Source organism: Rhea americana, unplaced genomic scaffold, assembly GCF_003343005.1.
Source record: "Rhea americana isolate MKP2758 unplaced genomic scaffold, rheAme1 scaffold_105, whole genome shotgun sequence".
Taxonomy (NCBI): Eukaryota; Metazoa; Chordata; class Aves; order Rheiformes; family Rheidae; genus Rhea; species Rhea americana.
This window is the reverse complement of record NW_028185095.1, coordinates 2104998-2177086: the sequence shown is the minus strand read 5'-3', so window position 1 is coordinate 2177086 and position 72089 is coordinate 2104998. Positions and strand designations below refer to the sequence as shown.

Sequence of the window (72089 nt, the reverse complement as noted above, 5' to 3'; positions counted from 1 at the left end):
CTGAGTGCTCTGCTGCTCCAGTCTCTCTTCCTGGGGCTTCAGCTGTGAAGGTTAAAACAAAGCACCACATAAGCAATTAGAAGCCCGGATTTAATCACCTCATTAATTGGTTTTAATATGTGTTGTTAGAGTCTTTGACAATATGAGGAGCATCTCTGTATATTGAAATACCATCAGCTTCAAATGTTCTTCTGACAGGTGTACCCCAAATTATAAAATTTGTGGGATTCTTTATTTGTTGTCTGTTCTAGCACTTCTGATGATTATTTTCATCCCTTTATCTGCYAGCATCAATGAAAACAAAAGCTGAGATTCACACATTCTGACATGACTCTAGATGCTGGGGATTAGCCCTGCCTCTCTAGTGCTGCTCAGTGGAGTAATCATATCTGAACAGCATGACAGACTATACATTTTAAATCCTTGGTCCTCAATAGGGAGAAAGGGCAAAGATTTCAGAAATGGAGACTGACAAGTGCCTCGGCTTTTAGGTTCTCAAGGATATTCACGTGGTTGAATTTTTTTGCCTTTCCTGTGCTAAACATGCTGTTTGGTCTCTGACCTTTCTTTTCTATAACTCTAGCAAAGTGTTTTACAATTGCCTGAACTATTTATGGACATGGGGTAAAAATTCAGGTCCCACTCCATCTAATGGGTGAATGGATTGTGAGACAACAGTCTCTTCACTAATTTTTGATGCAACTTTTTGCTTCCTTCCATGCACTGTTTAACATGCAAAAAACAAATAGCCATACTGACAAGAGAATTTTTGGATTTGCGAGATGCATGTTAGAAGGTCACGTACACRAGCACAATAAACAACCAGAAAAGTTGCAAAGGAAATGAACTGGATTGATAAGCAAAAGACCTATGGTAATATAAGCTTTCATAGAAACTTAGACTAGCAAAGAGTTGTAAAAGTAAGCTCTTCCTGTAGAAATGCTGCCACCAAACCAACCTTAATCCCCTGATCAGCTCCAAGCTGCTCAAGTTGCAGGGATATTTGGGTTTTGACATCGAGCCTTTGCTGGGCTTTCAGCCCGAGAGGCCTCGCTGTCAGGCAGTGATGGCCTTTCCTGGTGCTCATGGCCGGGCTGGTTGCAGTGACCGATGCACTGACTTTTTCAAAACACCTCAGATGCCTGCTTGTACCTCTGCCGCCTGACTAACGACTAACAGCACCAGATGGACTGGCCAAACCACCCAGTTTGCTGTTTTTGCTAGAGCTGTCCTGTGTTTGCCTAGCTCCATCTGCCTCCGGGTGGCAACGCATGGATCTTGATTACCCTTGATCGCTCCTAAGTGAAACAGCACTCGCAAATGAGTATTTGTGAGTACCAGCAGCGGGAGACGGTACCATCTCTGTTCAGCCAAGTTTGCTTACAGATTTCCAGAATCATCATTTACAAAGTTCAGAGGCACATTGATAAATCCCCTTGCTGCTTCAGTAGTGCTTCAATCAATCATCAGACTAACGGCACCAACATTTTTCCTGGGCTATTATCATCACTTCAATTGCTGCAGCAATACTTTCTGCACCGATAAATCAAGGGTGATCATTTCAGACGGGCAGAAACATAAGCAGCAACCTTCCTTTTAGCAACCTCCCTTCATCTTTCTGTTGTTTATTCTTACGATATAAAACTAGGATTATTTTCCACGTTTGTGCTAGTTTCCCCATTTACACAAAAAGCAATCTGATAATTTGCAATTTTTTACCGCCCAGTCAGCAAGTGCCTAGCGTGTTCGTTTTACATTTACCACCACCTTTTTCGTTTTTGCTGCTCATTTCAGTTACTGTGGAATGTCCTTGCATTAAGAAACGGGTTGTATTTCCTCAGGCAACAGGTGCTTATCTTTTCAGTTACAACATATAACTGACAAAGCAGCTCACATATCTAACAGCTATCGTATGAAAATCTGAAGCCTCCCTTCCCCTTCGTGAKCAGTTTTCTTTCTTTAAGGCAAGCTGCAGCTGCAGCACCTGAATTATTGTATGATGACGCTTTCTGTGGCTTATATTACATTTTCCTGTTACCAACACAAGAAATATATTTCTTCTTTACATCACTCGCATACCAGTTTTCATGAAAGTTCTTAATACACTTACCTAGTTAAAGAGAATTTCTTAATTTCTATTTTAGCCTTTCCTCAGACATTGCATGTTATGTTTTTGCTACCTTACCATATACAAACATGTCTGCTGGCTGAAAATAGTAAGACTAGTCTTTGCTGAGTGTTGGCAACTCAGGTGATGACTATTGGCTTGCTCTCCGTGTTACCCAGCTGTAGCATGTGTTGACTTCAGTGCCAGATGGCATGCCATGCACATATAATAAGACTGCATTTTATGTTTCTGGATGAGTAATATCCCGCTTGACTGTAGTATTTGATGCTTCATCCAGAATGATCCATTGTCTTTTTGCAAAGCAAGCCGTAAGTTTTGGCCTTGTACCTAGCATGTCATTTAGGCTTCCACCTAGCACAGTTTTATCAGATTGCAAAGGCATTTTGTTGCGCAGTGCAAGGCAGAGAGGTGAATTGAGATAAGGGCAGTTCATAGAAGACTTACTGTATTTGACTGAAAACTGAAACTGTTTCTTTGTGGCCACTAAAGCTGTTTTTCAAAGTAAAACAAATTGGTAATTGGAGTTATCTGCCGAAAGAGCAAAGTCCCTATTTCATGCTCAGTGAATTTTCTGTAAGTTTTTAAAGCTATATCTTTTTTTTCTTCAGATAAAAATACTTTTAACAAGTTGTTTTCATTCAGGCCAGTTATAGTGACATCTGGACTCTGGCCATCATATAGCTGGTAGAAGATGTCTCTTGTAACGAATGACAGGAGTCATCCATAGGCCTGAACATGCACTGTCAAAGTGAATGGGAACTGTGTAGGGGTCCACGTACGTGTGTAAACTTGGGAGGCACCAACAGAAGAGCAAACAACATGCTCCGTGAGTTGCTATAGCCAGTTGGGAAGTCTGGGTAAGAAGCAGGAAGATGAATGTTGAGAAGAGGAGCTCCATAGGTGTTAAATTTAAATGAAGAAAAGCCAAGCACCAGTGCACTTAACCTACTGAGGGGTTGGACATCAGCTTGTAGTGGGACTCTCTTAATTCCCAGTGTCATCAATGGCAAAACTGATTCTCTTTTACATAATTAAACTTCACATGATTTGGATTATAGAAACAAATGAGGATTTGAGGAGTGTGTGGTCAGGATACAGGCCTTGTTGGAGTAGTTGTTTCTTCATTATATTAAGACAAAAGGAAAAAAAGGCAATCCTTAGGCATGAGTTCAGCGATTTCGGAAAATAAACTAGTTTAAAAATTATCAGAATCAAAAAGTATAGAACATTTTATTAATATTCAAGTGATTTAACATGCAACTTGTAATAATTAATCATCAAAGAAAGTTGTATCCACTTCCTATCTGGGATCTTTTACCCCCACAAAAAGATGTATCTGAAAGCTGTGCTAATCTGTGCTGTTCTTTGCTATTGTATGCAGACAGTTATGTTCAGAATAAGCAGTGAGGGAAAGATTTTCTCTACCTTTCCTACTCCCTGAACTTGGAAAACAACTGGTTTTCTAATCACCTGGTATTTTGCATTCAAACTTCTGATCCATATTCAAATTAGAAGCTTAGAATTGAAAAAAAAGAGCATTTTTGTCAGTCTTCTGAGTCAGCTAGTTTGGCAGCTACATAAAATGATTTAGGTTTTTTATAGTTCCAAATATGGCAGAATTAGCAGTTTGTCCTCTTGTATCAGTATTTTTACGTTAATTATTTTCAGTCCTCTTTAATTCAACAATAAACTTGCATTTTAAATTCAATGGAATGGCATATTCTTAAATCATTTAAATATTATTTAGATTGGGTGATACATATGCAGTCTTGCCAAAATATACTCATTTATTTTTTAACTTCCTTAGCATACTCTGTCATCCAAGGAGCAAAACAATACATGATTTTTAAAAGGCACTTAATGAATTTCATCCATTTCCCATCAGAATTTAAATATCACTGAGCTATGGGCACAATTAGAAAAAAAAGAATCCCTAAGAAATTATCATCCTGAATTCTGGTGCAGTTCTAATTGTGTATGGAAAGGCTAAATGTAAGATCACTGAGTGCCCTGCAACCCGGCCCCCAGCCCCATCCTCRTACCAGCCCCATCACGTAGTATCCCCAAGAGGGCTGTTTTGGCCCAATTTGCTAGTTGTTCAGAAGGCGACAGAAACTTGCCACTGCATGAAATAAGGGTAATATTGTCATCCCTCAAAAAGCCTCAGTTAATACAAGCCTGTGTTGTTGCATTTTAGAAACTTAAGGCTTCCTATTACTTATCCCAAAGCCTTCCCATTTTCTGATTCTATGAGTCCCTAGGTTTTGTCTTGCAGTTGGAGGGACAGAAGTTTCCTAAATTAAGACAAACCTGATGGTTTAAAAGCAATGTCACTGTTGTTCTAGCCTTAGCGTATTGTATAAAGGATTATCATTTGAACTGTGATCCAGTCCTCCCGTATCAGATATGCTTCTTCGTTTCTTTAGCTGGCAGAAAAGTAGACAACAAGTTCCGCTTTCCAGTTCTAGATTTGTTTTATGCAACCCGTGCCTGGTTCTCATTACAAGTACAAGTTGTCCCTCTTGCAGCTAGCAGCAGGATTATGTATGACTCCTATTTAGAAGGTAAAGATCTATCCCAGTACAATTTGTATGGTACATTTTGCAAGCAATTAATAATGTGGTAATATTTTCTCAACTCAGAGAAATCATGTGGTGTGCAAGCTATGTAGATGTTGGAACTGGAGAGATACACAAGACGTAACAGTTATGGATCACAATATTTATTTACAGTAATAACCATCCTTAAGATACTGCTACTGTTTATTCTTTTTATTGCATTTGGAATTTGAGGCACATGTTTCAGATGAAATCTTGCTTTATCATGCCATTTTAACATTTGTTTATTAGCTGTTAATTATTGATATCAGCCAGAACATTATTTTCCTGTGATGATGGCTGTTTAGAAGATGTCAGCTACAAGTCAGCAGTTGCTCTCGTCAGCAATCCCCTTAAGCACACAGTCACTGTGTAATTCCTCTTTCTCACATCATTATATGGCTCTCTTCTTTGTGATCTTCAGTCTACTAGTAGTATTGTGGAATCTATATGTAAATRAAAATACAGCTTATTAAACTAAGAGCTAACCCATAGTGCGCTAGCAAGCAGTGCAGTGCCCTGGGCTGTACGAAGCGGGGCACAGCARGGCACCGAGGACCGGCCCCTGCGCTGGCCCTGCTGGGGTGGGAGGTGGGAGCAGAGGGCTCCGGCCACCCCAGTGAGCCTGTCATGGCTTGGAAGCGATGCCAGTAGCACAGGCAATTAGATAAACATTTTGATAGTCTCCAAAATCTCCAGCACCTCAATCATTCTTCTGTTGTTTTTGCCTAGATATTTATGTGGGGGTGTATAGCTTGCAGATGCATGCTGAATCTCTGCTGATAACTTTTCTATAACTAAATATAACGATGTGTATGTGTTTCACTTAAAAATAATATGTACTGCTAAATTGGACCACTTTAGGGGAAATTTTGGGCAATAACTTGAAAAAATATTTAACTGTTTTTGCATTTTTTAAGGAGACACAGCAGAATGTGCCGTTATATGACACCAAATGAAGCATAAATAATCACTGGACAAAATTTTGTTTAGATATGTTGCAAATTTTGTTACAAACCCTAAAAGTACCTTTAAAGCAGCTCTTACAATCTTTGCAAGAGTTTTTCATACCAAATCAAACAAATGCCTGAAAAAGAGAAATCTTTCATGGTCTCTTCTCATAATCAAAGGTCATTATTATCAAATGCTTATGGTGTCAGCAGTTCTGGTGTGTGACTCTAGTTGCTTTGGTAAATGCAAGCAGCCAGCTATTTYGTATCATGTCTACTAGATTTTTTTTAAAAATAGAGTTTTAATGTAAACTCTAGAATTTACTATTCAAAACAGGAAGGACTTTGAACAGCACACATCTGAGATCTGGACAACTTTATCCTTCAAAGTGGTACTGGTTCCATTCAGCTTTAATGTCAGAGCGACTTTAATGTCAGAYTCTGATCCACTGCACCATTTCTATATTTGGTATTTAACTGGGAATTGTGGGATTGTGTGTTCCTGTGGCAAAAAGTGGAATTTTTCCCGTGACTCTGAGATTGTTGAAATCCTTGAAGTCRAAGCACTGAATAGCAATCCTTGCAACAGGAAGGCATGCAAGAGGAAATGAAACTGAAGTTGCTTCATGAAGATTTGCTGACTAACAGTATCTTTTGAATGTATCGTTTGAATGAAGAAGCACAGAACACTTAAGTCTCGTTCGGTATTTTGGCTTTGGTGTCTTGATGCTCCTTCTTCTGGAAAACTTACTTAAGTCTTCACAAGGTGAGGGCAAGGCTCAGTACTTCATGGTAACTCTTGTCTTTTCTAATACTTACTAAAGCAAGAAGACATTGCTTGATAAAAAGTAAGATTGATTAGAGAAATCCATAATTTATGCTGTAATATACACTTTCAGTGAAACCAGAAGCTTTAAGACTGAGCTCAAAAGTCACACCACTCATCCTTGCTTATTTTTGCTCTTTAAAATCTGGTAATCATGTATATTAAGCAAAAGCAAGGATGGGAGGATATTATACTTTTAGATTCTTTGTTTAATTGCTTGTCCTGGAAATGATTCTAGCTGTTCTAAGACATTTAATACAAATAAATGTCAAAGCAGAGATCTAACAAAATCAATACAAATACGATTCTGAATTTATTTGCCTTCTTCTTCTTCCACAAAAACAATAGGAAAGTGAATGATACTCATAAGTCTAAAAGCAACATGTACTGGACAACCACATGTCATATTTAAATTAGAAGTTGCTTCAGAGCAGGACTGTTTGCATTTATTTGTTATCTTTCATTCAAAGGCAAAAAAGTATTGTGCCTGAACACAATTGTCTTATACTTGTACTGGCTACTGTAATTTTACAGCAATTTGTATTTTAAGTGATTTAATATGGTAATTATACTTACGGCTTCACAAACTACATAGTTACCATTTGGAGTACCTCAAGTATATTTTACTGCCATGGAGGCTCTTTATCACAATAAACCTTTTGCAAATTRATTCATTTGCATTATCATACTCTTTCTGAATTCTTTTTCTTATCATGAGACAGAGGCGTTTGGTGGAATTGGAAAGCTAATTCCTAGACCTCAGCCTTATACCAGAATAAACTAAGAAAGAAACCAAATAAGATACTGAAACAGTCTTTCTCCTTTTATCTGAGTTTTTAAATCACGTACCCCTGCCAAAACAGAAAGTTTCCTCAAATGTAGAGTGTTTGGTAGAGAATTTTGCTTTTGTTCACTCACAAGTGGAAAAAATAAAAAAGAACAAAATATGTGGCTTATTTTTGAAAAAATATGGAAATGACATCTGTGTGACAGACTTTAGAGCTCTGTGGGACGTGTGCCTGTCTTGTACCGCGGAGCGCTTCCTTGTCCTCTGCCCATTGTCTTTCTCTCCCAACCACTTGCTTTCAAAAGATACTAATTTAAAAAAATTCACCCACTACAGAAATCCATTAGTTTTTTTTCCTCCCTCACCTACACAAATCGCCACTGCCTGCAGCCAGAGAGAAGCAAAAGTCCTGGATGATGGACAAATACCCTGGCTTTCAAAGTCTGATACTGCGATGCCCCGCGGGGTGGAAGGAGGGGGACAGAGTCCGAGAGCACCGCGGGGCTCTCAAAGGGCGCCGGAGGGCTGGTGCCCTCGTTCCGCCTGCCCGGCGCGCCGGCGAGGCGCGCTCGTCCTGACTTCCGAAGGAGCCGAGCCATTTGGTGTTTTGTTTTGAAAAGGCTTACTAAGAACTATTTTGTATGCAAAATGCACTCTTTTCTTTTTCGCCTCTAAGTCTTAGATAATTGAAATTATGGTTATCATCGGAGGTGCTGCATTTAAATTTTTATAAAGTTCCCTGAAACCATTTTTGAAAAGATACAGTGGTAAATGGAGAGAACATGTAGCAATGCATTGTTTTCTTAGAAGAGCTTTATCTGTACTCTGAAAAGTCATTATTTTCATTTACATACTATAGAGATGGGGAGCTAGATGAAAGATGAAGAATATGGTTAAATCCCCATCTTTCCATCTCCTCCTGAAATACGATGAAATAAACTGATATGTGTAGATCTAGCATTTTTGTTTAAGCCTGTTTCTAATATTAAAATTTTATTTGAAGAGAATGGTATTATGTGGCAGATGTTTTGGTGAAAAGCAGGTAACTGAGATTGGCAATAATTGTTTTTCATTTCTTTTGAAAAAGAAGAAATTGGCAAGGAAGGCTAAAGTCAGGACACTGATATAACAGTTTAACACTGCAATTAGTTATAGCTTGTGAAAGGAAAATGACACTGCAACTAGCTTTTGTCAAGAACATGACTATTTACATGATTATGGAKTCTTAGAGAACAAGATGGTTTTTCATAGTTAATATCCAATAACTCTATGACTTTTTTAAAAAGCATGTGCATCCTACACAGAACAGATCATAACCCAAAATATAATTTTTCCTTTTTCTCAAAGGCATAACTTCCAAATGTCTCGTTTGCTTAAAGTGCTGGGGACTCTGACTTGAGCTATTGAATCCTCCTGATTGTCTTTTGATAACTTTAGTTTTAATAAGTAGAGTATTATCTCATCTGATGTGTATGACAGCATATTTCAGAACATAGGTATGGAAGAAATAAGCTATATTGGCAACAGATAAAAGTGAGATGAAATGCTTCAAAGGCCAGACAGGCAGGCAGAAGGCAGGGTCTGAAAACATGCTCACGAAAAGGGTCTGTTTGCTATTGGGATGAGAAGCTTTTGAAATAGAGATAACCTACAGCAGAGAGATGAGCTCTGTTCTACTGGCACTAATAATTAGAAAGATAAGAGGGTAAAATGAAAGGAAGCCAGGAGATACAGACMAAGTTCAGCGTAGTTCATCCTTGGAAGATGTAGCCATGGAAATTTTATTTAGGAAAAAATAAGTAAGTCAAATGAAGCTCTGGTAGGAAATCACAAAGAAAAAAAATAAAAAAGAATCACTTTCTGAAATGTTTGTAACAAACTTGGGGACACAGACAATTAAAAACAGCTGTATCAGTGCTCCTATACAAGTAGTAGATGTCTAAAAACTCAGGGAATGTTGTAACAGGTGTCTCCAAAACTTTGCAAAAAGAAARCCATCACCATAATACCAGGACATATGTTCTTTGGGGATGGGTGAATACACAGCCCTGGTGGTARAAGAGCAGCAGGAGTTAATGAAAAAATAGAGTTATAAAAGGAGAACTTGGTACTTTTTTATCCACCTGGAGGTATCGGTGGGGATCCACCTGGAGTCCCGTGCTGTGCAGGATGAGGGGCTCCAGAACAAGGGACAGAGCGGTGGGGTCTGTGTGAAGTGCTGGGAGAGACTAGAGTAGCAGTGCAGATGGCAAGCATGGTCCCACCGAGAGAGAGAGGCTGTCCCGTTTGCACTCAGTGTCATAGCGATGTCCTCCCTCCCAGGAAAGCTTTTTGCTAACCAGACAAAGAGCCAGAGGAGGAGCAGTTCTTCCGTTATTTCTGAGCACCGCTGTTCTTGATCTACTTAAGTCAGTATTTGTTAAAAAGCAACTCTGAAATAGTCATAACAAAATTGAGCATCCTTGTAGGAAGACAAAAAATTCAATATACCTATGGAGAAACTGCCTATCAATGAGGAAGTTAATTAAAAGGAAATTAAAGGAGCAGTTAAAGGGGGAATATGTTTGTAGGCGGCTTAGATGCTTTAAAGACAACCACATATTCTGCTACTCAACACAAATATGCATGACAGATAGAAAATTTAAAGAAGATCTTCCAAAAGTAAAATATAAATCAACATAGAAAGGAGCTATTAGATTTTTTCAAAAATACAGAAAAAGAGAAAAGTCTCAATTTAAACATAAAAGGCAAGCCAAACAGACCTTGAGCACTTACTGAATGTGGAAAAGCTAATAATAAAAACTTTTTCAAACATATCAGAGACAGGAAGCTTGCCGGAGGAGCAGTCAGACTGATGGACGATCAAGGCGTAACAGGAGCATTAAAGGCAGAGAAGGCCGTAGCGCGGAAGCTGGGTGAATCTGCGCTGCCGTCCACCGTGGCAGAGGTTAGAGAGGGCTCTGCGCTGAGCTGCTCTGACTGAGGGACAAGCCTAAGGAACCTGGCCGCTCCAAACTGCCGCCTTCTACTCGGCCTGAGTCATATCAAGAGCTAAGCAATACCAGTTGCAGATGCATAGGTCTGCAGAAGTCACCTAAACTTTAAAAACAGGCTAAGCCTCAATTTAGAGTGATTTCAGTGGAATAAGCTTAAAGACAATTGCTGTAATTATGCAAATTTAAACAAGTAAAAAGCCTGAATACATAATGTGTACAAAATAATGGTTTAAAGAAATTAGCTTTAGGAATTAGCAGAAATTGGTCATTTGTATCTAATGACAGGACTGGAAGCTGACGATCCAGGGTGAATGAGTTRTGCCAGCAGATATTAAAGCTTAAATATATTTTGTTCGGTAACCTCACACTTGTATTTGTTTTGGATTGCAGCCTATGTCTGTATTACTGTATTGAAATTCCAGTCACTCACCAGTTCTYGATTAGACAATACACCTGATATGATAATTGGGGCATGAATCRATTGTTTATTGACAAAGGTTTGTATGATAATTAATAACAGAGTGCAGTAACATAAATGTTCCCAAATGGGCATTATTACACACTAATTGTGACCCAGAGGATTAATTGTTAATATATGTTTAAATTCACAGCTATCCAGTTCAATGTTTAAAATCTTTAGAAGCAGTTGCCAATAAAAGACAATTTCTTTTGTTACCATGGCATTTTTCCAAGCTGCAAAATTTTTGATTTATCTGCCAGAACAGTCTGCATTCTTTAGCCCGATAGCTGAGCAGAGTTGTCTTCTGCTCTCTAGGCTCTGCTTCAACTTCATTTCTACTACTGAAATCAGGAATAGTATCAACAAAATCCCATAGGTATATTTGTGCTTGATAAATGCTTAGATACCATAGTGTGTGTGTATATATATGTATACATGTGTGTGTGTGTGTGTGTGTGTGTGTGTGTGTATGTGTTCTAGTAGACAGCATATATAGCTGTCTAGTATATTCACTTGCATTGATTGTAAAGGAAATATTATCCTAGAAATCTTTTACTTTTGGAATGGTTATCTCCTAATAGTGAGAACAAATCATCTTATATAGAGCCGTGTGGCAGGAGCTGATAAAATATGTACTTAATTCTTGGTGTTATGGGCCCCCCRTTGAGGTTGAGGACCTTTTCTCCTGTGCCCTGAATACACATGCAATTATGGACCGTCTCTGTCCTGGAGAATAGAAAATCCAGATATCCTATGAGGAGGGCAGGTTACTTTGCAGCTCATCCGTCTGCAAGTGAAGCTCTTTGTGGATGTTGCTTTCTTTTTTTTCTGGGGTTGGCACTTCACAGAGGTAAACTCTCCAGTTTGCCTAGTGTAGAGCAGGGGAGGGGATGTGAACGCCTCGCTGAGGACGGAGGCTGAAGGTGAGCTTTGGAGGAAAGGGGGAAGTTTCAACTGTGTTAAAGCACTGTATTTCTACATTTATTTTATAACGTATTTGCTTTTCTGGTTCTGAAACAGCTTTTCCCTTTAAAATGATGTTTTGCATTATGATATCAAGCAGAGCAAGGGATTTCTCAACTCTTCCAAAGTCAAAGGAAGGCTGTGTTTTCATCAGAGAGATGATGAAAGTGGAGAGTTTATTTTGTTTTGAACTAAATCACATTTCAAAATGTTAGACTCCTTCTGGAAATGCAACATCTGTCTTTCATGCAGCTCTAGCTAAAACCAACCAGAAGTGTAATTTTTCCAAGATTTACTTAGTAATTCAACTTTGTATTTTGATAGGGTAAGCAGGAGGCACAAAACCAGGCAGGCTGTGTATGGGTTACCTTTTTATTTGGGCTGAAAATCACTTTATCACATAGGCAGATCTCAGATAGTTCTTAATTTGAATTTTCTGTGAAGAAAGATTAATTCCTGAGTGTCCAATATATTGGGCAGTTGGGCAATCAGTACTTTCACTTTATTTTTTCTTATGGCATCGTTATCTGGGGAAATGCCCAGTTTGTCCAAGTTTGGGGGAAAAGACAGAGGAGCAGAGCTCCTCCGGTTGCATCTCTTTCTTCTTTTACCCTGTTGACTCCGTGGCTAACTGTGAGTGTGTTCCCTTCCTCCTCTTACCCTTTGGAGACTATGCAGGTGCGGGCAAGCTGTTATCCTGACCCKGTGTACCTGATGCCAGTGAACTGGCTTTATTGTGCTTTGTAGTAAAAAGCTTTTCCTGAGATTTATGTCATATTCAAATCAGAGGAGTAATTACGGAGGCCAGACTCAACGGCAGCGTGCAACAGGAGCGGTGCCTTTCATTTCTTTCTTCCTTAGCACTAATTAGCTGAAGGAYGGGATCCTTATTGCTCTGCAGCAGCACCCCAAGAGAAATCTCCTGCACCTTATGCCCAAAACCTAAAATTCACCCCAGCAATTAATGTTGAAAATGATTTCTAGCCATTATTACTTTTTTTTTTTTTTAAAAAAAAGAAGAGCAATTTCTTATTAAAGAGTTAAGGAGAAAGGATTCTACTCATCTGTATAAATAGCAATAAAATGAATGCATTTTAATGACTTTTTCCAAGTGCTTATATGGTATTTCATTAAATTGTCAACTTTTTCTTTCATATATTTTATGAATCTTTTTTCTTCCTTCTGCCACAAATATGTTGTTGCCAACATCATCATGACACAGTTTGCTGCCAAGACTATGGGGAGTTAAAAAGGGAACGAAAAATGAGTTTCTATCCACTCTTTAGGTAAAATTCTTCTAGCACTAGAGACTGAGAAAGCTGTCAGAAATATCTGAAGCGCCACAGACAAGTGTTAGGAAGCCGAAGCAGTGCCACGCAAACATGAAGCAGTACCAGAGGGATCGGTCCGGAGCAGGAGGTGAGTGGTAATCACCTATGACATTTCCTAATCCATTTGTCATACAGAGATTTCACATAGTGCCCATTCATGTTTCTGTAGAGATTAGCTAAAGCCGCGTGAGCACGCACATGTTGGCTTTTAGAGATTTACTGGAGCAAGTCAGCTCTGGTTTGCAAGAAAGTGCATGTCTTCCCACCCAGCCGTCTCCAACTGCCGTACRAAATCCTGGGTGTCCTGTCTGCAGCCCCCAAGGACTCTCCCACTTAAATATATCAACCTGCTGCCACTCAATAGGTGACGAAACGCGATTCCAGCCAGGTGTCAGGCCATCTGGTGTTCTCYGGTTTAATATGAAAGGGAGCATTTTACTTGACTTTAACTTGCGAGGCTGGGAGGGCAGGAGGAGGGAGAACCCCTCAGTTCTGCGTTTCCGAGCAGTCGAGACAGGTGACTGTATTTCCTACTCAGGTGCTTTAACACCTAACTAATTAAAATGAGTCTCTCCGTGCACAGGGAGTTTCCCTGCAAAGGCCCTAATTTGCGGCCCTTCATCAGTGTAGGTCCTCACTGGAATTTCATTATTATTTTTGCTGTCATACCTTTACTTCTTGTTGGAGCTGCTGAGAGGCTACTCAACTATTGAATTAGCTTCATGACTAGGATTTTGAGGCTTCATTAAAATWTCTGCCTTTGCAAATCTTGATTTCTGTGCCCCCCTATGCAAATAGAGRGACGCAGTGGAGGGTCCTTGCAGGYGGGAACACAACCCTGGATATTCACAATACCTAATTACAGCTTAAAAGTGTCTTAAAAACTTCCAAAATCTCCAGCAATATTGCAGGAATAGCCTTCGGCTCGTCCCTCGAGCGAGGGACAAGTGTTACTCCCAGTCACGCTGCCRGGGTGGCTTTGGACGAGCTGCCCTGTGTGTGAAGCTGAAGAATTTTGCATTCAGGTGACCGAGTTTGTTGTTGTTATTTTTAAACAGCACGAAACATCTTACTTGGAATTTGCTCTGCTTCTTAGGTGTTGCTCTCATCTCAGAGATGTTCTGTTTTAAAGCGATTTAATTTCTCTCCCTGGCTCATAGGCTACAGCCTGATTTTGCTCRCACTCCTGGGTCTTCAAGCAATTTTAAAGAAGAGCCAAAGACTTGCTGAATGTAGCTGTTTTGTTTACATTATGTAAAATTGGGAATCTGCCATAAGAGAAATCCCACGCATCCCATGCAGGGCTGGAGGCACACAAGGGTGTGTGCGCATCAGATAAAGGAGGTGGAGTTTTTCAGCAAAGGCCCCTAACTTGCCCAAACGAGTTAATTACACATGTCGCGTCCCACTTTCCCAATACAGAAACGTTTGTAATTAAAGAAAAGAAAAAAATTAGTGTGTAATTTAGAGTTGGCCTTGGGCCATTCCATTCTGTGCCTGATCCCAGGAYCCGGTCACTGTCTCCTCCAGCGTGTGGCAGCGTGGATGCAAGCAGGATGCAGGAGAGTAACCCGGCAATTTGCTTGCACTTACTGCTCTAATTCAGTCTCTCGTCTTATGTAAATAATATTGGCAAGCTTTACCAATACTTTATGGAAATACAACTGATTGAGAAATATTATATATGGAATAGATTTTGAGTCATTTGAGTAATAAATAGAACATTAATTTTCTGGTTCTGTCTTATGCAATGTATTGCAACTGTGAACTGCATAATGCATGTAAAAATCCATATGCCTATACATTTATTTTTAGCACTGACAGGCTCCATGTAGACTATTTTCTATGTCATATGCAGCTGGAGTCGATGATTCTCCTGTGTATCTGAGACCATCAGCTCTCCCCAGTGGCATATTGATTTCTGGGAAATAATCTTCATGTGGTCATCCTTGCTTAAATATAGTGTGAAGATATACCCTTATTCAGAAACAATGCACATTCCCGCCATTTTCTGCTGGAAATTGAATGCAGAGCTCAGTTTAGCAAAGCATTTAAACAGTAAGGCAAAAAATTACAAACGTCTTCATATTATGGAACATGTTTTACGTCCCAGCTACCATACAGAGCTGGAAATTTAATGGTTCTGATGCAACTGAGTCTATGAAAATAGAGCACAAAAGAGGAAGGCTAGCATCCGTCGTAATGCACTGTGAAGACAGGAAATTGTTTAATTTTTTTTGAGCTTGGCCAATATACTATAGAGTATGCATACTTCTCAGAAATGGGATATTTAAAGACCTAATATATCAAGACATATTTTATGATAAAATATATATTTTTTATATATATATATATATAACATTTAATATTATCCAATTATATAAAAACAATATATAAGGGGTAAAGGGTAAAATAAAAATAGTTGGCTGAACTCTTATCCTATTAAAGGAGAGTATGGTTTCCAAATTTAATGGGAGTTATTTTTCAGCAMACAAGAAAGTTACAGGTTCAAACAGGTTCAATTTAACCTGTACGCCTTAAAATCTACCTTATTGTTTTGTGGCACTGAGATTATTATTTGTTAAATACAAGTTAAAAAAGCGGTAAGGAAAATATTTACTTCCCAATTGTTAGATTTTTTTTTCTTATATATGCACCTTGATAAGCAGTGTAATTCAGGCTAATGGAGGTGTTGCAGAATTGTCCTGTTGGAAATGACTGCAAACTAGTGAAACACTGCTGCTGCACCTCTCCATCCTACTTGTATATTCAAGAACACTATGAAAAAGCATTCTTCATTTTTAAATTTTAGCCATATAAATGTCATAAATCAAGCCTCAGGGTAAAACCCCAGAGGATTAAAATAATAATTTTAATCTTGCCTGCTTCTTATTGCCTTCAAATGGCTGAAGTATGTGATGAGACCCTCACAAAACCAAATGACACTGGAATAACATAAAGTGTTATTTGCTTTTTTAATACATAGCTGAAAATCTTCAACAGGAAAGACTGGACTCCAGTCCCGTGCTGGGAAGGTAAAAGGGAATGTGACTCCCGTGCTTGCCAGTGCCAGCTGGCTCCTACGCCAATGGCTATGAGATAAGAGCTTTTTAGGTCTGTTGGCCCACTGTAATATGTTATTGCACGCTGTTTGGGGGAAAATGCATGCTTTCCCCTGCTGAGCACTAGTTAAGCTGTCCCGCTGTGTTCCCAGCCCACAGAGTCGTCCTTTGCTGTGCCAGCAGGATTTGTGCAGTGCCTGCTCCGAGACGCTGCCTGCTCTGTTTCTCCTGTGCCTCCGGAAAACTCTGCAAGGGGAGGATTTAATCTTATGTAAAATCTGCTATGGAACAGGTAAGGTGATTCATTCCCCTGGCAGAACAACAGCTGAACTTGGATCCAGTCCTTGTTTTCAGTAGACTGATTAAATTTGGATCTGTAATTCTGAATGCACAGTCAGCATGAATTATCAGTGTCCAGCACTTACCAAGCAATTGCAGAGCCAGCATAGGTGACAGATTCCACTTTTATGTCAATACAATCCATCTTCAGTATCAGAGGGAAAAAGAAAATAGCTTTTGTATCATGATATCGTTTGCCCATGAAAAAAAATTTCAAAATCACTTTTTTAATCTGAAAGTTGAAGTAAAAAAAGATCATGACGCCAGTAGGATTAACCCCTTTCCCTCTCAAACAACAAACTTTTATGGAGCCGTGCAGCTGCTGCAGCAACCACCCATAAAATTAGTGCTCAGAGAAATGCAAAACTAAATGACATATTTTTGGATTGTTAAGTGTCACTTCAGTGAAATGTATTCATGTTTGAATAGCTCCAGTTTATTTTCTAGAGGTGGTTAAAAATGAAGAAATTTTGACAATTTTTGAATATTTTCCATTGCTTTTCCTTCTGTTATTTTTGCTGAATGAGGAGAATGTTTTTATTTTTGAATGTTTCAAGGGGAAAAGTATTCAAAACATTCAGTTTTGCCACTACTTTTAATCACTTCACCTCTTTTTCTCCTTCCCATATTTGCTGCTGAAATGAGGAGGAAGTTCAGAAATGGGGAAAGGAGATGTAGAGGGAAGTGGAGGTGAGAGAAAACATGAAAGCCTGAAAAGAAGGTTTCTTTCAGTGTAAATGATAAAATGGAAGATTTTGTCTTGAAGGTAAGTGTTTTCAGTGAAAAAGCTTTATAAAAATCTTTAGGGGGACTGAAAAGAAGGGAAATATTAATTCCACTGTATTCKCATGCTTGCTTTGTTGAGATGGTGGTTTCAAGGAGCAGGAGAGATGCTTGTGCTGCTGATCTTGCCTTGCCCCAAAGGCCTCACTGTTGCTGAGTGGCTAAATATAGGGGCAGTAACAACATCTTCTGGGAGTGAGAGAGGTTGGTACAGGAAGGAGCTGAAGACAGAGCCATGGGAAGTAGCAGAAGGAGGGCAACCCCACCAGCAAATTTAGCTTGGAGGTGCCATAAAGATGAGAGAGAAAAAGATACAAATKAGGTGTTTATGTGTGGCTTCACTGGAGTGAAGGGGAGAAAGAATAAACATGCATAAATAATTAATTAATCCCCAAAATATGTCTTTGAAAATACCAGCAACTAACTTGTTAAGAGTGAAAGCCCTGCCTTATTTCAGTCTTTATTTCAAAGGAGCATTTGACACCCTGTGACACAACAGATTGATGTGGTTTTTTAAGGTAAAAAGTAGCTTAGGAGAAAAGCTGTTGAAATGGATTATAAACTGGCTTATGGAGATGAAGCAGAGGGTGTCAGTGAAGGAGAGCAATTCAGAGTGAGGTGGGAAACACGTGGGATCAGGACCATAGGACTTTTTCCTGAGTAATCTTGAATGTGGCTGACCTTGGTGAAGGTAATATTTCAAAATAAGTTTGCACAGTGCTAATCACACAAGGCTGGAGCATAGCAGCCAAACACAACCAAGCAGACAGACAAGCCAAGAGAGCTAAAGTTAAGAATAAAGGTGAATAAGTGATTCATGTAGTTTAGCATATGCAGTATAGTGTGGTAACGTGGTTTTAAACTATTGAAATGGAAACTTAATTTAGAGCGGAACAGAGATGTCAAGGTGTCAGCTAGAAAGGAAACTTTGCTGGGTGGTTGAAATAGTCCACAGACCATAGTCAGTACTGTATAGGGCACAGTTGGAAAACAAATTCTAAAATTATTTTGCTTGACTAGTGGAAAATATGTTTTCCTGAGACTCTGTTCTGCTACAATGTCTCTGTAGTCAGGAGAGTCTTATGAGTCACCTTAGAATAAATCATCATATCACCTGGACTCCAGAGTCTGGAGGGGTTGTCCTGGTTGGGATTGCCCTGGTGCTTTGGGCAGGGATGTGGACAGCTCTGAATATGTTAAATGGTGGTCAAAGTTCAGAGCAGTCAAGGCAGTAAAAAGTTGACAATCAAGTGGGAGGATGTACTAGTCTGACATGCCTTCATCCTTTAAGCAGCAACACATTTCTGAACAAAACTAAGCTTAAAAGAGTTTTATCAAGAGATACCATTGGGAAAACTGAACTAAGAGGAGAATTTGTGATTCCTTTTTAGGGTTTGAATCTATCCCTTTGAATCTTTGGCATCTAGAAAATATTCAGGGGCTTAGTTATCACTAAGATGATGCTCTTTTTGAAGGAATATATTGTGYGATCATAAAGATGTACTTCATCCAACAGATCATTTCAGCTGAATTCTGTAATACGGACAAGAACCCAAGAATTTGGTTTCCTGTTGAAAGTCTCTAAACTTCACAGGACAGCCACAGCATAAAATGTATTTTCCCATAATGTTTGTAGTACTTCCACCTGAACATGGTTCTAGACCCGAATACTCCCTCAGGCGAGGCAGTAGTGGCTTACTGGGGGCTTACTTGCTGCTTCTGTGATTTGCTTGTTTCTTCTTGCTTCTAACCATTGAATGGGAGGCAGATACACTTTTGCAGTATTTGAATGTTCTGGGTTAGTACCTGGAGCCAGAGACAGGCAAGAAATGCATGAGGTAAAAATTAACTGAACTTTTTTCAGTCCTTAAATTTGTTTTAGCTTTGGCACATTTTGTCCAAACCAATTTGTCCATCTCTAATACAGTGTAAATAGCATAAAGCAGTTACTTTGTGAAATATGTGACGTTTGTAGAAAAGTATATATAGACTGGGTTCCAAAATCAATATAGTAAACTCTTGATGTTGCATACCGAAGTTCATTTCTGTTTTGACAGATCTCCAAAGTAAGACCAGAGAGTCCGTTATTTCACACGCTTTGTAAATTTAAATGCAGCAATTTATGTATTGATGAAAATGTATAATCATCATCATTATGAATGGTTTATGGAATCCATTTATCAGAAATCTGTGGTTCTATTTTATATGCACTTTTCTCATTGTTTATTTGATTAAACAAAGAGTCTGTAGATTTTCATGGTTTTTAGACAAACTGAATTGCTAAATGAACTTCTTGGGAGTATAGCTTTCAGTTACAATTCACTAAAACCACACATGCCACTTGTACATTCTGTCTTGCAACACCCAGAGAAATTATGTTTTGTTTTTTGTAAATATTTTTGTTAGGTAATATTATTGGAGAGACCATGGAGTATGAAATTGTCCTCTGATCTCTTTTCTCATGCCCATTGGCAAGTATCCCAGTACGAGGCCTGATGCTTTAAAGTCAAACTTTAAAGAGACTCCAAACACCAAAACTTGCCTGGGGCCTCCTCCGACCCTGCTTGTGGCCTGGGGCTTTGTGCCACTTCAGTGACGCCTCAGCTGGACTGCTCTCCAGCTCAGCCACTGGCATGCCCCTGCCCCTGCCCATCCCCATCCCCATTCCCATCCCCATCTGCATCCCTATTCCCATCTCCATCCCCATCCTCATCTTTATCCCTATCTACATCCCCAATTCCATCTCCATCTCCATCCCCATCTTCATCCCCATCTCCATCCCCACCCACAGGCCACCTGCCTGGCCTGGCCTTGGCCTTGCCCCACAATAGTGGCTGGTGCTTGGTCTGCCCCAGCTGCCCCACTCCCTCACAGGGTGGTGGGACGTCCCCACTGCCAGCCCCACAGCCTCCAATACCCCCAGCCCATGTGGCACCTTGGCACTGCCTACCTGGGCATGTAGAGACCATTTGCCTCTACAAGGTTTTGAAGGTGTGAGCTCCAAGGGCGTCTGAGGTTGCRAATCTAATTTAAGCTTTCTCTCAGCTGTCTTTTAACTTTTTTAACAGTTCTCAGAGACATGGGAGAGASAAAATAGACATTATTTCTCAACCTGCTATGCAAAATGAAATGTTATCTGAATCTGTTCRTTGGAATGGTTTAAAAAGTTGTTTAGAACTAATTTTACCAAGTTTCCAAAATGCATGAAACCATTTTTCCAGGCAGTGAGGTTTTGATTTTTTTTTTGATTTTTCACTTTAATCCAGTAAAACAGAATCACCTTTAGTGTAAGCCTTTAACAGCTGAGTGGCGTTTGCACAGGAGAGCTGGAGCCATGGGTGCGTCCCTGGCCYATAGGAACATCTCCTCATGGGGTGCACTTTATTTTGGGAGCCAGGAGGCTGGTGGCTGGCTGCCCTCCCACTAGCTGCAGAGCTTAGTTTCAGAGGAGTCTGTGGATATTATGTCCAGGAGGCTTTCACATTTCCGTTGCTGAGAGGGAGCTGTATAGGAAAATCAGACGACGAGCACTGATGTTTAAGACTGTAGAAGGATGAAATAGGGGTGTAGGGGTGAAATGGATAAAAGAACTGACTTCCTAAATTTTTTGTCTTTGGAGTCTCTTCATTCTGTTTAACTGAGGAGAATGTTATTGGCTGGAATGATAAATAATTGGAAGCAAAACTAAGATTTCTCTGTTGTTACCTGCTCAGCAAAACAAGGTCCTTGAGGCATATTGTCTAAGCAGTCCTCCCGAGGACTTTTCCTGGGTACTTATGCTCCTCTTCAGGCTCAGCTGTCTTCTACTTCCTTCACTTACTGCAGACAATAAGGACTGAATTAATGAAAAAATCAAACTATTGTTCCACTGTGTTTTTGATGTGTGTGGGAAGCCTGGTCTGGCCAGCTTTACGCAGCACATGTTTTGTTGCTTGTCRAATAGCATTGCCATCAGTGTGAACGGTCTTCTGGGCTGCCAAACCAGCAGCTGAGCTCCCAGTGACTCAACTGGGAGAAAAAATGTCAGAGGACTGACAATGAGGAACATTTTTGGTATCTGCATAGAAAATTTGGAGTCAGGATTTGTAATTTTTGTCCCAGATGTGCAACTATGTGACTCTATGTATGTTTTAACAAATAATTAAGTCAAATAGTTCCCGTAGCTCATGTGGACATAAATACTGAAACAAAACTTTAGTTAAACCAAAGAAAGTGCTGAGCAGATATGGCTACACTCATTTTGGGACATGAGCTTGTGTTTCTGCATGATGTGGGTTGTGCTGCACCTCTTTTAAGGGGCTCTTAACAAGGGACAGCTCTCAGGACACGTGTTCCTAGGAAGGATATGTTATGCCATGCAATTCTTATGTGTCAGAATTACAAATTTTCTTTCTCTTAGAACAGGTGGACTACCTGAGGTTTTGTGGTGGGTGTGCTCTGCAGTGTGCCTGCCTGCAGGCTGGGGACACGGCCGGAGTGCAGCCCGCTCCCCAGTGCCGTGCGGATACTGGTGTCCGACCGTGCTGGGGTGCTCCCGGGTCCTCGTAWCTCAGCATAGTTGGAGACATGAGGAGAAGAGTTGAGACTGCCTCTGGCCTTTTTCCGTGCACAGGTTGATTCAGAATTATTTCTAAATCAGGCTGAAGGCCAGAGAAAGTTGTGGCAAAAAAGGTTTTGTGAGGGCTGAAGGCCTAATTGTCAGTCATTCTCAGTCGGTGGGTTGAAAAAGGGATACAGAGGAGGGACGGCGGAGTTTTTTGGCTAGCGATCAAGAAAAAGTGAGCTGTGTCCCGGGAAGGAAAGCTGGGAGCCTCTGGCAGAACAGAAGAGAAACCCTGGCAGGGAGGGCGGTGGAGGCTTTTGCAGTGCATTTGATGGCTGTGGAGACTTTTGCGGCGCATTCGAGGCACCGGGGGCCGGGCAGGAGGCATCGCTGCTGCAGCGTGGCGGCGGAGCAGAGATGTCGGCGGGCCCAGAGGGAGGCTGGGCTGGGCGAGAGRTGCCAGCAAGGCACAGCTCGGCTCCGCGGCAGGCCGGGCTGGGCGGCCAGCAAAGGACAAATTAGGGCGGCTGCACTGCATACCATGTAGTCTTAGGGAGAGGATCTGTCTTCTTTCCAGCATCTGGTTATTTGTGTAATCATTGCAGTACGAGCAACAGTGTTGTCTGTTCTATTGTCTCAGCGGAGGCTTAACATTGGGATGTCTTATTTGGAGCTAATGCCCGCATCAGATCCTGCCGTGTTTGGATGGAAAATGAGTTATGTCAGCTCAGCCTTAAATCCTGGAACTGTTTTAAATAAGCTGCTCTGCACTTCCTGTAACACTGGCATGCTGTGGCCAAGAAATGGAGTTTAAGACATAGCGTRTCTTCTACAAACCAAATTTATGTTGTTAGGTGTTTTTTGATTACTAGACACTGCAAATACAGTGACTGTTCCAATCAGGATCAACATTAATTTCTTCCTAGCTTTCAAATGTTATAACTACGTTTCTCCCGACATGTTGGCATCTGTGTTGGTATTTATAAATTTTTGCATGCTTTGACTGCCATGCAAATTGTTCCAGCAAGTATCCTCTAAGGAACTGAAGTGAGAGAGAACTCAGCAGTTCTAGTAATCCTGCCTTTTAAAAGATTATTTTGCAATTACAKTTCTGATGCTTTTATAGAATAGATGCACAGATAGTGACTTGCTGGCATCAATAACAGATAAAATAGGACTTTGCATTCATAAATAAAAGTTTTAATCCACTGAACTTGCATAGATAGTATCAGGGTTTTTTTGCCTTTTTTTTGTATTTGCCTGCTGAGAGGGCTCATGTACACAGTATAGAGGTGTCCTGGGTGAGGGCAATTTTTCCCAAGGGGACATATGCAGAAACTCCCATCAAGCAGAATAATTATTAGCGAGAGGTTATTTGACAGAAGCAAATGGGCTTTATGCATCCTTACTGTAGATGAAATACCATGCAAACTTTTCTGTGAGTTAATCTTTTGAAGGCCGTCAGGCTGATGCCGATGTTCTCGCCTCCCACCGAACCCCGCGGGAGTGGAGAGTGCAGCCTCCCGGTGCGACCTTCCTCCGCTTCCCTCCCGTGATCTTGCCTACGGACTACACCACCCCGCCGGCACGCGCTCGAGCGCAGCTGCCGCTCGGGGAGCTGCCAGACCTCGGGCAGCCGCGGGGAAAGGGCGGTATTTCGCTCCCCATACATCACGCCGGCAGCGGGCTGGAAGAAGGAGGCTCCCGCTGGCCGCTGCCCCCGCCGCTCGCTCACCCCCAGGCTGCCCATGTTCCCCCTCGCCTCACTGTAAGCTCCTGGAAGCTGCATAACATTCCAGGGCTCTGAGGTATAAACGTATTTAAACCCACGCGCTCAAGAAGGAAATACGATCTATTTATTTTGCTTTCTAATGTGTGCCTCACCAAAGAGATGGAAACCTGTAACGGGAGTATGACTTCCCCCACTGGAAAAGGAAACAAGGGAGCAGGGCAAAGTTCTGTCTCTGCCAAGGTAAGCAGAAAAGCGGAGTAGTATAGAAAGAAGTAAAATCCACTGCAGTATGCCCATGTGATATGGGCATCCTCACCAGGAAGCCTGTTACTACTGRCAGCCCTGCTCTCTCCATTGCTGAGATCCTGACCTCTCCTTCCCTTTGTCAAAAATAAATTTACCATAACAAAATTAGGTCTCTACCAGCAGGTTATTAGTGAGCAGAATATATAGCTTGGGGCCTCTGAGCTCACCTTCTAAAATCATTATGAAAACCTGTCCCTGTTGAAATCACTGGGAATTTTGCCACTGTTTTCAAGGAACCAGGATTTCTTTGCAGGTTTTGAAGTTGCTTCTCCAAAATGGAGAGCTGTTTAGTTCTGTGTAGAGGGAGTGTATGTACCTCAGATATTTATATTACTGTACTGTCACATTGCTTCAAGCTGTGATTGCTTAGAAATAACATTGATGCTAAGAGGGTTCAACTGCTGATTAAAGTTTAAACTAAGCTTAGACTGAGCAAGATAGATTAATGCATAAAAAGTTAAATGTTTAAACCTGAGTACATGAACTGAATATAGAAAAAAGTCTATGAAATGATAAAGACACATCTCAWGACACCATTTATCATGGATCCATTTGTCACATCCCACTTTATGAAGTGCCAACAAACTGGTTATACKTTTTTGCTGTGAAGTTCTCTGTCCACGGAACACTTCTCCTGTCCTCTTATTTTCCAGAAGAAGTTAGGAATACAGGTTTTAGGGCTAAACGGAGGAAGTTTATCCTTACTGTGAAGCTCCTTTCTGCTAGAAGTTATCGAGCCGCATACATGATAAATGTAACCCAGTTGTGCCTGTGTTTCTGTCAGCACTCCTCTCAGATTGCAGCCTCATATGATCTTAAAATAGCACTGAAAAGACATCAGTGCATAGCATATACCTCTATACCATATGCTAGGGATAAAGGAATCTAATTGGGTTTTTTTTGCATGTATTATAATTTTTTATCTTTGGCTTCTGCAAAACATTTTTTACTTTCAAGAGAACCTACTAAAATATATTTGACTCCAATTATGCAAACAGTGATTCTTGTCCTGATCTTTTCTAGGTTAAGGCATTAAAGAAAAACCAGTGGTAATGCGAGTTTTAAGTTAGTTGTTCCACCCCCCCCCCCAAAAAAAAAAAAAAAAAAAAAAAAGCTCTTAATCACAGAATCAACCCTTTTGGAATGGGTTCCTCGTCTGTTGAAACCAGGTCTCCCCCAATACTGTCATCAGCACAACTTTGTTTGAATACATCTCAAAAAGTTGCAGGCAATGTGTGTATCTGATACACATTACTTATCTGGTGCAATCACAGTGAACAGGGCACTTGGTGCTTACCACTTTCCATGCATACTAATGCTTTCAAATTGTACGTACATAAATGTTCATGGAAAATTAACTTGCGTTTGTTGAAGCATACTGCGTTTAGAAAGTGTGCACTTGGGTGAGAGTCAGCAGCAGCACAAGCCGGTACAATGCAATTTGTCTGCGAGCCTTTGCACAGAAGTGCGTTAGATTCAGATGTGGTTATGTCCACTTGGAAATGTTTGCTCACTCATCTAGGCAGGAAATGAAAACACTTACACGTAAGTTATGTGTCAAATCACTCCTAGACAGCACAACTTGAATATCAGATTATGCTTTTCAGTTAGCCCGGAACATGAATGTCTTTCACAGAATGTTTTCTCAATTCTTTTCTCAGTTATAAATGTTATTTGACGAAATGATCAAATAGGAACAGTAAAATCATGAACAGCATCTGCTTAGAAAATAAGTGAGAACTATCTATATCTCAGTATAATAAAATGGCTCAGCACATAGTTGACCTTTTAGGCATTTCTATAATAAACACGATTAAAATAGTAAAGAAAAATGCTTGTAGGACTTGAATAACATATGAAACTATCTTTTCTTTCCTTGCTTTTGTATATGATATATATGAAGTACCCATGTGAGCTTTAATATGGGTTTTGCTTAATGCAAGAATCTGAAGTTAAGAAAAATGGGTTCTTCAAAAATGAGAAAAATGTTCATAGAACTTCTAATCATTTCTGGAGTATTAAAAAACATAGTTAGATCTCAATTTTTAGATAACTAGCTATTCATAGATTTAGAACACTTTATTTTTTGCCTGCCTCTAAGAATTTGCTGTTGTCCCATTTTACAAAAGTATTTATAACGTTTCCTTCAGTCTGAGAATAACACACTCAGCTGGAGAAGATGGTAAGTTGGGCCTGAGAAGTCTTACAAATAGCAGCTGGCACTGCAATTGTTATTAAATATCCACATCCCTCTCTGATTTCAGAACCTGGCCTTCCTGCGGTTTTGGTTAAAGCCCAGGGTCTCAGGAGCAACGGCAATCATGGCAGCAAAATACGGCTAGATTCTCTCCTCTGTTGAGGACTGGATACACAAGATTTGTGACAACCCCTTTCTATTTGAGGATTATATGCCCAGCTGGCACTCTGGAAAGAGCTAGATCGAGGATGACTCGGTTTGGTTGGTCTAATATGTTACCAAGGGTCCAAGAAAGGAGCGGGATGTCAGGTCTCTGTAAAACCTGTGCTCTCGTAACATCTTCCCTGCAGCCTCCGTGTCGGTCTCAATGAGGGGCCATCACCCTGTGGGGCCCTCCGGACTCTGTCACCTGGTGGGACCCTGTGGCTTGTGAGGAGAAGAATCAACCTGCTGTTGCTGAGGGCCTTCTCAGATGCTAAACTTACCTGAAGATCTTAAATGCTATTAGAAATTGCACCATAGCTTGCTGAGAGAAGAGTAAGTATTGCCATTTGTTAGACTGCTTTTATTCCTTCACTTATCACACAGCTACCTCGCTGGCTATAAACTGCTGAAGGCGCTTTATCAGCACTAGATACCCCTTCCCTCTTAGCAGCAAGGCTATCTAAAGAGGAATGGGCTTTACCATCTGTGGACAAAGTAAGCCTCTCCGGCCAGAAACCTTCTCACGCTTCCTAACGGATGGGAAAGTTCAGTGGTGGTGGTGGTGGTGGGGGCTGGGGCTGCCTCCCAAAATGCTTTTACTTTGATTTTATTTTGACTTTTTTTTTTCCTGCCAATTTGATAATATCTCATGAAATGTTTTGTCCTGCAACACAGACCCCTTCTTTGGTCCTGCTGTACCAGTGCATCTTTTGTGCAGTGTTTTAAATATGAGCTGGTTACATGAGCAGAAGTTACTTTGCATCCTAAATTTTAAGCATTTCTCAGACRAAAAGTTATTGATCAAGCAGCCTTGGGAGCAGTAGCTGTAGCTGAAGCACAGCATCTTCTAGAGGAAAATTAGCATTATTAGCACCTCTAGGGAACTCTCTCCTTATGTGCAGCAGTTTCGGAAGCCTCCTTAAATCCAAAAATCCATCTGTTTCAAGCTAGCTGACAAATAAAGAAGCCAAGCATCTGCATGCCACTTGTTTGTGTACACATCAAAGTATTTAAATGGTCAGAAGTTCTCTCTGGTGTACCAAAAATTTATTTTGTTCTGCTTTTTGCATCCTGACAATTTTCAAGTCCAGGCTCTTTACAGAGGAAGTAGGTCCAAAATATAATTAGGAACATTTTACATTTTTTTGGATCATATGACGCACTTGTTGCCCGGCAGGACATTTTGGAGAGCTTGCTCTAAAGGAATGGAGCTTTCCTTGTTCCATTTAACGCCCAAAGCAACCTCCTTTGAAATATTGTTTTGTCAAAAGCTGGGAAAGTTTGGGTGATGGGAGTAGGAGGTTTTGGAGTAAGGACTCAATCCCTAGCAGGAAATTTACTGAACTGCCAATTTTTGATCATCTAATTGACTTAGAAAGAATTTGGATGAGTTGCTAAATATCTGCCAGCAATCAATGGTGACTGTATTTTAGGCCTGGGGCAGATTGAAATGGAGACAGTAAAGGAGAGCGGTGGCTGGCAGCTTCGCAGCAAGCTTTGGGGGAGGAGGAGGAGGAGCAACCAGGGGCTCCCGCAGACTGGGCAGGTTATAGAGGCGGCAGAGCAGCCGCCGCTTGCTTTGTCCAAGGGGCCAAACTCTGCTCCGTCCGAGGATCCTCGCTGCCGGCTYGGCTCTTGAGAGTGCCCTGCAGAGGAGAAAACCCTCATCCCCACTGCTTTTAATCTCTTTCACACTCGAATCCTCAGAGAATTTAAGTGTCTGTAAAATGTTGTGAGAGTCTCCATTTTTAGGTGTAATTAACTAAAAATACATTTAACTAATGGTATGTAAGATCAGTATGTTTTTATTACAATTTTATACTGTGTATAAAGCTGTAATCTGTCTAATACAGCATCATGTACCTAAACTAGGAGTAGACTGTTAATAGCCCAGGAAATGACAACTTTTTTTTTTTTTTTTTTTTTTTTTTTTAAAAAAAAAATTTTTTTTTTTTTTTTTTTTTTTTTTTTTTTTAAAAAATTTTATTGCCCTGGTGTATCTGGTAACGCTGATCTGACCCCAGCCTAGAAGCCTTTAATGCAATTATGCTGAACAATATTTAAAACTGTGAACAGATGCAGGCCCCCTGACTCTAGGACACGTTTCCCCATCTAAATGATCTCGCCGGCCGCCTTTTGAAGTCCTCCTCGTCCGGGAGGTGGAATGTGTTTGGTATGAACTGGAAATCGAAATAGCTCTGCGAACACGAGGACAGATGGCAAAATCCCAGTTGGAACGTGCGACCAGCAAAGTGGCTGCTCTGTGCTTTCGCGCCGGGGCCACCGGCAGCCACGCTGCGTCTGCAGAGCAGCTGCGGCCGGGGGCTCCTGCGAGAGCCGGGAGAGCTGCCAGGGAGACACTACCTGCGCCGTCGCTTCGTCTYGCCTCAAAAACAAGAGGGGAAACTTTCTGTAGCCCCGGGGGTAGAAGAAAAAGCTCAGGAAGTAGAAAATGAGTAACAGTATATATCATATTTATGCTCTCAGTTGAGTGCAGCTTACTGCCTTGGTCTAATACAGAGAACAAAAGCAGAGTCTGCTCAAGTGAAGATGCTGGCTTTTCAATGCCAGAGAGACTTTCGAATGTTGAACAATATGCTTTCTTAAGGGAACCGGTTTTTTGTTTAAAAATATTTTTAATAAGATCGTTTGAAAAGTGACGCACYTTCATATGAGTCCAAGTTAGTAAGACCTGCAGACCTCTGAAATGAACTCTGAATTATTACAATCTTTTTGCTCTTTAGAATGAAAAATAAGTATATAAGAATGCAGTCAACGGGCTGGAGTACTATCAGAATGAGAATTATGAGAATGCTCCAAGTGCCTTTTCTGTTCAAGTACTGAACATAGCTAATAAGTAGTACATAAATGTTGCACTAGATATTACGTTTTTCCTTTCCCTCTTCTGTTTTTTCACTTACATGTACTCAAAATAAGTAGTCTGCCCATATCCTGACTCCTTTAAAACTGATGGTAAATTTTGTTTGAAAACAGTATCAAGTTTAAGCAATGAGACCCCATATCCAGTATTACCCCGCATTCCTCTGCATCTGCTTCGCTTTTCCTGCATCTTTGTATGCTGCTGAATTCTCCAAGTACATTATCTTGGCTCTCAGTCTCTGCTTTCCAGAGGCATTAAAGAACAGCATATTGTATTTGAGTACCATGACAAAAGTCCCAAATGTGCCATTTCATTTAAGTAACATAAAAAAGATGAATGTTTCACTTTAAGAAAAGTTTTCTTTCCAAAAAACCCTTCAAAAGTAGATTTAATTCACAACTAAATTCCTAAGAGGGGACACTGAATGGAGATCTATAACATTACTGTTTTAAATGGAATGTGGCTTGGCTACAAAACATGTTAGCACTAGCATGTGAGTCTGAAATACATAGTATGTATGTGTGTGTATGTACGTAGATAGATAGATGTGTATACAGAAGTCTATTCAATCTTCTGTTTCTTTAACAACTGAGGTCTTGGTCTGTTTCCCAATGCAGAAAAAAATAGTTCACATAAGTAATCACAAAATACAATTTAGATACTTTTTCTTATCTGCTGATATGAAGTAGAAAAAGGCGACATTTATATGGGAATCCTGAGTAGAAGAAAGGGTATTAAAGTGTACAGGATTAGAAGAAATTATTTCAGGTTTAAAGCAAGGTTCAGAACAGGGAGGAGTAAAGCTGAATTCATGGAGAATGAAATATTACTAGACAACACAGGGCTATGTTCATTTTAACTGGATTGATGTTTACAATCTCTGTTATTCTTGAAAATATAAAAAGCAGTGTTAGCTCAAGCCTTTCTACTTATGGATAGATAGTATCATTACTTCTTTTGTATGACTTTTTTGTTACTTMAGTCTCATTTTTCTAAGCTGTTTTGTATTTGAAAGCATTTTAATCGTTACAACAATAGCCTTYGGGAGACTGTTTTTTAAAAAAGAGTTGTGCTCTTGAAACATTTATTCTGGTAACTGTTTCACTATATAATTTCTCTAGAAGAAATGGCCAGGTCAGAKCTGATGGTGGGAAAGAGCCCTGGTTTACAAAGGATGTTCTCTTTTCATGCATTCAAGAATGGAGGGATGGTCTTTTCAGGGCGAGCATTGAGCTAGCAGCTCCTATTCAGTTCGGTATCCACAGTATCTGCCAGACTGTTCTCAGAGCCGCTGTTTCCTAGGAATCCCCCATCCTATAAATACGGACTACGTTCTTTGTTCCTAGAAGTACACCCGAAATTTCATTGTGCTGAAATGAATGTTGTTTGCTTATGCAAAGTAGCTCACTTGAGGCTGTATCAATGACCTACTTGTTCATTTAATATGTTCAGGACATTAAACTAACTAATTATTAATGAACCTGTTGGTAAGTTTATGCTCACTGAACTTTTCATCATGTCCTTCAGGGAACATGCCCCGTAACAGAAGAAATTTGCTGTCCCTCCTGGTGAGAACAGGCTTGGGGAGGAACTTTCTAGGGGCAGAGCAGTATCGTTGTTTGCTTAGGGCAGAAGCTCATAGAAATAACCTTTATTTCTCACATACCACTACATAGGCATATTTACAAAGCAATATGGGCATCATTACTTCTATGATTACAGATGCATAAAATGAGGAATAGAGAGAAGAACAAAAGATCTTAGAAGTAGTGAGGTCAAAACCTGGTGTCGACTCCCTCATCTGATGCTCTGCCTAGAAACAAGCTGCTCACAGTAAAACCAAAAAATAGTACGGCTGCGAGGTGGCAGTTTGTAAAGGCAGGAGCCTACTAAGACAGAGAAAAAAAAACAAAAAAAAAAAAAACAAAGCAGGGATGGCAGCTCTTATCAAGGGGCTAGAAATACAGAATTCTTCTGTCCCAGCTTCACCTACAATATTCAAATAATAGAAGCAAATACAGCTGTTCAATAATAGCACAGGACTTCACCACGGAGCAAAGTGTAGCCCAGATCCCCCAGCTCAGGGAGTGAATGTGAACTAGTGTAGCAACAACACACTCTTACCAGGGGGAGCTCTGAACCGTCCTCAAGCCAGTTTGCTCAGAAGACCGGACGATAGATGAGGGTAAATTGATTTGGTGTTCAGAAGTAATTAAAAAAAAAAAAAAAAAGATTCCAACCCAAACCCAAAATAGATGTGTGCCTAGAGAAATAAAAGGGGRTGTTTTGTGTTTTCTTCCACAGATGCAGAGACAAAGCCATGAAGCCACGTTCAGAACAGATGTACTGCATGTTTTATAAGCCTTGAAGGGCTTTTTCTGTTGTGCCTGATGGACTTGCATCTGCACCTGCATCTGTACCTAGTGATTTCTGGAGAACAGTGTCACTGATTTCAAACAGCCTCTTTGGGGTTCCATCTTGCCTGCTAATATCATTGTGAAGACACCTGCACAGCACGCAAAAGAGTAATAGTGACACGTGAGTATGTAGCGGGGCTGGCCTAAATTTAGCTTTCACAGAGCCATTTGAGGCAGAAAAAATGCTCTTATTTTGTGGGGCAAGATGTAATTTCAGAGAAAGCATCAGAACAACTCCAAGCAGCTGTGTTGTTTGAAACAAACAAGCAAAAAATCCTAAATCCACACAACTTCAATGTGCGATGGGAAGATCGGCAACATTTGGTAATCAGGCTAGGAGCTGGGGAGCAGGAACAGCCAAATGACTGCTGTCTTCCCCTAAAACCTCAGTATCCCTAGAAACCACTGTCATCTCTATCTTTACCATGTATTGCAAAGAAGCAACCTGGTAGTTCAGTCATTTCAACAGTTCTAGATATTGATCAGGCTTCTATGAATGTGAAATTTTGGGGGAAGTCAGGGAGTAACTTGTCCTCTGAACTGCTGACGTTGCTGCAGCTGGTCCGTATGCGGATGGCAACTTCAGGAGGGAAGGAGAGTGACTGCTTTCACACTGCATCCTGCTCGTGGAGGCTCTAGTCCTCCTCAAAACCTGCGTCTGTCTGTTCTCTAAACAGTTAGCTCTGGCGATGCTCTCCCTGCCACTCAGGCGTGCAAACCAATGAATTTAGTTACTTAACTGAGTTCAGAATTTCATTACTTTGAGTTGCTTGTGGGCTGGGGTAACAACGTCAAAAGTGGACAGCATGAGGAAAACCTGGCAGGCAAACCAAGGTTACATGATACATAAATTCACATAGGTGCAGACWGGAGTTTAATGCATACGGTGTAGTGTGTGTGCAATGTGCACATTTCTTCCCCCTTGGCAGGGTAATTGCTTTGTGGATTTCTTGTGGAAATTAGATCAATCTATAGCTGTGCTGCTAGCTGCTTATCCCCAAGTTGTCACTCCTTTAGTGTCTGAGCTCTCCCAGTGGGTTGCAAATTGTTCTAGATAAATGGTTGCATTTATTTCCTTCTCATACTGTGTCCAACCACCTGCTTTTTTGTGTTGCTTGTAGGAGCTTGTAAAATACTCCACAGTTCATAGATTTTTTGAACTGGAGCCCATAAACATGGCAGAACAAATTTGGAGCCAATTTCACAGTGGCGCAAGTTGCCAGAAAGGACCATTAATTAAAGGAATCTTCACTCTGTCATCTGCAGTAATACTGATTAAAGGTTTTCCATTTTAGATCTTTCAGATATATTCTGTGTATGAACTTGCATGATCTACAACACAGCTAAGGAAAAGGCTTGAGGTTTTTTAAGAGGAGAGGGGGTATGTTTTTCACTTTTTTGAAAATGTTCTGAGCTAAGAACCAGATTTAAACTTGGCATAAGCGGGTACCTCATTAATGCCAAGACTGATGCAGGGGCCGCACCAGTGCACATATTAGTAGTTATCTCTGAGAGTATTTGAGAAGTCAAACTGTAAGGCGACAGTCCGAGCTCTTCCCGATGAGATGGAGCKTGGAGCAGTGACATTAGGAATGTATTAAGGGAACCAAAGAGGGTGGCTGTTCTTTCTGTTCTTGTGTTTATACATCAGTAAGTAATATGCCAAGCACATACCTTACTTTTATACTAACTAATATAAAGGCTTTTCTCTGATTTATAGACTGGAAAGGTTATTTCTTTAAACCTGACAAATGGTGCGATTTCAAGTGAGGAACTGATCCTGCTGTTCTAAGCCAGCTGCAATGATCAGTTTGAGCTCAGGATTATGTAAGTAGGAGGAATAAACCTTGGCAGACCAAATTTGAAATATTTGTTTTACACCTCAAAACAGACTGGTAACCGTAATACAAATGTTTGTAGATGATTTCTTTCATTTCCAGTGGCAGAGGTAGATCTGCCATGATGTCTGACCATTGGGCTCTGGAGCAGGCTTTTGCTGAGCAGTGTTTGATTTCTCCCTTCTCACTGCCCATTCTTTCCATTTATTCTCATTAAAAAGAGCCTCCTGAAAGTCTGCAGAATAGTCGAGTGCACAGCTTTCCGATGAGCTCCAGTGCCATTTTGCAGCAGGGGAAGGTAGCAAGCAGCTACTTGCAGAAACAGCTATGGAGAGGTCCTTGAGATGCGTTCCTCCCTTGAAAGGCTGTTGCAGCAATAAAGGCCTTATCCAAAGGCAGAAAGTCAACGCAGAGACTGACTTGAGAGAATACAAGATATAAAACAAGCCAAACCAAAATAAACACTGTAATTAGCAAAGTGGATTTTTTGTAAGGGTTACAGTTTTAGCAAGATCAGATATTTATGGCAGTATAAAATCTCATTCCTAGTATATATTTTAAAATAAATTTGAATGGAAGTTAATAGAAATTGATTAAAACTTCATATGTATCATGCTTTCATTTTTTCTTATTCCCTTTCTAAACAGTTTTTAATGAAATTAGTATTACCAGACAGTCTGCTCATCTCACTTATGACATCTTAAAAGGCATTTTTCCATTTCTTTAAAAAAGCCTTTGGGCAGCTTTCTATTTGGAAGAATGAGAAAATTCAAATATAAACATCAGATAAGAGATATCCAAAGATGTAGTTATGCATGTACTTTAAGAATTTGAGAATTTAGGACAGGCACTTAATTTTTGAAATCATTACTCTGTGCTTTCTTCCAGTAAAACTCAAAGATTTTTTGTTTGGTTTCAATATGTAAGCTCCACATACATGGTGTGGTGCCACATATATACATATATGGTAGGCAACAAACAATGACTTGTAAATGCCTAATGCTATTTAATATCAAAAAGAGATTATTAAATGAGATAAGGTGGGTAGGGGAGTGCACATATGTTTCACAAGCTTTCGATGCTAAGCAATAGAGGAGATACTGCCTGTTGGAGTATCAGTCTCATATGGCTCCTATATTAACTGGAACTTATGGCATCACATTTGTTGAATTGAATTGATGCAGAACGCTAAAAATACTCTCCTCTCTGCTGAACTCAATGATTATGTTCCCTAGCTGGCATCTACACCACACTTAGCCTGTGTATTTAGCTCAGCAACGAGGGCAGCAAAAGATCTACTTTATATTTATAGTTAGTTAAATTTAATTCGTTGGTGTGAGGATCTCAGGTCATAATTGAAGTGACTAGTGATCATTTTTTTGCAAAATTGTCCATCACTGTCTTGCCCTTACCACCCTGACGTTTCCTTTCGCATCTCCATCTCCTGCTGCATTCACTGAGAAATGTCCTTCCTCGGGGCTCTCGTCGCTCACATAGCGCAGGAAAGCGCTGGGTGACGGTACCTGCTCCCAGCCGCAACGCTGGCTCTGCTTATCTGGGGTCTGGACAGGTTAGCTAGCTCTGCGGTGAGCCAGGCCTTACTTCTTATGCCTCAGTGACATTATAAGTGCAGTTTTTCTGGTAGCTAAGTGCAGTCAGACTCCCTCGGGAGCGCCCGCAGTGCTAGATGATACTGAAGGAGCATATCCTTGCTGCCCTGCTTTGCAGGATGCTTCTCACTTTCACAAAGTTCAGCCAAACTCCTCCTCATCTTCTGACAGCTCTGGTGGTTCCAAATCAAATCACTTCTTATCTCCTTCCGTTTGTCTAATTCGACTTTTCTCCTTCTCCTGACACACTCAGTTTGGCACAGGAGCACGCTCTGCCAGTTTGCCATCTGGTACTCTCTTCTCGTACGCCGCCGCTTTCCTAAAGAGACTTTCCATCGCGCTTCAGAAGCTCCATCGCTCTGCAGAGTCTTTACCCATATCTCATGGTGTTTGTCCACTCATCTCTTAGTTACCCTTTACCATACTCTCTAGCTCTCCAGAGGACACTGATCTGTTTTTTTTTGTTTTTTTTTTTTTTTTTTTTTTTTTTAGGTTTTTTTTTTTTTTTTTTTTTTTTTTTTTTTTCTGATAGGGCTGAACATTTTGTCATACCATGTCTTGAGGAAAATCTATGACAGTTCTGGGGAAAACAAAAATCATTTAAATTCACCAAAACCCCATGTTCTGCCTGTCCTTCAAAAATATAAAATTTCCTACAGAGTAATGGTCACAACTGGATGCATGCCCCAGCTGCAGCTCCATAATGCAGAAAATTGTATGTCTTTATGGTGATTAAATGAAAGTAACTTAAGCTTTTCAGTAAATTGCTAGATAATTATAAATGCTTTAAAAAAAGTATTCTGATCAATAGGGTAGTGCTGACTTTTGTGTCTCCTGTTTCAGCAGCCATGGGATAAAACTCTACCAATAAATATTTACTATGTTGCTTTTAGAGATTTGTTTTTAGTCTGAGTTTTTCTTACTCTTAAATGAACACCAAAATGAAAGAAGCATATAGCATTAACTTCTGCTCTGTTACACTGCTGCAATGCATTGAAAAGAAAAATATAAAACAGAACAGAAAYGTCCCCATTATATAGAATTACTGGCTTTTTACATAGAATTTGCTTGAGTCTTTTGAGAGAGAGTTACAGGTCTCACAGCCATGACTTCAGTAAGCATGTAGCTTATAAAATACATTATTCTGTGTTATTCTGTCTTATTCACTAATGTGCTTTTAAAATTTCATCAAAATGGCTTGTCTAAACAATTTTTTAGAGAATTTACATTTTGTAACCAAAAGTACAGTTAAATATTACAGTSAAAACCAAGAAATCTGGAGATTCATTTTATACCCTTAACTGCTGATTGTTTGCTTTCTGCTCTATATGGCTGTGCAGCTTCATTGTCCTATAATGGTGATGAAATTAAAGGAAAAAGATGATGATTATCATATATGCATCCACATAAAATTACAGGATTCCRAGTGCGAATGAAGAAAGAAAATATTCAAGCCAAATTTTCCTTGTGTTCTAAGTCTTGAAGATAAAACAAATGCTGCTGAACATAAGGTTTTAAGGCCAAATCCAAAAAAGGATTTAGCAGTGAGGCAGACTTTAGTGTCTAAATCCAAAATTGCACTACCAAAATATCATCAGCTCAGCTCTGGAAGTAATGAAAATGTACTGGCCGTCTCTCCTTGGAAATTTCTCTGCTTTTCAGCTCCCCTGTGTGCCCAGCTGCCTCACCCTGGCTGCTAGATGTCTGGCTCTCGCTGGAAGCCAGGAAGGAGATGAACGGCATGTAGATCATCAGAGCGTGTCCTCCCACACGCTGACGGGGTTGCGTCCCTGCTGAATTCATTYGGAGTAACTCTTTTCTTAAAATGATACTGATGGAAGTAAGGGTTGTGGTGCTGCCTAGAGCCACGCTTTATCACCTAGAGCCAAGCTTTTAGAGAAATTCAGTCAGAAAGCAGATGACCCAGCTTGTTCTTATGTCCATGGAGGTCACCGCCGCATTGCTCTTCTCAGTGAAGAGTGGTCACACYGTAGGTTGTAGACTAGACTGGATAGGTTAATTATTCCAAGTTTTTGTTTGGATTTTACTACCGTATGCAAGTTAATGCAAGACGCATTGCACTAGAGAGAAACAGGCAAAAACCACYCTGCAGCTGATTCAGCATCCCATGTGGGCCCAACAGGAAAGTCCTGCACACTGGACTTCTAACTTTGCTAAATCTAAGAACTATTTAATGTTAAATACATCATGTCTTGGGCAGCAAGGTCAGAATGGAGGACATGCTGTTGAATGTTGAATATTGAATGTATTGATGTTAGAGGGTCAGTTTTCTTTGTAACCTTTTTCCTTTTGGTCCCAGGAATCTGGCGTTCCTAGTTGGCAGCACAGTCTGGCAAGGGAAAGCAGAGCAAGGCCTCTTGCCACCAAGACCCTTGCGCAGGGATTGGCTTTTCCTGTAGACTGGTTTTCCTATAGACCATCTTCCCCGTTCAGCCCTTTCTGTCAGGTAGTCCCACTGGAACTACTTGTTCCCTGAAGTGTCAGTCAGCAAAGGAGAAGAAATTGCTCTRAGGCCAACTGTAAGGCCAAACTGGTCATTCTGTGGTGCCCACAGGACATCTCCCAGTCTCCGCAGTTTGGACTGTATTACACGGTACGAGATGCAGCGCGTGCTGGGAAGCAAAGCTCATCGCCATAGTGCTAGGTGTCCCTATCATTATTATGTGAGGGGGTGAAATGTMTGATTAAATATCAAAGAGATTCCTCATGTCCAGCAACAACTTGAATTTAGTGTGACTAACCAGAGTGACTGGCAGAGGGTATTGTTTCTGATTTTGGAAACTAACCATTGGAAGGCTGTACTTTGCAAAGAAATTCAGGCTAGGGGGTTTTGATCCTTTTGGTATTCTCATTAGTTTCTTAGAGAATCCAGTAGGGATTTTGTTTCAAATGCTGTTGCAGTGGTAGTGATTGATTTCCTGTCAAATTTATGGATTGTGCAGTGGCAGTATGAAGAGATTTCTCCCAAAGGATGACATTTATTATTGGAAACTCAGAGTTTGTTGGATTCCTGTTTGAAGAAGGAAGAGAAATTGGGATAACTGCTGGGTAACTTCCAAGTGGCAATATGCTGACCTCCCAATAGCTGTACGTTGCACCTCTCCTTCCTAAGGAGCAAATTATGCCTCTATTACTCACTGGGTAGTAGTTCTTCATTTCCACTTACAAGATAAAGTAGTATTAAATACAAGTAAAGTTGTCAGAGTTTGGAACATAAATACTTACTTTTAGTAGCTCCATGTCTCACACCCCTAGGTATATAAATGTTTGACTCTTCTGCATTTGCAAAGGCTGCTGTTCATTCCGTTACATCTGAAGAACTGCATCCTTAATGCATACCAGTTAGTGCTCTAGAAAACTATCTTCATATTTTTCATATTGTCATCTTCAGGAAGCAATATGCCTGTGAAGCAGGGAGCTGCTCTAAGGTTAGATTCATTTATATTGGGCTCTGTGGACTTTTCTGCTTTGTAGCAAAGATTATTTGAACAACACATTCACAGTAATCTCAATTTTATATATTAAATTTCTTAATTATTACAATGCAGCACACTAAGTTTTGGTGAATTTGTACTAATTTGACATTGTAGTCATAAAAGTTCAGACTCAAAAAGTTTTATTTGGTTTCCATTCCATTAGGAAAGACATTCATAAGGAAGTTCACAAGAATATCAGCCTCATATTAGAAAGAATGAAATRAAAAAAAAATAATTTCAGGTAATTTTCTTGTTTCTTTTCATATACTATTTATTTTCCATTTATGAGTTTATCAATTTTTTATTTATTAACTTTTTTAAAAAACATAGATTTACATTATTAGAGAGATGCTTTAATGGGCTCAGACTATTTTCAGGAGAGTGACAGTTCAAGATCAGACCTGATTTTACTAACTTTTAAAACCATTCCTTAATATATAACCAGTTAGAAGCCACTGAGGCCACATTGCTTTGCTTAGTACCGAGCCTCTCTTCAGAAGTCAGRTTACATTACGTTTGTGTGCAAGGGCTTGACGGTGCTTTCCAGCAKATCCAGTGTCAGAATATTAAAAAACTCTATGTGTAAAATGTGCAGTGGCTTAATCAAAAAACAGATAAACCACACAAAACCAAAACAAATAAAAATGAAATTAGATATTTTGCACTGTAAGATGGATTTGCACCGAGTAAGTGATTTGCATTTTGTCAGTCAGCTAGTCAGATTTTTTTGGTGAGCCTGGAAGCGCTATAACATTTCTGCCCACAAGAGACAGTTCCGTCAAGGCTTTGGGACATTGTATTGGAGTCAATGAGAGAACTTCCATTGACTGCAGCTGGAACAGGATCAAGCCCTTTAAGCATGCAGTGAAATGGCTTTCTAAAGCCTATAAACTTAAGCCCAGTATTTATCAAGTCTGTGTCATATTATATGTTGAAATCAGGCAACAATTGAATTTTCACATGGCTTTGGCAAGAAACCAGGAAAGACTTGGGGACTTCAACTGACTTTCTCATGGAGTAAAACCAGAAGAAATATTTTTACAACACCCTGTAGGACAAAACTTGGTRGTTAGCTACACGGTTGTCTTCCAGCAAGTTTGGAAGGCAATGGAGTTCTTTGCCGTGTTGTTCTGCTGTACAGAGACTCTTCTCTCTGTTTATTTGTACTTAGTGTTTATGGGCGGAAAGACCCTTCAGTTCTTCAACAACAGGATTATAATAAATCTGGCTGAGCCACTGCTACTCTGTCAGCTCTTGTACTCTGGCAGTGAAATATCCCAGTRCATGCGTTGGAGTTTTTATTGATAGAATCATCGGGCAGCTTTCTTAGCAATAGGGGAATCAATTGCAAAGTTTAACACAAATACAAACTTTCTGAAAACATAAAGCACTGACTAAAGATTGGCCTTGAATTAATTTAGGCTGGAGATCCAAAATCCTGAAAAAGGAATGAAGAAACCGATAATATTTCCCAATGTTTGCTTGATGTTAAATATCTTTAAAATGATGAGTCTTAAAAGGTGATCCTAATGAACTGTAATCATATATCATCCATCCCTGCAGGATAATCTCTGTATTCACATGATTATAATAGTCACATGCAAGTCTATGCGTTGGGATCCCTGCACTCAAGTTAATGTAAGTATTTCTTTTCATTTGAAAATGTACATCTTGGCTTTGCCTCCATTTGCTTTGGCCAACCAGTGAGACATTTCGCTAACATTTGGAGGCTCATACCTTCCGATAGGGCTTATCTGTTCTATTAACTTTGTCATTAAACCTGCTTCTTGTTTGTTTGGATGTTATCTTCTGCATGATTGATAAAATGTTTAAAATTTTCACAGAATTTATATTAAAATAACAAGCATTTTAATCTGTCAGCAGTAAGTGCTAGTCTCTGTGTAGATATCTGTAAACTTTGAGGTGTCATCTGTGCAGAGCCTGAAGGAAGACTGAGCCAGCTTCCGGGCAAACAAAAGCATTCCTGCAGGTTTTAAAACCTGTATAGTTTTGTGTCAGTGCCTCTTTGAGTTTTGCAAGAGCAGAGAATCAGCAGTGGAAGGGAAAGTGTGGGAACATTAGCAACAATGGTGTTGTCAAAATACTTTCAAAATGCCTGTAGGCAAATTCTATTAATTAAAAGAAATAGGAAACTCTGTGGGTCTCTACTTCCATGGGAATTTCAGTGTGTGGAGGGTAGACGGTTTAGTGTGGTTTATGTGTATGTTGTGTTGCTTGAAGGATTTTTTTTTTTTTAATTTTGAGGTTGGCCATAGGCCAGAACTCCTTTGATTTCCCCATTGCAGTTGCTGACTGCAGCAGTGCCTGGATTTGGGCTCTGGGTTGCCTTCTGCCTTCTCAGTTGYCTGCGTGGTTTTGCTAAAGTGTGCAGTTTGTACCCCTGCTTTCTGCAGGTGCTGTACACCATCAGAGTTGCTGCATCCTCCCAAAGTCATCTGCCTTTTGAGTTGGAGATTTTCAGCCTTGACGCTGGTTTCTCAGGACTCACCRAGAGCAGGAAACCCTCTGCTGTGTCAGTCTTCCCATTAGCACCAGATAGCAGCAGACTTATCTCAAGCAGCTTTTAATCAGGAGATGAGGATCTTTCACAGGCTGATACTGCAGCTGCAGGGGGGAGCAGATATGTGTGTGGGCTGTAAGAGTCACTTCATTGACTCTGGGAACTGACAGCTTGTTTTTCCTCTCTCCTAGGAGCTCACCTGAGGTCCGTGGTGTTATCGGGGCTGTTTGGGTTAGAGTTACTCTGCACTTTCCGCTCGCATCCTGCACCTCCTCCAGGCACCAGAAGCTCCAGAGAAGGTATTTTTATAGACTACATTGTCAACGTGCTCCTAAAATTTGGCTATCCCTTTCCTGCCATATGTCCCTGGCAACTTCCTTCAGTTGAAGCAAACCCCCCTCAGAGCCAGCACAGAAGCTCAGAGCCTGCTGTCAATCGCGTCCACATCCATTCAGTCACTTAACAGGCCCGAGACCACCTGCTCGTGGGGCTGACTTTTCCCCCATCCCTTAGGTCTGCCTCAAAGCTGTCCCTGATCAAACACTTCTATTTCCTGGTTCCCTAACCACCATTGCGTTTCTGCACTATCCTCTTCCCTCTCTGATCTTCAACTAAAATCAGAATATAAGTACCACCTATAAATGATAATAGTTGACATAAAAGGAAAATGCCCTGAGTAAGATCTAGTTTTTATTGCCCCAATCAGCTAAGCTTACGTGAACTTTGAGATGCTTGCCTTGTCTCTTCTCATGTCTTTTATCAGTTCCGGAGTTACTTACAACTCGGTTTGAAATTAGATTTTAAATTTAGTGGTATATCCTGCATGCTTGTGAATTCCCATAATTAGCACAAAGATCCTGCTGTTCTTCAGTCTTTAAGAATTAATATAAAGAATTGTAAGACAGAAGTAAAAAGACTATTGAAGAAAAATATTACTACACGTTGTTATGATTACTATGGATATTTTATTTAGTACTAAATTTATTGTACGTGTTTGGCTTGTCATTATTTTAGTTCCTGAGTCATTGCTTTCACTGAAATCAAAGGATAACTGCCACTGTACCTCTGAAAAGAAAAATGGCTAGTTTTAGGTGTGGTTTCAGGCATGATGTTTTGCTTGGTTGACAAGAGCTGATCCAATGCTTCCACTTTTGTTTGGTGTTTTTTTTCTTAAAGTAAACAAAAGTCAAAACCTACCAAATGTCAACCAGCTTTGCTGCCACACAAGGGTAAAACACTTATTGCTGAGAACCTACAATGTGAAATCACTGTTCCTTAAATTATTGTACTGTTGTGTTTGAGTATCACCTTGTGCTAGAGTCAGGATGGAAAAGGTACATGGAGATACGTCCACATACAGGGTCAGGGCCTTGGGGTCCTGCGGCATAAACATCGGAGTTCTTCCATGCACATTCAACATTTTATTTTAAGATTCCTTTAATCTGTTTAATGGATGGAGAGAATAAGGAGTAACTATAGCAGATGTCTAATTTTTTAGATTTGGATGTCTAACTAATGTTGACCAGATTTATATTTGGAGCCTGAAATTGGCAGTTAAAATATTGGCCTCGCGTCCCAGCACATGCCAGAGCAGCGAGGGAGACGGTGAGAGTGACAAGGCAGAGGGAGCTGCCCGACGCTCCTGGGCCACCTCTGGGGCTTGGCCGGGAGCTCCTGTAGCAGCACYGGTGCCGCCCGGGCAGCAGCCTCCCTCCTCTGCTCTCCCCCTTGCTCAAGAAGCACCAAGGATCTGACGCTTCTCTGACTTCTCCTCCGGTACGAATGAAGACTTCTGGTTTTCAGAAAGCCAGCTGTTAGCATTTACGGTATTAGGAAATCTCTTAGGAAAACTGAGGTTCAGGACGCTTTGTGTGGCTGAAGGAGAGGTTTCATGAGATGGCTAAATCTAACTGCTGCCAGGAGGATCTATCTCAAACCTGCATGCGTGTGCCTGTCCTCACCCTTATGCTGGCCTTGGTGCCCTTGATAAACAAATTCTACTCATTGGCAGAAACTGGCAGGAAACAGGCACTTATGTATTAGTTTCCAAACGGTTTATTGAAATGAACTGTCCATGGAGAGGTCAGATAAATGTCCAAACTACTGGAGGGAAGCAGTGGGGACCCTGTTGGAATAAGGAGAGGAGAACAAGACTCTCCCTTTTTGGTGGATCTGCTCTTAAATCAGCTAAGACATCTAGTAAACCTCATTTTAAGCAAGAAAAAGGCCTTTTAGATAGTGCATAGATCAAGATCTCATTTAATCTTATAAAAGTCCTTAAAGACTGGGAATTTTTTTCATATGCATAAGAGATTCACTATAATTATAATTATCTCAATAACAGGATTTGGATTACAAGCATTGTGTAGGAAAAGTATGGAATTATTCACTGCTTCTGCAATATGTAAAGCAGTCCATGAGAAAAAAACATAGCATCCTTGAAAATCTCAGAAAGACTCAAAATATCTTTAGTCAGATTTCTTTGTTCCCTAGCAGTCAACCTTTAATTAGTCAGTAGAGACCCAGTAAATTTGCCTTTTCTGCTTATCAATATTCTTTGTCTTTTTTCTGATAACATTAATTTGCCTTTTCCAATTCAATTCATCCAGAGATGATCTCTTGGTTTCTTTTCCAGGCATTGTATTCTTGTTGCAGTTTTGGTCTTTTGTTTTTTGGTTTCCCCCCTTTTTCTTGTGATTTACATAAATCTTTCTGGAAGAAAAGTGCAAATTTGTGAGGATATTTCAGCCTGGCTCCAAAACTGGATTGGGAAACATTACTTTGACTTATTGTTCAACAGGAAAAAAATCTTACATAGTTTTGGAGGTCATTTGGTTTCTAAATGTGATTGTTTGAAAGTGTTTTCCTGATCAGAGGACAGATGAAAATGAAAAAAGAAAAATGTCTAGAATCAAGTACAGTATAGCTGAGTACAAATTTTGCACCTTTTTGAGGAACATTAACATTTTGAGGAACATAAACATCAATTAACATTGATTATTCTTGAAAACAAAAAATTGAGTTTAAATTGATTAGATAGGTTTAATTAGAAAAAAAATCAGAAGACATTGAGAGATACAACTGGAATTAAAGGATATGAGCATTAATAGTTACTTTCATTTTAAAATAAAATAATAAAACTTCTGTAGCACATTTTGTTCAGGTTTTTAAAGTTCTGCACATTTCTGCATTAAGTAAATCAAGATGCAGAGAATGACGTACCCTGACCAAATATTTTTATTAGTACAAAGAGGCTTAGAAACTCAACTATTTTCCATTATATTATTTTAATAATAGATATTTTTTTTAATGATACAAGCTGGTAGACCTCATGAATCTTCCGAAGAGCTGTTGTTTTCTTCAGCTGAATTCTTCCGAGTGAGGTTTGACTCCAGCCCTCAGTCTGCTCCTGTGGTTTTCCCCGACATTTCAGTTTTCCRTGTGACACACTGTCATTTATCCAGCCTTCGGCCTGGGGAACGTATGGTCCCATGCCGTGCAGCACATGCGTGAGAAGATCCTAACTGATCCTGTGGTATCTCCTTAGCCCYGGGCATGCGGCCACCCGGCTCCTTAGAGGAGCTTTCAGGATCCGCCGGAGTCATCCTGGGGCATGGCAAGATGAGGCATGGTTTGTCACAAGGTCTCGCCGGTGTTGCGAGTCATTCCTCTGAGCGCTGGGAAAAGGCAGCTCGCATGACTTAAGATGCAGGATTAAAAAATTTTTAATAGCAAGTGCAATGCTAGGCTGATGCCCGAAGTATAAAAATGGCCTTATTGTAACTCGCTCAGTCTGCTTTTGCATCATGTAGTCTGAGTTTGCATACTACAGTGAATCCCTTGTCCCAGTAAAGTTAGTGTTTTGCCATTTAATTCACTAGGGCCACCGTTTTTTCTAATGTCTTTACTTGTTTTTATCCTTAATGACCTACTTTTTACATTGTAGGCCGAGTATGCATCAAGGAGAGCAGAGTTAGAGTTCTGTTCTGACTCAGGCAGCCAGAAAAAAAAATAGCTGTAAAATCTGGCTGCCAAATCTTTGTTGTTTAGTAATGCATGACTTGGAAAGAGTCCAGAATTGGAGTAAGTTTGTACAACTGGTATTTGAAAAAAACAACCCCCCCCCCCCCCCCGAATAACCCTCAGACAAAACCCCCTTCTGCTTCATTACTTATAGAGTAATTTGATTTCATCTGGAAATTACCTAGATGCCATAAATATGAGTACCCCCAGCACAAACTTTTCAGAGCCACTTTTCAAAGGAGAGCTGCTCTTAAGGGAAACTTGATATTGTAGCAGTAGAAACCGGTTTAGATTTATATTTAGTGACTTGCATACTTACTCAGTGATTAGACTGTTTTCCATTTTCTGGCATGGATGAAATGGTATGTTAAGACAGGATATAATCCTTTCACACTCTGCAGGCAATGTCACAGTATGATGTTGGCAGCACGTTAGGCTTCCTTAACCCTAGAACATGTTGCATATTCACTCTTGGCAGTCTTTTAGAGGCTACAGGCAGTAACCCAGACATAATCTTATTACCTACAACCAACTGTATCTCCATGGAATGGGGGGCTGACTACTGAGTGAGACACAGTTACAGGCATTTGAGATTCAATTAAAAACTTGGTTTTATCATTTTCCTGAGTCTGAAGTAGATTTCTTCAACCTCCTTCTGGAACTGGTGGTTTCACTGAGAATTTTCTGAAATAATGAACATCATAAGCTGCTAGCATTCCTTCAATACACGCTCTTGCCTTTTAAGTACATTTTGTAACTTGTTTATCTAAATAAATGTGAGCAATATTCCTATCCATATAGTCTATGATATTTGGAATTATTAATCTTACCAGCATGGTCAGAAGACTTTTTATTCTGGATAAGTATGCCTGCTTAAACAGGAATTTCTTCGTGATGAAATATTTGTTTATTTATTTCTGCCTCCTGTTGCTTAAAAAAAAAAAAAAAAAAAAAAAAAAAAAAAAAAAAAAGGAAAACCAGTGCACTTTATCAATAATAGCCACTAAGGCAAAAAAGATGAATTTCTGTTTAAAAGGAGTTTATTCTATTGCCCATTCAAATATCTTTATTTAAAAGCTAGAAAAGTGACTTAGAAGCTACCTTAGAAGATACCGTGGCAGGCAGGCATTGATACTGTTGAATAACTGTGCAGCTACTGCACAAGACTGATTGTAAGAGCAAAACTGGGTCTAAACATTGTGTTTAGGAACTTCATAAGGGTATATAAGAGTGATAATATGCAGGTGGGTTGCAGAAGGTGCTGCTATTAGAAGTACACATTTAAGTGCAGACCCAAAGTAGAGCTCTCACTCTCCCAAGATGAAGACATTCATCACAGCCCAGGCTGTGACGTTCACTCTCTATTCCTGTATGAAGTTCACAGGAATTTAATGCATATTTTTAACTTGAAATCAATCACTAGGTGACATAGAAGAGGAAAAAAAAATGAAACAAAACTTGCTCCAAACTTTGTGAAAGAGGGAGTCTGACAGTCCTACACCGTTCCTAGGGCAAGTATGAAACAGGCACCAAGCAAACCTCGTGGCAACTTTGTTAGAAATGCTAAAAAGATTGTAATGATTGTGGAGGGGAAACTGTAACTTCTTTCCTTCTCTTACGTACACATAAGTAAAATAGAGTGCAAATAGGCATTACCCTTGTGCTGTATAAAATGCCAGGCCAGGACATGCATTTAATCCTCCCTGATGCTGCAGGTGCAGAAGCTATTGAACACTGAAGACTTGCTTGTTAACATGGAAAGGAATGGCAGAGAGCCCCTTGCTCCCCTGGCTCTGCTGATTACTGGTTTATCGTAAATCTCCCCTGGCAATAGCTCTGCATATATGTGGCTGGTATGCGTTTTGTAGAGGGTTCTGTGGAAGGCAATGTCAAATATCTTATCCTTAGTATTTCAGACTGCTTAGGTGCAGTCGTCACTTCTAATAACTAATATCAAGCTCATATTTAAACTATTTTTCTGCCCCAAACTATTCATTTTCAACCTTTACTGTTACTTTTAATGAATCACGAAGTGGTCAAACTTTACATTCATTATTAGTCATCGAGATTTTTAGATATTTTCCAGCATATTTTGCAAGATTTCTACTATTCTGACTAACCACAGCTGCAGCTTTTAGTTCAGAAAAGCAAAGTGTAACTACTTGAGCGATTGGGAAAAATCTCAGTGACATATCTATTAAAGAATGGTAGAAAAAAGACAAAGGATTTTTCAAGACTTTTGGCTCATCTTGGGCTTTTCTTTTGATGTAGTACAAGCAGAGAAAACTGTAAGTTGTTCCAGTTTTTGTATTACTCGTAGCCACATCTGTGAGCCCATCATGCTGTTCGTGTCGATACATATGGATATGATAGGCAATTTGTCTGCCAGTGGTAGTACAAATGAATAACTGAAAATGAGGTCCATATTTTTTGCATTTTATTTGCTTATTTTAATTATTATTGTCAGAGGGCACCTGAGTTACAACTGGAGGCTCAGGTCCTAAATCTGGTTATATGTGGTGCATATGTATAATCAAATATGTGTTTAAAAGTAACAGCACAGAAGCTTCAAAGATGAAATGGTCAAATTGACCAACATTTCTTTTTGAATCATTCTTATAAATAACTTCCTTTTCCTCCTTTGAATCACAAAGTCAACAAATATCCATTCCCTTCAGAAGCCTGGCATAAAGGTATCAATTATTTCTGCCAAAGGATCTTTTTATAGATTTTTTATATAGCTGTGGGTCCAAACAAACTGCTATTTAAAGTATGTGGATATTTTTATTGTCAGTAAGATGGCAGATCACAAGTGTAGTAACCCCAAATTGTAATGTTTGGGATTTGAATTTCTTTAGTGCCCAAAGCAATGAAAGATTAATTGAAAGGTTTGTGGAGATGTACAATCTTTGTCACACAGGTCTGTCAGTTCACTTTGATATTCGTCCATTCGATTCTACCCTCTTTTCTCAGTATACAGGTTTTTCTAGGCCAAATATATCTGATGAGGTTAGTTGCACAAGCTTTAAGGTCTAGATAGAAATGGAAAAGTTTTGTGGTATATATAACTACCAAAGGGATAAATGTAGTGTCAGTATACAGAATAATCTATATCCTCAAAAATATGTGCTAACTTATTGTAAGTTGACTTCARTGTCAAACCTTCAGCATTTTCCCTTTTCATTTTCAAGTCTACTTCAGTTAAAGTTCGATGTTCTGGATATACTAAATATTAGGAAACATGAGTTTCCAGTGCTACAGCAGGCCCTTGCTGGAGGTTTCAGCTCGGATGCACAAACGCCTTCAGGCTCATTTGGAAAAGCCTCAGTAGTGACCACAGTGAYCTCGCTGGTATTGGCATTTGTCAGTATGGGATGAAAGCCAGCCTTAATGTGACCGGGGCTTATGCACTATATCGGTATTGAGAGATTCATTAATTTTCTCAGCAAATGAGAGCAGCTTGGAAGAGAAAGTGAGAGCCCTAACAAGACTGGAAAAATCAGGCATGTTTAAGAACATATCTTGCCCCTTTGGAGAATTTGATTTCGAATGAAGTACTCCCTGGGCTCTCACACTTGTTTGCCAGATGTGGTTTTCCAGTCTTTCAGAGTGCTAATTGTGTCCCAACTGGTGCTTTTTATGGCTTTGCCTATACCTGCAGCAAAACAATTAAGAATTGAATTGTGCCTCGGGAGYGGGAGAAGTGACAGCAAGGTGGGGAGGAGTGCGATAGCCCCGGGGAAGTGGCGGGAGGTATTATGCCTTTAAAAACCACGGTGCCTCCCGCACACTACTACCTGCCCAACACATGTTGTAAACACCCTTCCCAGACTACCAGCACATGTTTCCCGTCTCAGAAGGCCCYTTTTAATACTGCTGCCGTTATTAATGTAAACCTGGTATGGGGAGATGGATTATTGCCCTATGCAAGGATGCTATGGCATTTTTAATAGCCTAGAAAAACTCGTCGCTCACACGCACGTAGCTCGGTGCTGCAGTTTTCAGCACGTGTGTGTTACTCCAGCGTGCCTTCTGCCCGAGACTCGGCCCAGGAACAGCGCCGCTCGCGGAGCGCCTGCCCCTGTGTTTTATTGCCGGTGACCTTCCCTGCAATAAATTTATTCCATTGACCTTTTTGGTTGAAGCTGATAAATACAGACATAGCAGCAGTGCTCCAGCTGCTCTTGCTCTTGTCCTGCCTGGTGCATGGAGGCCTGAGTGAGGTCTCTCCCGAGCCTGAGCCTTGAGCTGCTGCACCCGCAACCAAAGGGCTAGAATTCGTAGCAGATACGAACTAACAAAGCAAGAGGCTTWAACACACGCTCTCCAGTAAGTTATAGTGCCCTCTGTCACCAGGAGAGCCTCCAGAGGCCTGGCAGTGTAATGGTGCATTATCAAAAACCTTCCTTTTCTATCAAGAGAAATACCTTAATGAAGATTGCTCAGAAAACTCATATGGCTAGGTCTGTGCAAGTCTCTGATGCTCTCTGTTGCAGAGAAAACTAGAGACCTTAATTTACTTTTCTGTTTAAGGAGAAAACAAAAAAAGAAAGACCTGAAACATGAATTTGTGTTGAGTGGTTAAGAATTGTGCATGTTTGTTTTTAATATCAGAAGAGGAGAGGATTTCTCAATATCATATGTTACGTAGGATTGCTTGGGCTTAGAATTACTCACACAGTCATCAGGTCTGTTGAGCAGACAGTTATATGCACCAAATCCCAGAGCTTACTAACTCTGAGGTAGTGTTGGAAAGATAGTAACAAAGTTAGGAGAGAAATAAAGCTAGTAATTTATAGGGAAAGGGAAAAATTGTCCTTTGAATGCCTCAGCCATGTTTTCTGATTTGAGGAAGAAGCCATTTCTCTCTTTAGACCTGTCACTTGGCCCCACAGAGAAATGTTTTAATACATTTTTAAAATGAGAAAGCAAAAAACTGCTGTGCTGTGTTCTGTGTTGCATTATTAAAGAGGAGATGTTGGGTCATTACTAATGCAGTGAAGCACCTGGACCTTTGCACTTTGTTTAAACATGCGTATCTTGGAGAGSAGATTACAGCAGGATAAAGTACAGTATTTCTCAGACTTAAGTGAGCTCGTGTTGAAAAACTGTATTAAAAAACTGAAAATGCAAAAGCCACTTATTATGCTTGCCAAATTTAACTGTTAATGTTAGGTTTGTTAACTTAACCTTGGTTAAACCGAGGGCCTTTTGTCTCTTCCTGAAGTGGATCTGCTGGCAAAGGGAAAGGCATTAGCTGTGCGGAGTCGCCTCCTCCGCAGGCTCCCTGGGCCGAGCCCACACTTTGGGCTAAAATCCGCCGCTCGGGCCAAGCTGCCGCTTCTGGGAAGCAGCTCGCGGTGGCCCCAGGGGCTTCGGCACCTCCTCCAGCTGCTGCGAGGACCACGGCAGCCAGCGCTCCCTGACAGCGACTTATTGGCCACAGCTGCCACTGCACTCATCGAGAAGAAATGCAAAATATCTACAAAAACCAGAAGCCAGCCGGCAGAAAATAGCATCGTCCCCGGCCTGTTGTGTTGCCCGCTGCAGATAAACATGTCTCCTCGCTTTTCGGGCTCCCTTTTCCGTGCATTCGAAACCCGCTCCATCTCCCAGGGGTGGTTGTGTGGCTCAGGGGCAGAAGAGTTTTGCTTTCACYGTTGCTGGCTGTTGCCCTCGCAGAACAGCAGCCAAGAGCTCGGGGCCGCCTGATTGAGGCTGTTTCACTGAAATGGGCAGGTTTTGCCCGACAAACAGGAGCGCCGTGCGTTGTCATTAGCGGCGCTGGGGCTCGTTTCTGCAGCACATCGCAAAATGCCCGTCGTCGYGGAGCAATTGCAGTTCAGTGCCGAGAGGCTCCCAGACGAAGGCAGAACGAGTGTGCTCACCCAGACGGATAAAAAAGCCTCTGGTAATGACAGACAAACTGTATTAGAGGACAGGCATGTCATGCGTGATCAGGTATTGCAGCTAGAGCATTTAGGTTTTTATTTTCCCTTCAAGTCTTTTGGGAAGGTGGGTTCAGCAGCTCAAGAAAAGAGATGCCATAGTTTCTGACAAGTTAATTAAGCTTTCACTTCTGAGTATTATATGTGTAGTGAAGAAAAGAAACTTAATTGTCTTTGCAGTGCCTGACAAAAACCAAGAAAAATGCCTGCATATTTTCGCAGTTTTSTCTCTATTTTTGATACTTACTCAGCGTGAGCATTATACTTTCATGGGTTTAATTAAAAGCAAAGTTTTGGAAGCTTCTCAACTGTTAGTTTTGGTACATAGATACGTGCATTTAAAGAAATATTTATGTSAAATCTAAGTCCTAAAAGGGATGAGGGAGGCTTTAAAATGGATCGGCTGTCTCCCTTTATAGCTTTTGTCCAACTGCCTCTCACCTTCGAGTGTTCAGGGTGACTCGGAAGGAGGTGAGGGAGCCGCTCAGACCGCTGCGAGGGGTTTGTGAGCCCCCGAGCAGTCCTCGCTTTGTGGCACACGGTCTTCCTCTTTGGATTCCCATGTATTTAGTTTTTAATCGCTGTGCAGCACGTGACGAAGTCACAGGTTTCTAAGCAGCCTCCTAAATGGTTCCTGCAGTAGTTTCTTACCTTCAGCGGTTTCGTTTTCCCCTGTGAGATTGTTAAAATCGAGTTGCTGTAAAATCAAGGATGGTGCAGAGAAGGTGAACAGCGAAAGGCTGCTCCTTATTTAGGAGTGATACATTTTTGTGGCTGCTAACCACGATGGTGGGGCCGTAACGGCTTGCTCAGGAGTCCCTGAGCTGGCTGCYGGCGGCACACAGGCGGCGAGGACCGGGCTGCTCCTGCGCACGTGCCTCCGCCAGCAGCCCCAGCTCGTGGCAAGGAGCAAGGCCGACCTCCGCCTTCGCTCGCGTCCCGTGCGGCTGGTTTCGTGTCTCACTGCGCTTGTGAAACACAGCGAAAGCTGTGTTAAACGGGCTGAATCTGGGAAGCTGGCCGTGAAGTGCCGTGCCTAGGCTGTCCGAGACCTCTCCTGCCCCGAAAGACTCGCGGGCCACGGCAGAGAGAAGGGGATGCCGGTGCCTCAAGGCATCGGAGGCGACGGCGGGGGAACAGGATCGCAGAAAGGGAGCACAAGGCTGGACGGAKGGGTGACCTGCTGCCTGAAGTGGGATGCAATTCTTTAATGACCTATTCTTAGCAGTCAGCACAGGGAGGTTTCTATGAGTGTAGCATTAAGTGGAAGCCACAAAAATCTATAAATATATCTGAAGAGAGTGTTTTATGAATAGGGACTGTCTGGTAGTAGGTGTTTGTTGAAGAAGGGACAAGCTGTTGCTTTTCCATGCTGTAGCAGGACTTCTTCCTAATTGCTAGGGGGATCTTCTGTACGTAAAAAGTGTTTTTGCTGCTCTGTGCTTGGACAGTATTTCCTGGAAACCCCTGTTGGAGCTCGTACATTAAATAGCATTTCAATCTCTGACTCAAAACTTACTGGAAATCCAGTTATCAACCTAGCAGAAAGATAGAGATCTAGGGCAGGATTTGACTGAGCACTGAAATATCAGAGGCTTACTTAAAGGAGTGGGTGTGTGTCAGCAGAGAGGCTTGAGGCAGGAGGAAAAGCTGGCTACTTCTTTATTTATTTATTTATTTTCTCGGCTTTGCCAAGGCCTCGAAATCAGCTAGATTTTTAAGCTCAAACCCAGAAGCAGCTTTTTTTTCTGTCTTTTTTTTTCTTTATGTATTTTTTTTAATTGATGGAGTATTTTTTTTCCTTCCCGAGCGGTTCCAGACGTGGCAGGCTTCCTGGRCGACGTGCAGGATTTTGCTTTGCTTTCTTGCAATCTTCTGTTTCAAGCACCACCTAATGGCATCGGTGCAAAATGCAGGGGCCCATCCGCGCCGGGTGACAGCTGCAAGCCGTTCTGCCGCACACCGGCTCCCGCCCGGAGAAGCTGTAGACCTTAATAGAGCAAATACCAGTCCAAAAATGTCATCGCTGGAGGGAGTTGGCCTTCGTTTTTATAGTATAATATTGCCCCAAATGCCCAGGATATTACGATTTCACCGTGTAAATGTATTATACTACAAAGTGACCATTCATAGCAGCAGACAGAGTGCTTGGCTCAAATGCTTTGCCTAAAAGCAACTGGGAAGCCTTAAATGTTTAAAAGTTCTCTGTATTGTTTGAAGGGAAGCATTGCACTTATTTCTCATCTTATTTTTAATTCCTTTAACGTGCTTTGTGGTAGGGAGCGTAGAGCAGGAGCATTATTTGCTACTTGAATGAGATTTTTGCATCATTAAAGCATATCAGATGTGCTACTCCCATGCTACGGGCACAGCTACAGATAACTGGATAAGGCAAACATGCATAACATAAACTTGGATCAATAATTAATTTTTTTTAATACTCTGACATTCAGGGGAGCCTGGGAATCTTGTTTTCTCAGAAGTCCATCTGAGAGGCTGCCCAGGAGCCAAGGATTCAAGTAAAACAAATAGGCAAATGACTTGTCAAGAAGCAAGGCCTATCAGACTGCTGTGTTCCTCCAGATCGTTTTGATTTGACACATCAGCATTTTTCAACAAGAGAATATTTCATCAGAAACTCCTGGAACAGCTTTAGTTCTGACCTCAGTAATAATTCTTCATGGGTGAAAAATGGCATTTCTTTACTCTGTCACTTCTCCTCCCTTTGTTCTTTCCCTCTGTTGCTTTTTTCTTGTTCAGCTGGATTTAGAGCATGATCTCACTTCTGCCAAATCTCATAATTTTGCTGGGAGTCTTGTCATATATGGCCTTCTTCTCAAAGACGCGGTCATGTGAATGCATCTGGCTCGCAACCTGTGCTCAGACAGAAACAGACACTTCGGTCCTCACGTATCTGAAGGAGAATCTGCAGATTTAGAAACTAGCAGTTAAAAGGTAGTATTTTTAAAACTGTTGTATAATTTTGCAGTTAGAGAAACCTGTGGCTGAGGCTGGCTCTGAGACCTGCATTCTGATCTTTGGGTATTTTTTGATATTCCTTAAAAACTCCTCCATTTAYTTGAGGATGATGTAGCTGCCATAAAGCTGTTATGTGATATATAAGAATTAGTATGGCATGTCTCAAGAGAATCATAGACCAGAAACATGTAGCAGATGAATATATCTCGCTTTCTCTCTCTGAGTCCTCTCACACATGTCCAAATGCACCTAATTTCTAAATCCTGTCATCTCTTCAGAAATTAAAGATCAATAGTGCAGATGTTTACTGTCCAGGAAATCTGCATACACTTCCAGTCATGTATCATTTGGAGCGRTATTTAGCCTCAAATGAACCTTTGTCCTATACAATTCTGCTGTTGTGCAACATTTATTACTGTGAATCAGAAATGCTGGACCATGAACCTGAAATTATGTATATTAAAAAAAAAAAAAAAAGACTAAGTAAGTAATTCCACATGAGAKCTGAGTTTCCTGTGGAGGCAGGGTGCAGGGGCAGTTGCTTGCTCATCCCCCGCTTTTTCACACAGTKCCACACCTAAGTTTTAGGCCAAGAAAATAGGATTTTGACACACTCAGTATTAAGTGCATAGACCATAGGGAGTAGAACTTGTTTAGGTGGCTCTCATAAAGGATGTCCAGAGCTAACCCCTGTTTGCTCCCTGGCTGCTCTGTGGATTTATAAGCTGTTGCTGAAGTGGCACAAATTCAGTGCATGGTCTGTAGCAGTCTGTAGCCTGCTCCTTGGTTTCTCTAACGCAGGAGGTGGGAGTTTTACCCAGGATATGAAGGGATGATACGGTGTTTATATAATATGTGCTGCAGCTCTGTCTATATTTTAAAACAGACTGTTTCACTTGCAGTTTGAGGGCGACCGCTGCTGTGGCTGCATGTTAGGTGTGCTCAGAGTTCATCTGCAGCGTGAGACCCCAGGAGGTACCTGAGGTCTCCGCCTGGTTTCTGGATCCTCGTCCCCTCCCAAACAAGAATCATCTGCAGCACCCAGGACCATGCTCAGAAGCAGTCCTGCAGGTGCCTGGAGGACTTTCAGGCTGGACAGGCTGGTGTCTAGTGAGATTTCTCTTCTCCCAGCAGAAGAGGCTGGTGAGAGAGGTTGTTCTGGATTATAATTAGAATTCAGCTGCCGATCCTGAGCCGAAGTCACGGTCAGGTGCTGAAACCCTTTTGTGGGATGTAGTGCATACAAACCAGCTCATAGCTAGAGGACTGTCAGCTTAGGTCTAGATGTTATTTACTTTTTATAAAGTTAACATTTTTTTAAAAAGATTCTGAGCATGCACTTTTTTGAAATTGTACCGAGAAACAAAATGTTGGGATTGCAGATGTAGGAAACGTTTTCCATGAGGAAGGTGCAGTTTTCAGTCTATCATTTTCCCAATGTATTTAAAAAAAATAGGAACCAATTACTATTAACTCTTAATTACAAGCAAATTTTTAAATAAATGCAATGGAAAGTACTTCTTCCAGAGCAGTTGAAAACAGTGGATTTCACCCTAAAATGGTTGTGTTCCAAGAGGATAGAGCTACCTAAGCAGGGACRTCCAGTCCCATGGTTTTCTCAGAGACCAGTACTCTGGCTTTAGTCTCCCTGTAACCTATTTTTAAGAGGTTAAGTACTCATTAAGATAAGATAGAGCAAAAGATTGAACACATTGTAAAGGAACATTATCCATAAACTAATTTAGAGCTCAGTCACATGAAAGCCAAGCCTAGTTTTGCTCACWTAGTACACGATAATGATATGTTTCAGGATTGCAGCTGAGGACAAATTTGACAGATCTGTGCACCGTGCAATCACATTTGCTAATGTTGGTTTTAAAACAGTAAAAATCAAGCCCCGTTGGAAATATTTTCTTGGGAAAGCTGTGAATGTGTCTTAATATCGCCTAGTAATAGAGATGGGCACCCATTCAGTAGGAACATGGCATGTTGGTCCTTGCAGAAAGATCACTGCTGATGATAGTCTGATGTGCCTCTCACCTTTTCTAACCTCTGTTTTCCCTTGATCTACAGTATTTAGTAGCTCTTGATGCAGTTATCATCGCAGCTCTGGCTAGGAGATCGTATAGAAGYCACTCTGAACTGAAGAGCTCCGTCTTGCCTGCTCATTCATCTTGAGGTAGAGGTTTATGGAGTTATTTGGGTTGAAGATGTTATTTGGTCATAGCTGGCCCGGGAGAAGTGGAAGAGCCGCGCATCCCTTAGCCTGCCTGGCTCGCTGAAGGCACCCACCCTGGATCCCGCTTGCTTTCGTATCGGTGAAAAGGCGTGACTGGCAAAACAGCCCCTCTGAGGGCTTTTCGATTTTGCAGTGTGCTCCCTCCAAGTCTGAATTCGATAATTTCTTGATATGCTGCAAGACATCTGTTTCAGGGGATTTTTGGAGAGGATCGTGAGATCGCTTCCCATAACGATGGATGAATAGAGAGAAGTTTCCATAGGTGTTCCCTGGCTGAGTTCCTGCTGGAACGATTATTTCAGCGCTTGTGGGATTTCAGTATATTGTATAATTAGCAAAGGTGTCAGGAAAAATTGAGCTTGGGAGAAGCATGTTTTTATCATTTTAAATCTTTATAAATAAATATCCTGCCATCTAAGTTKTGCAAGTGATTTAGGCACCTGGGTCTCAGACACAGAAGTTACCAGCATCAGCTACTCCATGGGAGCTGCCCCTGGATAGGCTCTTCCTTTGCAGCAAAGGCAACATAATTCAAATGGGAGAGCTCAGCTATCTCACAGTGCTTTATAATTATTACACCCTAAGAGTTCACACAGTGCCAGTGAAAACAGCTCAGCCAGTTTGGGGAAGCTGGTTTTATATCCATCCCCTGTGATCCTTTATCCTTAGTTCCTTTTTAAAGCCAGATGCCAGATGCCATCCCTCCCCATGGTGATGGGAACGGTGGAAGTAACGCCYGTCACGTGTATTTACAGTGCTGGGACACCAGGGGCGAAGGCAGCCAGCCTTCACTAGCTCTTTGGCCGAGGAGTTTTGAATACAACCTCAGGGTGCTTTAGAAGCCCTTTGCCATCTGGAGCGAGGKTTGGGTGGTCATTTCTTCGGGTAGGAGCTGCTAGAGCAAATGGTGGGAAAGGAGCACGTGCCTAGGCTCAACCCTACGCATTTTTGTGCTTGTGCTTTAGGGTGTTCTGGTTTAAAGAAAACAGTGTTTGCTATGGGTGGAGAGTCGTGGGGAGCTGGGAAGTAGAGGAACATGCAACACTCTAAAGGATGTGATCAAATAATARAAGTTAATTGTTTAGGTTTCAGAAATACTGACAGTTTGCGCTAAATTGGCTTTCTGTAACATACCTCAGTAATGACAAATGGTAAAAGCAGGTGGAAACGAACCTATCCAGCTGTTGCAGCCGGGGGGAAGTTGGAAGTAGTCTGAATTCAGCAGGTTTGTACATGTTATATAAAAAGTGGTTGCTTGTTGACATTGCAGTGTTGAAAAGCTCATATTTTCTTAATGCTTTTTTAATGAAAGATCAGTTMTAGCAGAACTTTCTCATTCCTCCTGTTTTTAGATTTGCCTTCAAATAGTTCTTAGTTATCTGAGAAGTCACTGTAATGTTGGGAAACTCAGAAATAGATGAGGCCCACTTGGAAAATTTGTTTCAGGAGGGTAAAGGCTTTTGTTTGGAAGTGAATGACTTCTGTGAAGGGAGCTCATTCTTTACATTCTGTTCTTTGTTGTGGCGCTGCCAAGTTATGGGTAAACAAAACACTTAATGCACTTTTCTGTGTATGATTTGATGAGAATGACGTACAAAGCTCGAAGGGGAAATTAAGCCTTTTCTGGTGAATAAAAAACAAGCCTTAAAAGTGGTGAGTACTTCTTGCTGAAATCCTGTGCAGATTGTGCAACAGTTCTTGAAACAGATACGAAGGGAGKGGGATAAGTAATACTTCTGTGTGTTTGCTGCCTTAGGAAATAGGTTAGGAATGAAGTGTTCTCTGGTTGGCTGCAGAATCTCTTTTTAAGTAAATGCATACTGTGTATATTGTCAACACACTTTCAAGGAAAAATTTTCCATCCTATTCAAAACCAAAAATCCAGCAGAAGGATAAAGAAGATGCTGCAGAGAATCACTCCAGTCCATTTTAAATAAAAGGGATGTATGGAGAATAATTGCATTTACGCTTTTAAAATGTTCCCATAGATACTGCCCTGTGCTTCCTTCTGGTAGGACCAGCAAGGTGTAGGGCCACAGCGTTTCCTTGGCTTTTCCCAGGGCGCATGGGCTGAGGCAGATGCTGGGGAGCTTTAAATGCATGAGACGTTTCTCACAGTAAAAATCCCTATGGAGAGACCRAGTAATATCACATTTAACCTTTGCTAAAATGTCAATAATACAATATATTTTTCCAGCATAATAAATACATGGTATTTACTCACCACCACAGGTATATACATCACTACAGGCTGGAGATTTTTGCACAATAATTCTTGAGCGTGGATATCTAAAGTGAAAATACATGCAGAATTGCAGGAGGTAAAGTTTGACTGGAATGATAGATTACTGGAAAGTTACTGCAGTTTTGCAAAGTTCAGAGGCTAGTAGCATAGGTGTAACCTGAGGAAACTGCTGTCAGAGTTGTGCGGAATAAAGAGGCTGCTGTGGCTCACATATTTTGGGGTTCAGGTTATCTGAACAAGCATCTGGAAAAATAGATGCAAGTGTTTGGCTGCCCTGAAAAACTGCAGTGCAGAGGCTTGTCTGAAATCTCAGACACTTGGAGCAGCATCAGAAAAGCCACAATAAGAAATAAAGCAGCTATTAGCTCATTAAGCTAGTGAATCTCTCAGGTTGTTCAGAGATTACCCACATATATGTTTGTTTTGTTTTGTTTTGTTTCCCAGTTCCTGTACTTTGCCCTGTAAGTGCACCAAGTTTGCAGAAAGGGCGGCCCATGGAGGCCATGACTACAGAGCAATGGATCCCTGTATATCAAACCTTTGCTAAAATGTTTCCATTTGGCTTWTTAAAACAAGTCTGCTGAAGTAGTCAGATTTGTACTTTGTCATAATTCAGGGTGCTAAGTAATCTACAGAATGCTTCTGGAATTCGAGGAAGTGAATGTCTCGTGCTCAAGATCACAAAAGAACCGCTGAGCAAACGGTGCAGTTGCAGAGATCGCTCCTTCCGGCAGAGGGGAAGGAGCACGAGAAGCAAGCCTGGAGCAGACAAAAATTAATGTCCAACTCCATTTGAAACACCCACGGCAAGGCAGCAGTTAACATCATGTTAGCTTATTGGCTCTTTGGGATTTTTTTTTTTGTTTTTGCTTTGCTTTATAGGTGTGTTGGCCTGTGATTTGAAGGTCCAGAGAAGTACTTCATTTTAGGGGTGCAGCTGCTGCACCTCGCTTGACTCCGTTCACAGACCCCGTCAAACATGGCAGTGATGATTGCAGGAGGATCAGAGGGAGTGAAGAAGGAATAGGGCTGCCTTGGCGCTCAGTACCCTGACAAGACATTACAGCAGGTTTTGAGGAGGCCCTTTGGCTTTTTTAAAGAGTGCTTCCTTCCTGAAGGGCTCTGAAAACATGCGGATTACAAGGATCAAGGCATAATCGTCTCGACTGTTTGTCAAGGGTGGTCACTTACAGCCATATCCAAGCTACTCCAAACAGAAGTAAGGAACTAGGACATTTCTAAGAGACAGTGCACTTTGTGCGTCTGAAATTCAGTAGGGAAAGGCAAGCTTCTTCCAAAATAAATACTGTTCAAAAACAGCTATACAGTAGCAGAGCTGAGGAAACGGCGCTGAGMAATTACAACACTTTGCAGGGGCAGAGAAGGAAATAGCGGACTCTTACGAGAGCAGTCCCTGAGAACTGCTGGGAGCAGGGAAGGATCTATGAAACAACAACAACAACGAAAAAAAAAAAAAAAAAAGCAAGAGGGGAGTTCAGCGTCAAACTGGCAGACTTGACAGTGTCATCTGTAAAATGATATCATCTGCCAGAAAGCCTGCTGCCAATTCATACATTTTTCTGCATTCACAAGTTACAAGTGTGCAGCTGTGAGGCTATTGAATTTCATGACTGTACATTTGCAGCTTGTGAATTTGTCAGTAGGCATTTCCATCTTGGTAATATTTGCTGAGAGCTGTGCAGTATGTATTGCTTTTATATTAGCTATGCTTAGTACAGTCTGCAAATGTTAATCAGAGGATCTCTACTGGACCATAGGAAAAGTATCTGAGACACCGTATTTTCTTACTGTTTTGCTTTTATATTTCTTGGGTTTCCAGAACTCTTAATCATGACTGGAACATCATTGTGCTAAGCACCTGAATACTGTTTCAGTTCAGAAATATGTGTAGTCAACTAGGAGAATGTCATCTACCTCACATTGTCATTATTTTCATCCTTTGCTTTTTTATGTTGAGCTCTAAGAAAACTTCATCCTCCAGCATGCAATACAAAAATTTCTTATTGTGCAAACAAATGATTTTATTTATTTAATGCATACTAAGAATAGAAGTGAAGTTTTATAAACATTAATTTGTTTGCATTTGTAGAATTGTGAGCATTAGGAACAAGCCTTATATTTTTTTCATAAATGAAGGAAGCAAAAATGTCTACATAAAGTAGTTTGCTGAGGACCATGTAGAAAAATCTTATTTTTAGGAATGAGTTATAAATGCATCCCTCTTAAACTGAGTATTCTAAAAATTCTGGGTAAAATTGTGCTGCAAAGGCACAGTCCTGAAGTAATGGGATATCTATGTGGAAGAAGGGGAGCCCTAAGAAAAAACATCTTTTTTTGTGTAGCAGAATTCACTTTGTAATATCTGGGCAGCTCATTTCTCAGTGGGAACTCTGCCAACAACCTAGTTTTGTAGTAAATAAATATTGCAGGGAAAAGCTGGCTGAAGAGAAATAGGTAGCTAAGTAGACTCTTGAACACATTTTTATTTATTTATTATTTTATTTGTTGTAACTCACCCCTAGTTGTATACAGAACCTGTCTGGATACGGCTGGTAAATGAGAGGCTCACCCTCCAGAATTGGAATATAATTAAATAATACCCCACTACAACTACCAGCTCTTCCTACTTCCAAATTTCATACCTTTTCACTGAGTCAAATGGTCACGTGCAGAGGGGCGATCTTCTGGTCATCCTGACCAAAAAACACGTATGCTGTGCTAGGCCAAACAGCAGTTTGAACTGCCCTGGGAAGACGGACAGCTGGGGTCCCAAAGCGTTGCATGGTGACACACCACGATGAGGAGGCCACCAGCTCCTCCAGCTTGCTTCCGGGGCTGAATTAAGATTTTGCCCCAGCGGTGCAGTTTGCTGTAGTCCCAGCTGGACAGAACTGTGTATTAGGGTAATAAATGCCACCTGTGCAAGCTACTCTCACAAGCACCCTGTTAGTATGATTTTCTTCGTCATCATGGTGGTGCTGTTGCTCTCTAAAGGCTTGTCCTCAGGACTCCTGCAGCCTGGCACATGGATACTAGAGCACAAGGTAAAGAAGAAACAAACTGCAACTTTGGTTTTCTCAGTCTGTTACAGTCAGTAGTTACTGCAGTGGTTAGCTAATTCAAATCTGGATCCTCCAGAGGGTGGTTTATCTGTTGCTGAAGTGTCTGCAATGCCGGGGGAATAACAGAGCTTTTGAAATGCAGATCTCTTTGCCACAGAAAGTCTGGGTGCATCGCCTTTTTCCGTGGAGGTAAATCTTATTTCACATTCCTTACCAGTTTAGGGGGAAATAATGCTAAATATCTTTTGCTGGCTACAAAGAAATAACTAAATAATCTCCCAAGTTCAAGTATGTGTGGTTGTTCCTTAGTGAGCAGTGTAAATAAATGAAGCAGTCTTTTTACTACTTCTGGGCTTCTGCAAAACATAGCCAGTTGATAATGTAGCGTAGTAATATTAACACATGCCTGTTCAGAAATGCGATGCATACTTTTGGGTCTTTGAGATTAGTTCCTCTGAAGTGCTTTTTCTTCGGCTGCCTGAAAAGATTTTTGGCTCCACTTCAGTCTGGTAAGAAGACAGCTGCTCAACTTCTGACACACATGAAGAAAATTGATGGTATGCCATCTTCAAAATTCCCTTTTCCTGGCAGGCAGGACGCGGCTGAGTGCAAGGAGTCGTTTCAAGTTTGGGCTTTGTTTGTTTTGTTTTGTTTTTTTTTTAACGTTAGTTGGGGCAGGGTTTGGCGGTGCTTATTTAGGGGGGTTGCCCTTGATGGTAACGTTTCAACACTTGCATAGAGTCTGCATCTCTGTGAGCGTAAACAAATATCCTCTCATTAATACTTACACGGCTTGCTTGCTTAGCGGTTGTTTGGCGCTGTCATTAGCATGATTTTGCATAACGAGTTAGAACTTTGTTGCTCTCTCTCTTCATCGTGGCCATGCATGGCAGGAATGCAGCAGGAAGAAAGCTCAGCGAGGGTCCCTGCAAGTGTGAGGCTCCTTGGAGCACTTCTGCGAGTAGAAAGGCATGTGGGCAAGCAACAGGAGTCCTGTTTTGTAGCTAGTGACCTTAGTTTGCCCATCATGATGTTCCTCTGAGCTCTCTGGTCTTCTGCCCAGTGTGGGAGCATCTCCAGATGCCTGTGGACTCCCCTCTGCAGAGTGCCTGGATTTATTGCTTTAACAAAGGAAGCTCCTTCCTTTGTGCTCTGCTGCCMCCGTCTCCCTGCTCCTCAAGATCATACGAACCACATTGTCCTTGTTGTGCCACGTGGGCTGTCTCCTGGATTGAGGTTCTTGTCTGGGAAGGACTTCACCCATCTGGGGCTGTGGGTGAAGTACACCCTCAGACCTGCCAGTCTTGCAAGTGCTGACTTTACTGTGTTTCTGTCCTATTCATTTGGAAAAGAACCTCGTCCTTCTCTGGCTTTTCTTTACTTCATGATTATAATTATTGTTGTAAAGGATTTGATTTTGATGCATATTTTCATATTCATTTTTAAAACTCCATGGAAAACAAGCTGTGTAAAGCTGTGAATAATGCCACATGACATATGCTGCCTGTCTGACGGCGGGAGCTGAAGAACCTGACAGAAGTTACTGTTTTTGGAGCTGGACACTAGTGAGGGCTGAGTACGAGGCTCAGCCCTGGGCTTGAGGCAGGAGGGACTGGGAATCAGAGGTCCAAGCACGAGGAGGAGCTCAGCGCTGCTCCAGCACAGATGCTGGCTAGATGGGRCACATGGGTGTGCTCAGAGCTGCCCTGAACGAGAGCAAAAACAAATATAGTGCTAATATCCTCTGTGAACGAACAAATAAACAAAACCTTCCTCTTTAAATCACAATATTTTAATAGCTTAGCAAAGTGTGTAGGGGAACGTTAGCAGAGGCGGTGCCAGGGGCTCTGCCGTGGCACTAAATGGTGGCTATTTGCACAGCTCAATTTTCTTAGTTGGGTGTGGAGTTAGTAAGTGCTCTCTGTTTCCCGTGTTCCGCCTGGTTGTTGCTGAGCAGTACCGGCAAGCTTCAGGGCGCCGGGGGATTCCTGCACCGCGGCCGTTGCAGAAACACTTAGGAGTACGAAACTCTCCTGTAAAACTGCTTTGTTTCTTCAAAGTAGGTAAAAAAGACTCTACCCAACTGCGCTGAAGCTTGGCTCTTGTTAATTATTTCATGAAGGCAGCAAAATACCTCCCAATGACTAACTCTATGAGATTAAATTCTTTCTTGTGGGAAATGAAAAGTTGACGGGAGGTTTGGATAAAATAAATCAAAAAGATTTCCGTCTTCAAGAATCAAATACTGGCACCATCCACCTTCAGTTGTGACTTCCATTTTCCCTGGTGAAAGAGAAACAGGTTCAGTCAGAAATGCCGCTTTTCCGACAGACGCGGGGATGGGAAGGGTGCTGCGAGGCGGCTGGGGGAGGCGCTTGCACCCGCGAGGCTGCCGGAGCCGCCGTGGCAGCCGCCCTGCTCCGGCTCCCGGCGGGCTGTTGCTCTTCCCCCCTCGAAGGCGGCGGCGATTCCACATCCGTTAGCGAGTGAAACAGGATACCCTTCGGCTGTATTAACTGGTAGCCCGTTTTGACGTTTTCGTCTCCAGCGAGTCCACTCGCTGTTTTAGGGGAACGTGGAAATGTGGGTTTGGTCCTAGCGCGGGCCTTTGGTTCGCGTCTCCTGCAACCGTTGCTGGTTCGGTGGAGCTGACCTGTCCGAAAAGTGCAGCTACCTCCTTCAGCCTCTTAGGCAACCGCAAGAATAACTCCATCGAGAATAAACCTGCAAAAAAAGCCCCAAAAACAGACTGAAATGAAATACATTGGTGTAAATAGCCGYGTACAGTTACTTCCTCCCTCTGTACCTTTTCAAAGCCTGCAGTGATGTGCTCTGATTCCTAAGCATAAATCCTGACTTGTATAAATTCAGAGATTTCATCTGTATAGATCTGCAAATCGCTGAGATATTAATACCTGAATATTTTTATGGCACATTCTGAAGTCAATAGGCAAAAGGTTTCTGAATAAAAGCCGTAAAATTATCTTAGGAATTATTAACTAATCCCTATATTACCTTTGAATTATAAAAGCATTGAGAARTGGAGAGGAGCATTGAAAAGCATCAGTCTCAGGTTCTTTAAAAATGCAATACTAATCATTTGAGCAGTGTACAAATCTTTTATTAAAGATGAAGAAGAAGCCATACTTTTTTATTAACTTGAGGATATGTTCAATCCACATGATTAAAAATCTCATTACTAAATCGAGTTAGGAAAGTGATTTATTGCTGAAACAAGATAGAAGGCATTCTGTTGCCCCAACTGTATTTATTGTGAAGAAAACTATCAGTTTGTATCTACTTTTGTGTATTAAGTATTTCTAAGGGTGGATTAGATTTTTTCTGAGAATTACAGGGTTTCACTGCAGTCTGCAACTGAGCTATAACTTTAAGAAAAAATGCTTGAACCAAACTTATAGGTACCAAGAGAAAAACTTTTATATTAGTAAATTAAGATGAAAATTGCTTTACCTGATTGGAAAATAGCGTATACAAAAATTCAGATTTTATAAGAAAGGGCAAAAATTATGCCCTTGTTTTTTGAAAAACACAGAGACTAATAAGATGTTAATATTGTAAAATGAACATCTAACGGTACATATTTTTAGGAATTCTTCATATATCAATTATACTGGTATTTATTTTCTTTATCAATATAGTGTAGTTAAACTGTTTAAAATGAGCCCTTGAAGTGAAGTCTCAGTTTGCAGTGATGAAAAATGATCAACTCAATGACTTTATGTCCTAAATACTATCTGACTTGGGAAAATATGTCTAGAAAATATATATCATTTTTATCCTTACCATACCTTAAGCAGGTCAGTTAGTTTGTGTAAGTGGTAGGCAGCTATATGGGTATTTTGCATTTGAGTAAATGTCTTAAAATACTAAATTATGCCCAGCAGAAGTTCCAATACTATTTATGTTACATGCTACAATGTAACAGGGAGATAACTGAATTTATGTATGTCATAGCAGCTGTGGAAAAAATGGGTTATACACACTTGCATATAAAGACAAGACATTAAATGATGCCATCAGTTCTTGCAAGCCAGCAGAAATAGCTTTTCTCTTCCTAATAGCCATGGCTGGATGGCTCCCAAGGCTGAGTGCTACTTTTGCACATCCCACAGGAAGTTTGAATTCTCTCCTACACTGGGGTGGAAAATGCCTGGTATTATCATGACAGGTGCTTTAAGTATTGAAACGTAAACCTTTCACTAATCCTGGGCAACATATGGCCTGCCCTGGGCTTTGCTCCAGAGGCATGTTTTGGGAGAAATTGCCTATCTGGAGGTAAGGAAACATTTCTGGAAATGGATTGCTTCAAAAATTTGGCAGYTCTTCAGATGTTCAAAATGTTAAAAGCAGTCAAGAGAGAGATCAAATAGTGGATAGAGGTGAGGAAAGCAGTCAAAGGTGYATAACGCATTGTAAAGCCATGGGAGAAATGTGTTACACACACCTCGTGGTCCTTTAAGGAGGTATTCATGTGACAATTTCCAAAGGTGTGTGATAAATAATTTTGTTGGGYACTTTTATCCATTTTATTTATTCTCAGTTCACTGTTCTACTTCCATCTAGACTGAGTCAGTGATTAATGCACTGAGCAACTTCAGATTCCACTCAGTAATTTCAAAACTTCAGATATTTAAAACCTAATAGAATATTTCCAGATTCTCCACTTAAAGACCTATCTTGAAGCTGTCAAGAAAGATCCAATGGAAAATACTGTGTATGTGAGGTGCAGAAGTGCTAACAAACCTGAATGGACTTTTTCCTTGGGTTAGACAGAGAAAGCTGTTTCTMGTGAAAGAAGGATGTTTCCAGTTTCCCAGTAAGACCTAGCAGTCGCTTCAGGAGGCATGGGACTGTCAGCATGCCAGCCTCTGGGTATGGGCAGGAGTCGCTTGCATTCGCCCTAAATATGCTRTGTAGCTGTAGCCTCAATTTGAGAAGTCTCAGCTTATCAGAAATTCTAGGAAATAGCGGTGGGGTTCATGCTTCTGTTTGTGCTTGGCCTGCACTAATCAAAATAAATGACTTTCTGAGGAATGGCAGAGTGAGAAAAATGCCACCAAACCATCTTTTAAAAATCTCACTTAAATATATTTCCAATACGGTTTCTGTTGTCATAGTTTTGGCAGTTGAGGGAGGAGCATCAAGAGAACAAGAACTTATTTTCTGTGGAAAATCTGTTTTTCTTTCTTTCTTTTTTTTTTCTTTCCTTTTTTTTTTTTTTTTTTTTTTTTTTTTTTTTTTCTCTTATGTTTGCACATAAATCTGTTTTCATTCCTATCTGGAAGGTACAATCTTCATCTGAAATCTTTAAGTTGTAGCTTTATGAAATAGCATCAAAGCTGGTGATAGTAAACACATTAACCATCTTCTGATGTTTAGCATGATCATTTTAAGATCTTATTTTATCACGTGGGTGTAGGACGGATGAGATTCCTTATGTAAATCCAGTACACACCAATGTCTGCTTAGTCTGAATGCTTCCTGCATTTCTCCTGATCTCAAAGGATGAGTTTACACTAGGGTTGGGGGGGGACAGTTCATCTACTTCGTGACTGCTCCGAGGTGCAAAGCAAGGCACACAAATGTGGGCAATGTTGGTTTTGGATGAAACTTGGCAAGCAGATGTGCTCCGGGGTGTGCCTTGCGTACTCTAACCGAAGTAGGCGTCTGATCGGTGGGAACTGCTGGAGCTGAAGCTGTTCTGCAACAGACTCTCCCCCCTCCGAAGCGAGAGAAGTGGGGAAATCAGGTCCTTGGCACCAACTATTTTGCTCCTTGAGACACGCTCGTTGGCCACCAGTACATGCTAATGTAGACAGAACTAAAGTAGCTCCTTGTATCGCGTATTGTGAATGACAAAACATGAATGAGACAAGATGAATTTCAAATAGATCAGTGTACACACTAAATGGCATAACTGCTCACTTCTGAGCTTATGTGATTTTATTTTTCAGGTGTTGACACTCAGCACTATGGCTGGTGTCTTAATTAAAATTTGCTCAAAATATTGCATTCTGGATTTCATCTGCTAGATTCTGATTTTTCTCTTCAGAAATCTTTCATAAGTTTATATTAATCATCTTACTTGAGTTTATCTCTTAATTTATTTTAACTATTCTATTGGAACTGTATTGTAATTTATTTCTAAATATTATTGAAAAACCTATTTGATTTTGAAAATCTGTGAAAAACCCAGCTGCTTCAAAAAGAATAGAAAAAATACAGTGCTAAATCTGAACCCAAATAATAAGTCTAACTTACTACTATCAAACTGATAAGTTTGGATTGGGATCTAATTTATGGCTTATATACATTGTAAGATCTCTGTGTCTCTCCTACTGTAGAATACCAAGAATACTTCAATGATTTGACATTGCTTTCAAAAAGTACAATTATAATATATTCCATGGAAGAGTTATGTATCACACCAGTCCTTTGTTGTAGACGGCAATAAATTTGACACAGCTTGGTTCAGAGCTGCGTGTTTGACTTTTTTCAAAATCTTGTCTGATAAGACTCATAAGACTTGTAATGTGTTGTAAAGAGGCTCAGCTATCAGAACAGTGCTATAACTGTATTTATTTATGTAGACATGCATGCACGTATACACAAGCACATATTTTACATATAGAGGTAGGTAAGTATAAAAAGTTTTCAGAAATGAGGTCCTAAGTGTTAGTGAGAATGCTGGAATAGCTACAGGCCTGAAAAGGTGTAGCTAAGGTATGTGTATGATAACTCCAGAAATACCATAGTGATCCTAAATAGAGAGCTGTGAAGAAGTGCCTGATGCTAAGAGKCAATTAAAACATGTATTTTTGGGGTAAACGTTATATTGTGCTTTGACATAGCACTCGAGGCAAGATCTGGCTCCTTTACGGTGGCCGTTGTATGTTACGAGAAGGCCTTTTTCTTCAGGCGTTACCTGGTGGCTTCTCAGATATCTTTGTGACTTCTTCAGGCCTTTTAGGTCTGGAACTGGGCCCCGAGGCTATGAACAGTTCCTTTTTCGACTTTACCCCACACCAGTGCGATGCTTCTCTGAAACCAGGTCAAAGAAAACTGAAGAATGAAAAAAATATATATATATATTGGTAGATGATGTGTATAATGTCCTGTACTACGCTGTGTCTTTCTCCTGAGTTCTTCATCTGTAACTTGTTATTTAGGGTACAAACGCTGGCATATATTTATATGYTGTTGCGTGAAGCAAGCCTACACAATGGGGTGCAAATCTGGACTGAAAAAGGCCTCTGTGTTCAAAAGCATTTAAATATGTATACAGATAAGGACTYGTACAGAGAGTCTAATCAGATTAAGTAACTAAGTCCTGTGAACTTCTTATGGGAAGGTGTGCTTTACATCTAATATCACTTGTCTGCATTGCCTGGAGGCTAAATGCTGTTCAAATCTATCACTGTTTAATGTATTTGAAATACTACCTTCTGCTTGCAAATATTCTCAGGTAGCTTTTGAATATGAGAATTCATGTAGTTGTCCATATTCTCTTGACCAACACTTTTTTCCTCTCTAGTTTAATATTTGGGCTAGAGAAAGCATGCGAGGGAGATTTTTGTTTTTCTTTATTTGTATGTAGCTGACAGGAAGGAGARAAAAACTAGTAGCCCAATAGTCAGGATGTTCTTTGAAGCTGGGAAGGRTCTTTCTTGCTAGGCTCAGGACTGACCTGGTATAAAAGGAAAAGAAATGTTGTAAAAATAGGACTCTTCATAAAACAACTGCCTTTTTTTAGCCAGCCAAACACAAAACTTGTATCACATTGCCTGCCAGGTCTGACCCTGTTAGGTTGCCCACCCCTGCTAGAACAGATGCTGTTTCACAGCATGGTAACCTATGTTGCTGCCTGGGGACCTCTGCCATTTAGGGATGGATTCCCAATTTTAGGAATCCCACAACCTTTCAGGCAACTGATGTTTTAGGAATTTCCCAGGACTTAATGGATTAGCTAATGGATTTGCTACCTTCAAAGTGGCATCATGTTTTGAGAGTTGGAGTCAGACTGATCTAAGACAATTTAAGAATGCATTTGCTTAAAACTACAGATTTTTTGAAACAAAAACAGAAAAAGAAATGATGATACACACTGCTAAGAATATATGTAGTAATAAACTCTACTTTGTGTGCTCCTAGCTTTGCTCTGCTGTCTGCGTGAGGGCTGAGCAGCCGAGAGTTGTCTTCTGCTGGTTCCACAGGATATTTACTAGGATGCTTCAGAAACCRGGGACCTGATTTGGCCATGACTTACCTTAGTGTTATTAGGTGATTCCTTCAAATTCCTTTGGTGATATTACTTTGGTGTAAAGTTACAAGAGAAGMAGACTTAAGGAAGTAACTATAATGAATATTACATGTAGGTTTAGAGCCCTCTGGCAGCAGTCTTACTACCATGTTCTAATACTTGATTTAATAGAACATCCCATATGTATTATTTCCATCCAATATTAGGCCTCTGCCAATGCTAGTGACTGCAAATAAGGGGTTTTATTAGCACCAGATACGCTATTTATTTTGAAGAAATACTGTGTAATACTTGAAGCTACAGAATCAGTTTTGAAATAAATAGATCTTAATATCAGATAAATGATGGATAAAAATTAAGTTCAGACTGTCTCCCTGATAGATCAAGGCAAACTTTCTGCTGGAGATTTAGTGTTAATGCCGTGCAGCAGGGATTTTTTAGGATATCACCCCCAATCTCTGTAATGCAGATGAATCATACCCTGGACTTCTGGAGTCTCATTGCTGAACTTGCCTGGTCTTTGGGCAAATCTTTCCGCTCTGCATGTGTTTACTTAAATACACTTATCTCTTTTTCTTGTTCAGATAGTCTCAAAAACATTAACTGATTATACTAATTACTAAGGCTGACAGATTAGGTAAGGATTAAGAGAAGTCAGTCATTGCTCTGAAATAGCATGAGCACAGCAAACACCGTGTGGAGGTTGCAGAGTCAAATGGGCCGTAGAGTTGATCTGGAAAAAGGACATAAATGTTATGCAGGCCTCCCCAAAGTCTTTCTGTAATTGTAGGAGCTAATGTTTTCAATTTAGTTTTAAATGTATCTTTTTTTTCATGAATGACTGTGAAGATAGATGATTTTGCTATTGATATTCATTGTTATTTCTACTGATCCTATTGATAGGTATTTCAGCACAATTTTTGATGTAAGCCACCTAAGCACATTAAGTTTATATCCAASTAAAACAGAGGTGCAATAGCAGGAGGCAATGTGGGAGAAGCCAGAATGTGGCAACGGTTAAGCCCCGTTCCTGAATGTGCATGTACATTTGGCTATATGTGCTGCGTGAATGCGTTTACAGGTTTGTGTCTGGGGCTTATGTGATAACTTTCCCTGTGGAAAATACTCTTCACAAAATCAAAAATTCCTCTGGGCAGGCAGCTGGCAGTCCCAAAATATCGGGGGTTGATTCTCTTGGAGCACTTTGCTGCTTTGGTTTTGTTCCCCTCTTCCCGCCCTTCGCAGGCAACGCGCATGTTTCCCTCGCGGAGCGGGGCGGCCAAAAGCTGGCCTCCCTGCAAGGTGTTGTTAGCATAGCTGTGTTTACTCCAGTCGTGAAAAATTCATGCCTCTGGATGATACCACTGTGCAAAGGCCCCTGGTGTGGACGTGGCTACCCTGACAGAGGAGCTCTTGTCTGCTTCACTTACGTCGCTAAAGGCTGATGTTACCAGGCTAGCAGAAAAAGTCCTTCCATAAGCATATGCTGCTGCTTCTTTGGGGGCTCTGTGTATGCAGCTACAGCCCTGTACAGAGACTTCCTTGTGTGGGTGAGGCATAATTTATATATAGTAAGTGCGTTTTCCTAGAAGTGTTGCATTTGAACTTTGTAAAAGTAGTTTTGCTGATGCTAGTATTTTTGATTGTACCATTTCTTACCTCTTATGTTGCTGTGGAGGCCATTTATTTCTTGATCCATAGATGTACACGGGTTGTTRTAAATTCAAAGTAGCTTCATTTCATACAGGAGAATGGAACCTGGGCATCACCTCTGTTCTCTGCTACAGTTCCCCCAGTCAAGAAAGTACATCTTCAAGTTTAGTGCTGAATGTGCTGTTCCCTGTGACATCTAGAAGCYCATGCACACTGAATAACAGCGTAAGGTCTTGCGAAAGTGTTAGAAAAGGACTTGGGATAGTATGATGCAGACCAAAGCAGTTTTTCTGTTTCTCTTCTGGCCTTTATTTATTTTTTTTTAAATTCATTTGTTTTTAGCACGTAAGAAGACTGCTGCCTGCTGAGCTTCCACTAACTGGCTGAGTTGTGCTTTACTTCCCAAATGCTCCAGGCTAATTAGGATGCTCCTGTTTGCCGTCCCTCAGTACCGGCACCCTGCCCACCAGCGCRGGACTGGGAGCACGTTATTAAGAAAGCGCGGTGCAATACAAGCTGCTAATTTGCTTTKGTCTCTGTTGGAAGATTGAAATTGCAAAGCACTTCCTAAGCATGTACAAAGTTGATTACGTGGCCTGGCAGAGCTTGGATATCTAACTGTTGCTTCTCAAAGGAAAAACCTTTCATTTCTGGTAATCTTAGAAGACAG

General features: G+C 40.8%; 2 long non-coding RNA genes across 2 annotated transcripts; both read left to right on the top strand.

The window, feature by feature from the left end:
- The first annotated feature begins 23397 nt into the window (after nucleotides 1-23397).
- Nucleotides 23398-33576, top strand: LOC146601296 (uncharacterized). Its single transcript, XR_014896284.1, has 3 exons — nucleotides 23398-23737; nucleotides 26351-26537; nucleotides 31390-33576. It is a non-coding gene; the product is annotated as an uncharacterized LOC146601296 (long non-coding RNA).
- A 6431-nt stretch (nucleotides 33577-40007) lies between these two features.
- Nucleotides 40008-69758, top strand: LOC146601295 (uncharacterized). The gene is made up of 3 exons (XR_014896273.1): nucleotides 40008-40085; nucleotides 41160-41267; nucleotides 69658-69758. It is a non-coding gene; the product is annotated as an uncharacterized LOC146601295 (long non-coding RNA).
- The last annotated feature ends 2331 nt before the right edge of the window (nucleotides 69759-72089 follow it).